Raw genomic sequence first — 72,089 nt, 5'->3', positions numbered from 1 at the left:
ACAGAACGCCTTAGCACACTCAGCCACAAACGCCATTGAACATAAAGCGTCGAAAGGTCAATTCAAATGTTTGTGATATGATCGTAATACGACACCAAGGAATAACATTATAATTGCTTCTCGAGATGTTCTTTATTAGTACGAACGAAAAAATAAGAAACGCAGGTTCAAATCTCACCAACGGCAATTTTTTTTATCAAATATTTTTCTAAAAAATATTTCTTATGTTATGCATCGTTTTTATTTTTTATTTTCGGCATATATTTTCGTATAAATATATTTTCCATTAAAAATAAACAAAAAAAATAAAAATTCTCGTAATTTGCAAAACATTCTCAAAAGAACTTCCATGGAAGCGAAAAAGTCAAACGGCACAGGTTCAAATTCCAGCGGGGATGAAATTTATTTTTATACCCTCCATCATAGGATGGGGGTATATTAACTTTGTCATTCCGTTTGTAACACATCGAAATATTGCTCTAAGACCCCATAAAGTAAATATATTCTGGGTCGTGGTGAAATTCTGAGTCGATCTAAGCATGTCCGTCCGTCCGTCCGTCCGTCTGTTGAAATCACGCTAACTTCCGAACGAAACAAGCTATCGACTTGAAACATGGCACAAGAAGTTGTTATCGAAGTAGGTCGGATGGTATTGAAAATGGGCCATATCGGTCCACTTTTACGTATAGCCCCCATATAAAGGGACCCTCAGATTTGGCTTGTGGAGCCTCTAACAGAAGCATATTTCATCCGATCCGGCTGAAATTTAGTATATGGTGTTAGTATATGGTCTCTAACAACCATGCAAAAAATTGGTCCACATCGGTCCATAATTATATATAGCCCCCATATAAACCGATCCCTCGATTTGGCTTTCCGAGCCTCTAAGAGAAGCAAATTTCATCCGATCCGGCTGAAATTTGGTACATAATGTTGATATATGGTCTCTAACAACCATGCAAAAATTGGTCCACATCGGTCCATAATTATATATAGACCCCATATAAACCGATCTCCAGATTTGGCTTGCGAAGCCTCAAAGAGAAGCAAATTACATCCGATCCGGCTGAAATTTGGCACATGGTATTGGTATAAGGTCTCTAACAACCATGCAAAAATTGGTCCACATCGGTTCATAATTATATATAGCCCCCATATAAACCGATCCCCAGATTTGGCTTGCGAAGTCTCCAAGAGAAGCAAATTTCATCCAATCCGGTTGTAATTTGGAACATGGTGTTAGTATATGATCTTTAACAACCGTGGCAGAATTGGTCCATATCGGTCCATAATTATATATAGCCCCCATATAAAACGTTCTCCAGATTTGACCTCCGGAGCCTCTTGGAGGAGCAAAATTCATCCGATCCGGTTCAAATTAGGAACGTGGTGTTAGTATATGGTCGCTAACCACCATACCAAAATTGGTCCAATCACACAAAAATTGGTCCATATCGGTTCATAATCATGGTTGCCACTAGAGCCAAAAATAATCTACCAAAATTTTATTTCTATAGAAAATTTTGTTAAAATTTTATTCGGTTCATAATAAAATTTTCATCATTGTCAAAATTTTATTTCTATAGAAAATTTTGTCAAAATTTTATTTCTATAGAAAATGTTGTTCAAATTTTATTCGGTTCATAATCATGGTTGCCACTAGAGCCAAAAATTTTATTTGTATAGAAAATTTTGTCAAAATTTTATTTCTAGAGAAAATTTTGTTAAAATTTTATTCGGTTCATAATAAAATTTTCATCATTGTCAAAATTTTATTTCTATAGAAAATTTTGTCAAAATTTTATTTGTATAGAAAATTTTGTTCAAATTTTATTCGGTTCATAATCATGGTTGCCACTCGAGCCAAAAATAATCTACCAAGATTTTATTTCTATAGAAAATTTTGTCAAAAGTTTATTTCTATAGAAAATTTTGTTAAAATTTTATTTCTGTAGAAATTTTTGTCAACATTTTCTTTCTATAGAAAATTTTGTCAAAATTTTTATTTCTATAGAAAATTTTGTGAAAATTTTATTTCTATAGAAAATTTTGCTAAAATTTTATTTCTGTAGAAAATTTTGTCAAAATTGTATGTCTACTTTGTCAAACTGAATTATATACGTATTGGATCGATCTTTTTTGATTTAATATATACCACGTATGGACTTACATACAATTTAGAAGATGGTGTTAGGAGGTTTTAAGATACCTTGCCATCGACAAGCGTTACCGCAACTTAAATAATTCGATTGTGGATGGCAGTGTTTAGAAGAAGTTTCTACGCAATCCATGATGGAGGGTACATAAGCTTCGGCCTGGCCGAACTTACGGCCGTATATACTTGTTTTTGATTATTATTTTTTTACTTTTTTATTAATTTTCTGTTTTTATTTTTTTATTAGTTTTCTATTTTTTTGTAAACTTTAATTGTCCAAAATTTGCACTTAAAATAGCTTGATTGCGTTTTTTTCTAACACTTGTCCACAAGGACTGCATTGGAAGTAGAAAAAATCATTGGGGGATCCCAAGATGCGCTTTAGAAAAAATGTTTGTGCACTTGTCCAAAAGGACTGCATCAGAAGTGGAAAAAAAAAATTATTGGGGGATCCCACGATGCGCTTTAGAAGAAATGTTTGTGGACTTGTCCAAAAGGACTGCATCGGAAGTTAAAAAAACTCGATGGGGGATTCTGAGATGGGCTTTAAAAGAAATGTTTGTGGAACAACTTCCAATTTTTTTTGCTGGGTTGTTTGTCATTAATAATATCAAACTACTGAATTTGGATACTAAAAAGTCTGTTAGTTCAGACATGACCTGAATTACCATTAAAATTGCCATAAAAATGATAATATTGAACTAAAACATTCTTTTAATTACAAATTTCAGTAAAATAAACGGCTTCGGCCGATTGTTGTTTTCATTTTTGCTGAACATCGGATTCGGCTTCGGCCAAAAAACCCCGCCTCCGTCGAGCTCTACTGTCAATATGGTTCCGGTCCATCTAGGGTCTCAACCATAGGCTCATCCCTTTGTCAATATTTCGGCTCTAACAATACAACATTTCAAAGAGCGATCTATTTCCGTTCCCAAATGCGGACATTTTGCTATATGGGTGAGATACACCCATTTATGCAATGAGATATTTTGGAGCCCATTGTATGGGAGGTACATGAAGGAGAGCTACGATCGAAACCGAACTTTGTAGTTTTCTTAGTTAATATTTATAATAATTTTCACTGGTTATTTGGTTAATATAATGAAATTGTTCGTTATTGTAATGAATTTCCTATTGAATAACGTTGGCTCAATTTAAACGAAATTGTCTTTCTGTATTCAAACATCCTGACAATAATATTCATATTGCAAATTAATTCAATTCCGACGATATTCTAGATTCCCTAGAGCTCATCGATTAAAGAAATCATATTGCTTTTATTATGTTTTCAGCACCATACCATTATGGCTCTTAACCCTTTGTACTGGAACCCACTTACAGAACCAATTACAAAAGTTTACCGAGTTAAAGGAAAATAAAACCAAAATTGATAGCCGGAAGCCAAATTAATTAGTTAGTTACTTCTTAAGCACATTCATTTCGCCCAGCTAATGGGAATTCTAGTGTAGTATTTATTTTGTTATTTACTCACTTTGTATTTCATAATTTGGTGCCTGGACACAAGGAAGGACCAAAGGGGATGGGTGTTTGTGTGTGTGGTTAAAATATAATGATCATCATCATCATAATAAGTTTCAACATTTTTAATTATCATCCAATTTTTGTGCACTAACATCGAGTTTTAGTATTTACTCTAGTTCCTCATGCAATCTCATTTCTTCATGTAGGAATGTCGGTGGATAGTGGCCTCGGATGCTGGTCTTCTTTATCGGTGGTTAGAGAAGACTTGGTCGTCCTTTGATGTTCAGCTGCAGTGTGTTTATAAATTGCTTTTGGCACATTTCTTCCAAAATAAAAATTAAGTCAATTTGTTATTTGTTGTTCTCGTTCTCGTTGTCTTTGCCATGGGTATTTGCATAAAATGAAAATGTTCATAATGTCCTTTGCTCAGTCATTCCTGTGGTCGTTCATTCCATACATACGCCTGTCTTAAATGTCTTCTCGAAAAAGTTTGTCATTATATCCTGGCACAAATAAAACCCCACAATTTTAACCACAGAGAAATCCCTATATCACCGACCACCTCACCCGACACATAGCTCTAGCTACCAGGGTTGCCATTCGATATCAAAGGCGAAATGCATATACAATATTTATATTGAGCACTCAGTCTTTGCCACATCTAGCAAAGTCCCCGGGCTGTGTGTGTTATGGCTTTCATTATATCCAAATGAAGGTATATAAAAACGATCAGCTAAAGGATTCAGAAATGTCTGAATCAGAAATAAGCAGATCTTCTTGCGAAGTCGAGGGAGATACCAAAGATGCAGACATGGATAGACACCGTATGCGAGAGGAGGTTTCTACTGCCTCAAACTCATCAAAGTTGAACCTATGGTTATTGCGAGAGTCACCGAAATCTGTGAAGAGGACATTCTTTATAACGGATCCTCCAGATAAATCTTCACCATTGTAAGGCTGCTTGCGCTGCCTTAACAGTTCTTCTGATCAAAAGATATTGTTCTTATTCAAGAACCATATGTTTATAGAAACAAAATATGTGAATTAAATACTCCGGGGTTCAAACTATTGCAGTATAAAAGCGGGCATTAATTTCGAGTTTTGCAGCTAAAATAATTTAAAGAGTTTATTTTCTTTAAAATGAATTATTAAAGAAAAATAAAAGGCATTTTAGAGCGATGGTGTTAAATGCTAGTAAAAAACTGTTGACGCCTAAATAAATTTATGTTTATATTATAAAATTATTTATATATATTTTTACTCGACTCCACGTTCTTCTTTTGTCAGAGTTTGTAACACATCGAAATATTGCTCTAAGACCCCATAAAGTATATATATTCTGGGTCGTGGTAAAATTCTGAGTCGATCTGAGCATGTCCGTCCGTCCGTCTGTTGCAATCACGCTAACTTCCGAACGAAACAAGCTATCAACTTGAAACTTGGCACAAGTGGTTGTTATTGATGTAGGTCGGATGGTATTGAAAATGGGCCATATCGGTCCACTTGTACGTATAGCCCCCATATAAACGGACCCCCAAATTTGGCTTGCAGACCCTATAAGAGAAGGAAATTTCATCCGATCCGGCTGAAATTTGGTACATGGTGTGTTTGTATATGGTCTCTAACAACCATGCAAACATTGGTCCACATCGGTCCATAATTTTATATAGCCCCCATATAAACCGATCCTCAGATTTGCCTTGCAAATTTCATCCGATCCGGCTGAAATTTGGTACATGGTGTTGGTATATGGTATCTAACAACCATACAAAAACTGGTCCACTTCGGTCCATACTTATATATAGCCCCCATATAAACCGATCCCCAGATTTGACCTCCGGGGCCTTTTAGAGGAGCAAAATTCATCCGATCCGGTTCAAATTTGGAACGTCGTGTAAGTATATGGCCGCTAACAACCATACCAAAATTGGCCCTTATCGGTCTATAGTTATATATAGCCGATTCCCCATCATACAAAAATTGGTCCATATCGGTTCATAATCATGGTTGCCACTCGAGCCAAAAATAATGTTATTTCTATAGAAAATTTTGTTAAAATGTCATTTCTATAGAAAATTTTGTTAAAATGTCATTTCTATAGAAAATTTTATCAAAATGTTATTTCTATAGAAAATTTTGTTAAAATTTTATTTCTATAGAAACTTTTTTCCAAATTTTACTTCTATAGAAAATGTTGTCAAAATTTTATTTCTATAGAAACTTTAAACTTAATTATATACAGTGGTGGTCATATAATTAGGGACACCATTTTTAGCGCAAAGTTTCACCGATGTTTTCTGACCTGGACAACAAAAACATTTTTTTATGATTTAGAAATGTATGCTATACTTCTGAACATTTATTAGTGTTAAAAAAATAAAAAATATTTTACTCACATTAACTTAAATACATAAATACAAATATTTTATGGTTTTTTGGTTGGACAGCTAATTAAGGACACTTCGTGTTTTTTGTTAAAGTTAATAAAAAAACTACATTAAGTATATAAAAAGACTCCATTTTGATTCTAATGTATGTTTATATTTAATATTTTGTCGGGTAACCTTTGGACGCAATCACAGCTCTGCACCTCCGAGGAATACTTTCAACCAGACGTTGACATCTTTCTATTGAGATATTCTGCCATATATTTTTAACATTTTCAAATAATTCATCACCATTTTTGTTTGTTTTCTGCTCCAACGACCTCTCTACATCAGCCCACAGATTTTCTATCGGATTTAAATCTGGACTTTGAGCAAGCCAGTCTAAAACATTAATGTTTTGATCGGAAAACCAGGCTTTTACACTTTTTGCCGTATGTTTTGGATCATTATCCTGCATAAACATAAATGTGCTTGGCATATGTTCGTCTGCAAAAGGCTTCATTGTATTCGCCAAAATATCTTTATATAAATACTTGTCCATTTTCTCGGTTATTCGACGGATTGGACCTACTCCAAACCATGAAAATGCCGCCCAAACCATTATATTCCCACCACCATGTTTTATGGTCTTTAGTGTATAGCGGGGGTCGAGTTCTTTGTTGGATGGGCGTCGGATATATCTCTTACCATCAGAACCAAATAAATTAAACTTGGATTCGTCACTCCAAAGAATGTTTTTCCAAAACTCTAAGGGTTTCCCTAAATGCTCTTTTGCGAAATTTATACGCTTTTTCAAATTTTTAGCAGAAACGTGGGGTTTTCGTTTTGCGATACAGCCACGGAGATTTCCCTCAAGTAGACGTCGTCTTACAGTGCGAGTGGATATTTCATTACTAATTTGAGGTGTTACTTCCTTATGAATCTGCCTTGAGGTTAGAAATGGGTTAGCTTTGCTCACTCGGCATTATGCGATCGTCAGCACTTGTTGTTTTTCTTGGTCTGGATGCTCTTTCAATATTTTCAACAGTCCCATTATTTCTATAATGCACAATAGCATTGTGTACCATCGTTTTGGAACATTCCAACTCATCCCCTACGTCACGAGTTGATTTCTTTTCGCGAACGTATTTACAAATTATAAGTTTGCGTAATTCTGGAGTGCAGCTCTTATTGCGACCCATTTCTGAAATAATATTGTACAATTTTAAAGGGTGATACGGTCAAAATTTGGTCAGGGGAAAACGCATGTAAATCGGTGAAATCGTTTATTTAAAAAATCGAATTAAATTCCTTTTTCAAGTTCAATTAGTATAAAATTCTGGAAAAATATTCAGTTAGGCTTTCGCTTTTCCAAATCTGAATTGCCGGGCCTCACGCTTGACACCTGCCATCAGATTTTGTACAGCCACCTTGTCCACCTTCTTCGCCGCAGAAAGCCAGTTTGCCTTGAACTGCTTCTCGTCCTTAGCAGCTTTTTTGGTCTTCTTTAGGTTCCGATTGACAATAGCCCAGTATTTCTCAATTGGGCGGAGCTCTGGCGTGTTGGGAGGGTTCTTGTCCTTGGGAACCACCTGCACGTTGTTGGCGGCGTACCACTCCATTGCCTTTTTACCGTAATGGCAAGATGCCAAATCCGGCCAAAACAGTACGGAACAACCGTGTTTCTTCAGGAAAGGCAGCAGACGTTTATTCAAACACTCTTTCACGTAAATTTCTTGGTTGACAGTCCCGGAAGCTATGAAAATGCTGCTTTTCAAGCCACAGGTACAGATGGCTTGCCAAACCAGATATTTCTTTGCGATCTTTGACAGTTTTATGTTATTGAAAATATCTGCTACCTTTCCCCTTCCTTTTGCCGTATAAAACTCCTGTCTCGGAAGCTGCTTGTAGTCGGCTTTGACGTAGGTTTCGTCGTCCATTACCACGCAGTCAAACTTCGTCAACATCGTCGTGTACAGCCTCCGGGATCGCGCTTTGGCCGTCGTATTTTGTTTATCACCGCGATTTTGAGTCACTACCTTCTTGTAAGTCGATAGTCCGGCTCGTTTCTTGGCTCGATGCACGGTTGTAGACGATACACCCAGCTTATTTGCGGCATCTCGGAGAGAGAGGTTAGGGTTTCGCTTGAAACTAACGGCAACTCTCTTTGTCGTCTCAGCGGCTTCCGGTTTTCGATTTCCCCCGATCCAGACTTCCGGGCTGTCGACAAACGTTCCCCAAACACTTTAATTACATTTGTAACGGTTGATTTGGCAACTTTTAGCGATTTTGCCAGCTTTGCGTGCGAGTAGCTCGGATTTTCGCGATGCGCGAGCAAAATTTTGATACTCTGCTCTTCTTGCTTGGACGGCATTTTGACAACTGAAGAGTGAATTCCAAAATCAAAATAGGAGCAACATTCTACACACACACACCTTCAAAATGAGGGGTGTTCAGGTTTTTTAAATGCAAAATTGAAAGAAATACGTCAAGTTTATATTGACCAAATTTTGACCGTATCACCCTTTATACTTACTGTACCACGATTTTATTATATTTTTTACTTACAATTTTTTATGCAGTTATTCTCTGTGAAAACAAAGTTAAATATTCTCTGTCCTTAATTATATGACCAACTTAACACACACACAAATTACGACAGTTTCAGTAAATGACTTTTTTTATCAGTTTGCATAACAATGAGAGATGAGTGATTATTGAGAATAACAAATAACAGTTAGAAAATCCCGTTACTTTACACATTGATCTTAAAAACTGCCATACGTGGAGAAAAAACGCATAGAAATGTCACTAATTTTGTGGCCACCACTGTACGTATTTAATCGGCCTTTTTATACCCTACACCATAGGATGGGGGGTATATTAACTTTGTCATTCCGTTTGTAACACATCGAAATATTGATTTAAGACCCCATAAAGTATATATATTCTGGGTCGTGGTGAAATTCTGAGTCGATCTGAGCATGTCCGTCCGTCCGTCTGTTGAAATCACGCTAACTTCCGAACGAAACAAGCTATCGACTTGAAACTTGGCACAAGTAGTTGTTATTGATGTAGGTCGGATGGTATTGCAAATGGGCCATATCGGTCCACTTTTACGTATAGCCCCCATATAAACGGACCCCCAAATTTGGCTTGCGAGGCCTCTAAGAGAATCGGTCCATAATTATATGTAGCCGCCATATAAACGGATCCCCCGATTTGGCTTGCGGCGCCTCTAAGAGAAGCAAATTTCATCCGATCTGGCTGAAATTTGGTACATGGTGGTAGTATGTGGTCCCTAACAACCATGCAAAAATTGGTCCACATCGGTCCATAATTATATATAGCCCCCATATAAACCGATCCCCCGATTTGGCTTGCAGAGCCTCTAAGAGAAACAAATTTCATCCGAACCGGCTGAAATTTGGTACATGATATTAGTATATGGTCTCTAATGACCATGCAAAAATTGGTCCATATCGGTCCATAATTATATATAGCCCCCATATAAACCGATCACCAGATTTGGCTTGCGGAGCCTCTAAGAGAAGCAAATTTCATCCGATCCGGCTGAAATTTGGTACATGATGTAAGTATATGGTCTCTAATGACCATGCAATAATTGGTCCATATCGGTCCATAATTATATATAGCCCACATATAAACCGATCCCCAGATTTGACCTCCGGAGCCTCTTGGAAGACCAAAATTCATCTGATTCAGTTGAAATTTGGTACGTGATGTTAATATATGGCCTCAAACACCCATGCAAAAATTGGTCGATATCGGTCCATAATTATATATAGGCCCCATATAAACCGATCCCCAGATTTGACCTCCGGACCACCTTGGAAGAGCAAAATTCTTCCCATTCGGTTGCAATTTGGTACGTGATGTTAGTATATGGTATCCAACAACCATGCAGGAATTGGTTCCTATCAGTCCATAATTATATATAGATCCCATATAAACGATCGCCAGATTTGACCTCCGGTGCCTTTTGGAGAAGCAAAAGTCATCCGATCTGGTTGAAATTTGGTACGTGGTGGTAGTATAGATATTTAACAACCATGCCAAAAGTGGTCCACATCAGTTCATAATCATTTATAGCCCCCATATAAACCGATCGCGAGATTCGGTTTTAGAGCCTCTTGGAGGAGTAAATTTCATCCGAGTGAGTTGAAATTTGTGGATGACAGTACATAAGCTTCGGCCTGGCCGAACTTACGGCCGTATATACGTGTTTTACAATGGATTTAACATTGTTTTCGACAAAATTTGAATAATTTATACCATTACCCTGTTTTTAACCTATTTAAAACGAAAAAGTTAAAAATGCCTACTAAAAATTTGAAAAATAAGCGAGCTATAAAAATTTGAATTAAAAGAACTTCCAGTGCAGTTAATATATGATATGGAAGTGTTTTTCAAGTCGTGCCTTTAGAAGAACTTAAAAGTTTTTTGCTGGTTACACTCAAAAAAGTGAACTCTCTACTGCACTAAAGCCAATTTAACTTTCGTTTAGTTCATGGAATTATTATGTTTGGAGAAAGTTTCCTCTACTCTAATAATTTTTTGTGTACGTTAGTTAAATTAACTAAAACCGAGGAAAAAATATACACAAATGAAGGATAAAGTTACATGGTCACCACCCAAAAATAACATTTTGCTCCTAAAGCGTGTTTGAGGTGATCATATTCCTTTTCTCTGTACACAATTGACCTCATATCTTGGCGGGATTTAGCCCATATCCTTATGAAATTGCTATTGTTAGGAAGAAAACATTTTAAATGTTTTACCTATACCTCTAATACATATATATATATCGCCCAATAAATCATAAATCATAAACTTTTGCCAAATTACACAAAATTGTCATAAACACTAACATTGTTGTTACTAACATTGCGTTTCCAAGGCACTATCCGATTTTAATTTTAATTGTACAGAATTTGTTAGAGAAATACATGTGTGTTCCATTTTAGACCTTTATGGAGTTACCAATAAGTTTGATGGATTTGAGATGGTACAAAAATGTTGGTATACACGGTGGTGAAGGGTATAATATACCAGCAAAAAAATGGAAGTTCTTCTAAAGATGTTCTTTATTTTAACTGCACAGGAAGTTCATTTGAGTCTTGAGTTTTAATAACTCTCTTATTTTAATTTTTTTGTTTTAACCCAGATATGCCGACGGGTCGTTATATTCTGTAGCACACCAACAAGTAGATTAGAAAATGTAAAACACTGGAAACGCAGAAACCTGAACATAACAGGTGTACTACATGTAGTACGGTCGGCATATCTGGGTTAAATAGGTTCAAAACCGATTACGAATTAAAAAAAAATGCTACAAATTATTTAAATATTGCCAAAAAAAAATTAAAAATCCATTCTAATTTAATTGCGAAATTTTGAAAATATTTGATGTCAAACGTTCCAGACAAGCGTAAAAATGCAACAAAATTATAAAAAAAAATTAAAAATTATTGAAAATGTTGTTGTTTTTGATTTAAGCTTAAAACCATGCATTGACTAAACTACAAGTGTAGCTTAACCAACAGAGGAAAAGAATGTTTGTCAAATTTATTTGGGCAAAGCCCTATAGACTGCAAGATGGTTGGATGGACGCACGTTTCGGAATTACCACATTCCTCATCAGCATCCTCTACTTGCAGCAAAACTATCAACCAATTATCAGAATAAATTCAGGTAGTTCACTAAACCCAAAAGTGAACCACACTGAACCTTCCGAAAAAAGGTTTTACATGATAGCCGGATTATGCCGAAATAAATTCGTACAAACATATCTCTTTTCCTTTGCCACCGTCAAATCATCGATTTGAGTGCAGTTGGCTGGGTTTATTTTGAGCGTGCTTCCTCTTTTTTCATTCATTTTGTTTTGTTATTGTTGGTTTTTTTCTTTAATCATTAGTGTTGTTTTTGATTTCAGCTTAAAACCATGCATTGACTAAACTATAAGTGTAGCTTAACCAAAATATTCTTAATTCACATCCAAAACACTGAATTCGCATAACACATTAAGAAGGGATGCAAATTCAGTGCAACGGTGGAAATGGTGGACATCCGTTCATCGTTTCTCCGCCAATTTTGCACCACTACCGGATTCAGAAACAACATTTTCACTACTTTTTGGCGACGCTTTTTTGCTGGGTATAAACCCAGTAAAAAAACTTGAAATTTGTTCCACAAACATTTCTTTTAAAGAACATCTCCGGATCCTCCATCAATTTTTTCCACTTCCAATGAAGCTCTTTTCGACCAGTCTTAGAAAATGCGCTATTTGTCGGTTTAAAGCCAAAATTCAAATTTTGGACAATTAATGGTACCAAAAAAAGAATAGATTGCCCTTGATAACACATATTACGCTGTGAATAATTAGATTTTCCTTATTGGTAATGCTAAAGGAATCACATATGGTTACTCAATTTTTGCTGGACTCGCGTTTACCTATAGGGAATTTTCTCGATGTTGTTTAATCAATAAGGGGACTTTGTTTGCCTTCAATTTCTATCCGATTCTTATAAGCAGTTTTCAGGACCACACTTCACACGTTCAGCAAACAACTTGGCAACTCTATCAACCACCCATTTAGGCAACTTACCAGACAGTCAACATTAACAACTTTCTTTGTGGCTGGCTTTGGTCAAATTAAAATTATGTAACTGGATATCAAATGCGAGGAAGAGGCGTACTCCGAATACCACACAGGCCATGTATTTTGTTTCCATTTGCTCTTTTGTCCTAGCGAATAGTAGGCGTTGCATACTTGCACACCCTCCAGAGGGTACTGCAAAACTTTGGCAGGATGAGAACTTAGAAGACAGATTATACGAACGGATATAACAACAACAACAGAGATATCCAAACACCACTGGGTATACCAGAGTGCTCCACATCATTTTGTGACTTGCAAAAAAAAAAAGAAAGACTTGGTCGTAACTTTGCACTTTAATTGAACAGGATTTCATTTTGAAAATTCTAATTACTTTGTGTGGCACCATCGCCACCAACATCAGTCTCTCGATTGGCAATGGGAGCCAGCCGGATGAATGGAATACGGAATGGTACATTAATTGGTTTTTAAATAATTTATGGTTGCAATTAGGTTTAATGAGAATTCGAAATTACCACACATTTATTGGGACCATTATTTTGGGAGTCATTTCGATGGTCCCATTAGTGGCACGCTTTCAGCTTCGGTGGGCTTATTTTGTTTTAGTGAAATTTTGGACATAGCATGAGGTGAACAACAAATGCCAAATTATACAATTTTAATGAGAAATAATTGAAAATATCGAACAAATGCCCATTAAAAGTGAAATTTTTTTTAATTTCCTCCAGAGCGACATACAATGTCCATCTATTTGTCGAAGGGGGAGTATAAGATAAGTAGGTGTAAACAAACTTAAGTAACAGTTCCAAAGATATTCACATACAGACGCCTACGTTAACGTACACACTGTTAGAATAATATGTTTTTCATATGTTCCGACATAAACAAAATGTGTTTCGGGCACAATTTTTAAACACAATATATTTAAATGCAAACATGTTATGTTCCTAAACTAACACTAAATGTTTTGGGACACATATGTTAATATGTTAGAATATATTATGTTTGGGGCATGAATGTTTCATAAAAATAATATGTGTGAATGTAAACATAGAGAAATTTACAAATTTCGAGTAAACATATATATGTTGTGATATTTTATTCAGAGAGCGACAGAGAGAGAGAGAGAGTGTAGAGAACGAAATAGATATGAAACCGGGAGGGTTGACGAAATATATCAACATAACACAGTGAGAGAATCAAAAGAGAGCAATTTCTGTGAAACCGCTTGTATGTTGTTTCGGAAAACTGTTTTATGATAAGGCAAACAATTTGATATGCTTAAGTCTAAATATTATTTAATTTGAATATTAGAATGAGTATTCGGAGTAAAGAATAGACATTCGGAACCAAGAGAATAGACATTTGAAAAACAGCATTTTCTCGCCTTGAGAGCAGCATTTTATGTATGTGTGGACATGTGTTTTGTTTATCATTTTGGCATTATGGGCACAATTTTTTTCTTGGTTCGTGAAAAGAAATCGGAACGTACGAGGAGTAAGTCAAAATATTCAGGCAAAGGAAATTAAAAAAAAAACGGTGGAAAATATACAAAAATTACAAAGGAATCTTCATAAAAATAACGAAAGGGCACTATACCCTTTCTAGAGTTGGGACAGTAAAATGAAAAAAGGAGGAAACAGTGAACAATTAAACAGTAAAATGTATAAAAACAAACTTTAGTTCCTCTTTATTAATAAGTAGTCCAATAGGAGTTAACGGACACCTTCAAATATAAAAGCGGGCATTAAGTTCGAGTTTTGCAGCTAAAACAATTGAAAAAGTTTATTTTCTTTAAAATGAATTATTAAAAAAAAAAAATAAAAGGCAAAACAGGGTCATTTAAGAGCGATAATGCCAACTTACTACCGACCTTAAAGGTAAAAATGAAATTAAGTACAAAACGATAAGTTTTAAATGCTTTTAAAATGGTGTTAAATGCTAGTAAAAAACTGTTCACGCCTAAATAAATTTATGTGTTATTATAAAATTATTTATGTATGTTTATATTCGACTCCACGTTCTTCTTTTGTTAGAGTTTTTGAATTCCTTCCAAAACTTCCTTCAAACTTTTATGCCAAACAGTTTTTTGTTACAAAATTTTTATTTTTGCAATAAAAAAATGAAAATTTTTTCCAAAAGCTCAGTCCCTTTCGTTTATATCAAGCACTGTTTCTGACTGTAAATCTTTAATAACCCACATTTCGAAGTTTCATTATAAAAATTTAATATAGTATAAATATAAATGAGTAAATTAAAAACAAAAAACAAAAATTGGTTCGGTCGGAGCAGGGATTGAACCCACGACCCTTTGCATGCAAGGAAGACGTGCTAACCACTTCTCTTCTGTTAAATAATGTTATGTTTGCATGGGCTCGTGGGCGCTGCAAACTATGCTATATAAATGTAACTTATTACGATAATTGTCTACTGGTGACTATAACAGCTACGTAGCCCAGTGGAGAGTGTGTTGGCTTACAAACTGTATGGTCCTCGGTTCGATTCTCCGTCCAGACGAAAGGTAAAATTTAAAAAATTTATAAAATTGAATAATTTCTTCAACATTATTTGTATAACAGAAAAAGGTGCCAAGAATTAAAAAAATTCGTGGTAGTGAAAATTATGTGATGGAATGAGCACAATTTTCTTTAGGGAAAATTCTTCCAAGCATATAATATTTTTGGGCTCAAAATGATTCCAAACATATAATATGATCACCTAAAACAAACATATTAATGTTTCGGCAGTATCCAATAATATATGTGCTTCCTGCAAAATATGTTTGGAACATATGTTAGAGAAGCGATTTTTTTTGGGGTGCAGAAATTTGTTCCATTTTGATGGAAGTTTTTGTTAAAAAAAAATTAAGCCAAGGCAAAACTTTGTGTCGAATTTGAGGGGGATGAGTCTATGGACTTCAATACCTAAAAATATATTATTTTTACTTGTTAAGCAGATGTAATAAATAATCTTGTAATATCCTCGGCCCTCTAAAACTTAACTGAGTAAACCAAATTTTAAATATTAGAAAAACGTGTTTTGCTTTTACTTCTAGGCATGTGGTCAATCCAAAAATTTTAAATAACTGATGCGGAGCATTTTATACGTGGAACATGTAAAACAGTTAGTAAATCATCTGCATATTGCATTTGTACTTCAAATAAAACCATTTTTGAGCGCAATGAAATCATTTTCAAACCAAATGAAACGCTTTACAATCACTGTTGCCACTCGTGCCAAAAATAATCTGCAAAAATTGGAGCAACTGTTACCAAAAATCTACTAAATTTAAAAATATCTTAATTTGGAATTTTTGTAAAATTTTTTGGGGTTGGTACGAAAAAAAATTTTTTTTTTTTGGATAAATGCTTCCATTATTATTTCAGAATTTGAAATATTATATATATATTATGATCCCTCCTTTTAGCGAAAATTGATTGGGTGCATATATATATCCCTTGAATTGGAGATGTGTCAAATTTTAAACGTTTTAACGATTCAAAATGTTATTTCTATAGAAAATTTTGTCAAAATTTTATTTCTATAGAAAATTTTCACAAAATTTTATATCTGTAAAAAATTTTCTCAACATTTTATTTCTATAGAAGATTTTGTCAAAATTTTTATTTCTATAGAAAATTTTATTAACATTTTATTTCTATAGAAGATTTTGTTAAAATTTTATTTCTGTAGAAAATTTTGTTAAAATTTTATTTCTATAGAAAATTTTGTCAAAATTTTATTTCTTTAGAAAAATTTCACAAAATTTTATTTCTACAGAAAATTTTCTCAATATTTTATTTCTATAGAAAATTTTCACAAAATGTTATTTCTGTAAAAAATGTTCTCAACATTTTATTTCTATAGAAGATTTTGTCAAAAATGTTATTTCTATAGAAAATTTTATTAACATTTTATTTCTATAGAAGATTTTGTTAAAATTTTATTTCTGTAGAAAATTTTGTTAAAATTTTATTTCTATAGAAAATTTTGTCAATATTTTGTTTCTTTAGAAAAATTTCACAAAATTTTATTTCTATAGAAAATTTTCACAAAATTTTGCTTCTTTGTAGAGTTTGTAAGGCTTAAGGTCATGTTGTAATAAAACAAAATAAAATCTTAGTTTTTTATTACAACATGACCTCAAGCCTTACAAACTCTACAAGTAATTATACTAAAAGGTCAACCATACAACAACTACAAGAAAAAATTATTTCTATAGAAAATTTTCACAAAATTATTTCTCTAGAAAATTTTCACAATATTTTATTTCTATAGAAAATTTTCACAATATTTTATTTCTATAGAAACTTTTGTCAAAGCTTTATTTCTGTAGAAGACTTTGTTAAAATTTTATTTCTATAGAAAATTTTCTCAATATTTTATTTCTATAGAAACTTTTCACAAAATGTTATTTCAATAGAAAATTTTCACAAAATTTTATTTCTATAGAAAATTTTCACAAAATGTTATTTCGTTTTGTTTTCCCGTGTAAAAATTGGTGGATCTGGCCAGATATTATTAGATCTTCTGCCATATCTGATTAGATATGATAGTATATGTAGGCAGATCTGGACAGATCCGAAAAATGGTAATATCTGATCAGATCTAATTCCTTTAGAATCTCAAATTTGGCCCACATCTAATTATATCTAATTTGATATAATTAGATGTTAAATATCTAATTATATATAATTTTATCTACAAATTTCCAAAATTAGTGAAATTACAGTAATTAATAAAAAAGATTTATTTAATGGTTTTATAATGAAAAGAGTATTTAATATTATAAGTTGGATCAAACATATGTACATTATATGTAAGTCTAGGTATAAAAGTCTACGAATTAAAAAAAAACAACAACAGCAAAAACAAAATATATATACATAGCCACCAAGGGTTCTGGCATTTAAATTTCCCAAGGCGTTAGTACATTGATCTCTGCAAACATTTCTTTAAATGAGTCTCGCAATTCCTTTATTTGACTACTCGGTATGAAAACTCTGAAAAATATAAAATATACAGAAGAATTATCAGTCTAACATATTTAAAGATATATTTGCAAATAATACATATACTTACCAAAATTTGCTTCTCGTACCCAATAATTTAAACCAGCGCTGTATTGAATGGTTTGTGCGAAGCTCCAAATACCATACTATGAATAATTGCACGGGAATGTATCCGGTTCACAATCCAAATCATCTCCAAATTTGTATTCTTCTTGAAATTGGATAATACTTCCTTCTATCGCAACTTCGGATATGGCCTGGTCACAAATCTTTACATTGCTCCGCTGTCTTCTTTTAATCTTTTCCTGGACTACCACAAATTCATCCTCCTAAAACAGAGAAAATATTCAATATATAAAAATAGGAACAAAACAATAAACTTACCTTCTCATACTCCTTTATCTTCCTCGAAAAATGAGATTTTTATATGAAATAAAAATATGAAACTCGCATTATCAAATATTTGATATATTTTTTTTTTTCAAATTTAATAACAACAGGCGTTGCTAATGGTGATAGTTATGGGGTTACATTTTTGAAAACAAAAAGACAGTTGTGTCTGAAAGTTAAGCATTTTATGAAGACACTTCAAAATGATATTTAAAAGGGTTTCTTGAAACTGTCACAACATATAAAGATTGTTTGGTTATGTTCACCACTTGTTTGATGTGCGAAACATACGTGCTTGTAACCAAGTATATCACGTTAGTATTCTCGTAAAAAACACATTATTTTTACACACAAACATATTCAAATATTTTTTTACCCGTGTTACACAGCTGGTTCATGATTTAACGCGATATATATATAATTAGATATGATGTCATATATGAAGATATATAATTAGATCTTACCAGATATGACTGATATAAATAGATATAACAACATATATAATGAGATCTTGAATCAGATCTAATCATATATAGCACTATACATAACATATCTCCGTAGATCTATTTATACACCCTCAAAAAAATCGCTTCTTTAACATATGTTCCAAACATATTTTGCAGGAAGCACATATATTATTGGATACTGCCGAAACATTAATATGTTTGTTTTATGTGAACATATTATATGTTTGGAAGCATTTTGAGCCCAAAAATATTATATGCTTGGAAGAATTTTTCCCAAAGACGATTGTGCTCATTGCCTAACATACTCGTAATTTTCACTTCCACGAAATATTTTAGTTCTTGGCACGTTTTTCTGTAATACAAATAATGTTGAAGAAATTATTCACTTTTATAAATTTTTTAAATTTTACCTTTCGCCTGCACGGAGAATCGAACCGAGGACCATACAGTTTGTAAGCCAACACACTATCCACTGGGCTACGTAGCTGTTATGGTCACCAGCAGATAATTCTCGTTATAAGTTACATTTATATAGCATAGTTTGCAGCGCCCACGAGCCCATGCAAACATAACATTATTTAACAGAAACATACATTTGTTTGCCACGTGGAGCAGTGGTTAGCATGTCTGCCTTGCATGCAAAGGGTCGTGGGTTCAATCCCTTCTCCGACCGAACACTTTTTTTTTAATTTACACATTTATATTTATATAGTATTAATTAAATTTTTATAATGAAACTTCGAAATGTGGGTTATTAAAGATTTATAGCCAGTAACAGTGCTTGATATAAACGAAATTGACTGATTTTTGGATAAAATATTATTTTTTTTATTGCAAAAATAACAATTTTGTAACAAAAAACTGTTTTTGGAAGGAATTCAAAATTTAAAATTTGGAAGGAAATTAAAAAACTCTAACAAAAGAAGAACGTGGAGTCGAGTATAAACATACATAAATAATTTTATAATATAAACATAAATTTATTTAGGCGTGAACAGTTTTTTACTAGCATTTAACACCATCGCTCTAAAATGTCTTTTATTTTTCTTTAATAATTCATTTTAAAGAAAATAAACTTTTTAAATTATTTTAGCTGCAAAACTCGAACTTAATGCCCGCTTTTATATTTGAAGGTGTCCGTCAACTCCTCGTGGACTACTTATTAATAAAGAGGAACTAAACTTTGTTTTTACACATTTTACTGTGTAATTTTTCAACATTTTCTCCTTATTTCATTTTACTGTCCCAACTCTAAAAAGAGTATAGTGCCCTTTCGTTATTTTTATGAAGACCCCTGATTTCTTTTAACGAACCAAGAAAAAAATTGTGCCCGTAATGCCAAAATGATAAACAAAACACATGTCCACACATACATAAAATGCTGCTCTCAAGGCTAAAACATATGCTGTTTGTTTTTCAAATGTCTATTCTCTTGGTTGCGAATGTGCATTCTCTTTATTCAAATTAAATAATATTTAGACTTAAGCATATCAAATTTTTGGCCTTATCATAAAACAGTTTTCCGAAACAGCATACAAGCGGTTTCACAGAAATTGTTCTTTTTTGATTCTTTCGCTGTGTTATGTAGATATCTTTTGTCAACTCTCCCGGTTTCCACCTCTATTTCTTTCTCTATACTCTCTCTGTCGCTTTGAATAAAATATCACAACATATGTATGTTTAGTCGAAATTTGTAAATTTATATATATTCGCATTCACACATATGATTTTTATGAAACATTCATGCCCCAAACATAATATATTCTAACATATTAACACAGATGTCCCAAACATTTAGTGTTAGTTTAGGAACATTACATGTTTGCACTTACATATATTGTGTTTTAAAATTGTGCAAGAAACACATTTTGTTTATATCGGAACATATGAAAAACATATTTTTCTAAGAGTGTATCTACAACCATATCTGAGCAGATATAATTATATATAATTCGATATTATTAGACATGATTAGATCTCTCAATTTTTACACGGGTTGTTATTGTTGGTTTTGTTCTTTAATCATTGTTGATTAAATAACAAAACCAACAATAAACCCAGCCAACTGCACTCAAATCGATGATTTGACGGTGGCAAGGGAAAGAGATATGTTTGTACGAATTTATTTCGGCATAAGCCGGCTATCATGTAAAACCTTTTTTCGGAAGGTTCAAGTGTGGTTCATTGTTGGGTTTAATGAACTGCCTGAATTTATTCTGATAATTTGTTGATAGTATTGCTGCAAGTAGAGGATGCTGATGAGGAATGTGGTAATTCCGAAACGTGCGTCCATCCAACCATCTTGCAGTCTATAGGGCTTTGCCCTAAATTTGACAAACATTATTATCCTCTGTTGGTTAAGGTACACTTGTAGTTTAGTCAATGCATGGTTTTAAGCTGAAATGAAAATAAAATATTTTATTTCTAAAGAAAATTTTGTCAAAATTGTATTTCTATAGAAAATTTTGTCAAAATTTTATTTCTATAGAAAATTTTGTCAAAATTTTATTTCTATAGAGAGTTTTGTCAAAATTTAATTATATAGAAAATTTTGCCATTGTTTTATTTTTATGGAAAAATTTGTCAATATTTAAGTTTTATGGAAAAGTTGGTCAAAACTGTATTTCTATAGAAAATTTATGTTCATCTACCGAAGCATCAACTCTACCGAAATATCAAGAATTCTACCAAACATTAAAAAATCTACGAGTTTTTGGTATAATTCTACCAACTGTGGCAACCGTGTTTAGAATTCAAATGAAACTTTTTATACCCTCCACCATAGGATGGGGGGTATATTAACTTTGTCATTCCGTTTATAACACATCGAAATATTGCTCTAAGACCCCATAAAGTATATATATTCTGGGTCGTGGTGAAATTCTGAGTCGATCTGAGCATGTCCGTCTGTCTGTTGAAATCACGCTAACTTCCGAACGAAATAAGCTATCGACTTGAAACTTGGCACAAGTAGTTGTTATTGATGTAGGTCGGATGGTATTGCAAATGGGCCATATCGGTCCACTTTTACGTATAGCCCCCATATAAACGGACCCCCAAATTTGGCTTGCGAGGCATCTAAGAGAAGCAAATTTCATCCGATCCGGCTGAAATTTGGTACATGGTGTTAGTATACGATTCACATCGGTCCATAATTATATATAGCCCCCATATAACCCCGATTTGGCTTGCGAGGCCTCTAAGAGAAGCAAATCTCTATATGGTCTCTAACAACCATGCAAAAATTGGTCCACATCGGTCCATAATTATATATAGCCCCCATATAAACCGATCCTTCGATTTGGCTTGCGAGGCCTCTAAGAGAAGCAAATTTCATCCGATCCGGCTGAAATTTGGTACATCGTGTTAATATATGGTCTCTACCAACCATGCAAAAATTGGTCCACATCGGTCCATAATTATATATAGCCCCCATATAAACCGATCACCAGATTTGACCTCCGGAGCCTCTTGGAAGACCAAAATTCATCTGATTCAGTTGAAATTTGGTACGTGGTGTTAATATATGGCCTCAAACTCCCATGCAAAAATTGGTCGAAATAGGTCCATAATTATATATAGGCCCCATATAAACCGATCCCCAGATTTGACCTCCAGAGCCCCTTGGAAAAGCAAAATTTTTCCCATTCGGTTGAAATTTGGTACGTGATGTTAGTATATGGTATCCAACAACCATGCAGGAATTGGTTCCTATCAGCCCATAATTATATATAGCTCCCATATAAACCGATCCCCAGATTTGACCTCCGGTGCCTTTTGGAGAAGCAACATTCATCCTGCTTGAAATTTGGTACGTGGTGATCGTATATGATATTTAACAACCATGCCAAAAGTGGTCTATATCAGTCCATAATCATATATAGCCCCATATAAACCGATCCCGAGATTTGGTTTTGGAGCCTCTTGGAGGAGGAAATCTCATCCGAGTGAGTTGAAATTTGGTACATTGTGATAGTATATGGTCGTTAACAACCATGCCTAACTAGGTCCATATCGGTCTATAGTTATATATATCCCTCAGATAAATCGATTTCCAATCACACAAAAATTGGTCCATATCAAGTTCATAATTGTATATAGCCCCCATATAAGCGACCCCAAAATTTCTCTACGTACTGTGCAAAAAGTCCATATCGATTCGTAATTATTTGTAGACCTAACTATACATAAATTTTCTGTCTAATATATACCACGTATGGACTAACTCACAATTTAGAAAACGATGTTAAGAAGTTTTAAGATACCACAACCCAATTAATTCGATTGTGGATGACGTAGAAGTTTCTACGCAATCCATGGTGGAGGGTACATAAGATTCGGCCTGGCCGAACTTACGGCCGTATATACTTGTTTCAAATCGATTGTTGCTTTACATATCAGTCAGACTATATGACCCAAATTAAGTCACATCCCCCAGCCACATCTATACGGAAGACTATGGAAAAGCTCTTTCGCCCTGTCGGAAACTTGTATAGTTTGGTGTATATAGATTTGTATCGAATATTTTCTTTTCAATTTCTCAATTCATCAAGTTCCTAAAACTTTTTCATCCACAATGCTCGAATAATAATTATAAAGAGAAATCTAAACATTCCGATTTACTTACATCTATTGAAAAAATATAAACATTGGTCTCCCTTAGTGCTCGTTCACTAATTATGCCCTTGGTGGCATCCCTTAAAATAAATTATAAGAGTCCAACTTGGAGGTGGGAAATTTCGGGACATTTGGAAAGAAATGTTACATCCATAGTATGATGCCATTATTAATACCCTCTCCTAGAGAAATTTAATATCAAAGGTTATATGAGAGAAAACTGCGTGCCTATTTAATTTTTATGTTAATTACAGTGGCAATGGGAAATGTCACATTTGGAAAATGTCAAAACCTCTTTATGACAATTTCTCGTTGTGAAAAGGTCACTAAAACAGACTCATATAAATACGTTTAGAGAAAATGGCAATTAGGGATTTCAATTAGAACCAAAATGTCAACGTTTTGGCATTTTAGAAATTAAGATAACATTTTTAATCATAATCTTTCGATTTCTGCAAACGTTAAAAGAAAGTTCGGCCAAACCGAATCACCATTAATTACATAAAAAAATTCTACCAAGGCCACATCGAATTTCTTAGGTTGATTTTACAGAGTACACTGAAAGAAGAGTTTTCTTTTCTGAGGAACGAAATTGTAGACAAGCAATGTTTTCTTTTGACACAAAAAAATTTCTTTCAATGTAAAGTAAAAATTTTAGAGACAATCGTTGTATCGCTTGTCATAAATTCGGATTAATTTGCTCTAAACGAAAATAATTTATACGAAAAGGGAATTTCGTTTGTATAAAATTTCGTTCCGGATAAAAGTATTTTTTCTTTGGCAATAACTTAAACCTTCTCGATATTGTCATCTAAATTGTAAGGTGGTTTATGTTTGATAAAAAATGAATATCTATATAAGATTGAATTCTTGATCGGTCTTGATAGAGAGAAGTTTTTATGTAATTATTAATATGGACTATTTTTTGCTTGATAGGTGGGAGGCATATATTGAGATCGTACATCAAATGTTAATGGGATCGGATGAAAGTTTTTCCTCCATCAGGCTCAAGAAGTCAAGTTTGGGGATCGCTTTATATGGGGAATTTGGAATGCATCATCTTCTAAATTGCAACCGGATTGGATGAAGCTAGCCCCTTCAGAAGGCTCCAGAAGTGAAATCTGGAGGTCGATTAATATATGGGCAATTTTTGGTAATGAATCCGTATGAAACCTTTATGCATGGTAGTTAGATAAGCATATATCGACATCACACACCAAATTTTAACCGGAAGTCAAATCTGGGGATCGGTTTATATGGATGGCAATGTTAGGTAAATTGAATTTGAAATGAGTATCGTTAGGATTCATTTTGATTATGTGGTATTTGCTCAGATTGTATAGAACATAGTTTTTTTTTTTGACTCTCAATATATAAAGTTTCCTGTACACACAGAAAAAAAAACGCCTTGCTAATTTTTGAAAAAAATTAAGAAAATGGTTCAAAATTTGATAAAGTTTGGCATTGATAGTTTGAACTATTTCATCGATTTGGTACTTGATAGAAAAAAAGTTTTAATTTTATATGGATTTGATGTCAGATATTCCATCAAGTAGACGGGTCAGATTTATTTGAATTTTAATGAAATTTTCAATATTTCGTCTAAGTGTAAAAAATCCAGTTAAATAATACCTTTCATAGGATTTGAAATCGGAGTTATATAGAATTTTATCCCGATTAGTCGAATAAGTAAATGACATGTAAAAACGGGAAATTTTAGTTCTAGTTTCGTGCAATTTGGTCAGTGCATCATCTATTGCCTCGAGAAGTTAAGGCGGGAGACCGGTGTATATAAGAATTATAGAAAACACCTACCGATGTAAATCAAATTCCACATATCTCTTATGGTTCTAACATAATTCCAGATTTACAATCGAATAAAAACTGCGGTGTCTATATGCCCAAAAATTCAAAACGGGAGATCGGTTGTTCGCAGGACTTATCCAAATATGAATCTACAGTGGCGTGCAGAAATGAGTACATAATTAATATTTTTCAATTCTAAACGAATAAAAAAGCACCAATAAAGAAACTCACAATAATTTTATTTTTCCTTTATTCCTTCTTCAATTCTAAGTAAAACAAGTATATACCGCCGTAAGTTCGGCCAGACCAAACTTATGTACCCTCCACCATGGATTGAGGAGAAACTTCTACTAAAGACTTTCATCCACAATCGAATTACTTGGGTTGTAGTAATACTTGCCGATGACCTTGCCATCTTAACACTTCTTAACATCGTCCTCTAAATTGTAAGTTAGTCCATACGTGCACTCATAGAAAAAAATCATGCACGGAGTGCTCATTTCAAAACGATTCGTTCATGAAAGTGAATCAACACACATGTGGTGTTGAACGGCGAACAGGCGGTGTCAATGTGACAACGATAAAATGATACCATACGTTGTCGAAATAACAACCAGCGTTCACGATCTGAAAACGTTATGGTTACAAATTTATAACATAAACAACATTAAAAAAAGATTTCCGCTACCGTGACTCGAACCTGTGTTTTCTGAACCATACGTGTTAACAGTCGCCTTAGCACATTGCACAAAGATAATTGAGTATAACAAGATTAAGCATTGTACTCTTATAAAGAGAAAAAAAAATGTCAAGGTGTAGAGGGCTATGAGAAAAAAATTGTTTTATTTGTCAATTTTTTCCAAAGCAGATCTGTCCAGGAATAAATTTAAAACGGAAATATTCTCATAAAACCATAATGAATATTCGTTTTAAAATACACATACGTTTTAATTTAATTTTCTACAATCGTTTTGGTATTGCTTTTGTGGGTTTTTATTCAGAAATTTATGAAAAACACAAATGTTATGATATTTTCCGACGCAAACGGCAGTACATTTGAGGGACACGTCGACGCAAACTTTATGATATTTTGTAGACAGAGTCCTCTGGTGCTTCAGTCTTGCTATGACAAGACTGCATCTTCTTCTCAATTATCTTTGCATTGCACCACCGAGGGAGTTGCCATACTAACGTTTAACGATTATTTTAAGACTTTTCATGGCCAAAGAAAAACGAATGCCATCCATGAAATCGTGAACGCCCGTAGACGAAATTGTGAACATTCCGTTTTGATTTTTTGTGAACGTTTCCGTTTCATATTGTCACCGTCCGTTCACGACTATGGAACGTAATCTTTATACCCGTGGAGGGTATAGGATGGGGGTATATTAACTTTGTCATTCCGTTTGTAACACATCGAAATATTGCGCTAAGACCCCATAAAGTATATATATTCTGGGCCGTGGTGAAATTCTGAGTCGATCTGAGCATGTACATCCGTCCGTCCGTATTTTGAAATCACGCTAACTTCCGAACGAAACAAGCTATCGACTTGAAACTTGGCACAAGTAGTTGTTATTGATGTAGGTCGGATGGTATTGCAAACGGGCCATATCGGTCCACTTTTACGTATAGCCCCCTTATAAACGGACCCCCAAATTTGGCTTGCGATTGCTCTAAGAGAAGCAAATTTCATCCGATCCGGCTGAAATTTGATACATGGTGTAAGTATATGGTCTCTAACAACCATGCAAAAATTGGTCCACATCGGTCCATAATTACATATAGCCCCCATATAAATCGATCCCCCGATTTGACTTGCGGAGCCTCTAAGAGAAGCAAATTTTATCCGATCCGGTTGAAATTTGGTACATGGTGTTAGTATATGGTCTCTAACAACCGTGCAAAAATTGGTCTACATCGGTCCATTATTACATACAGCCCCCATATAAACCGATCCCCCGATTTGCCTTGCGGAGCCTCCAAGAGAAGCAAATTTCATCCGATCCGTCTGAAATTTGGTACATGGTGTTAGTATATGGTCTCTAATGACCGTGCAAAAATTGGTTGAAATCGGCCAATAATTATATATAGGCCCCATATAAACCGATCCCCAGATTTGACCTCCGGGGCCCCTTGGAAGAGCAAAATTCATCCGATTCGGTTGAAATTTGGTACGTGATGTAAGTATATGGTATCCAACAACCATGCAGGAATTGGTTAATATCAGTCCATAATTATATAAAGCCCCCATATAAACCGATCCCCAGACTTGAGAAGCACAATTTATCCGATCTGGTTGAAATTTGGTACGTAGTGCTAGTATATGATATTTAACAACCATGCCAAAAGTGGTCCATATCAGTCCATAATCATATATAGCCCCCATATAAACCGATCCCGAGATTTGGTTTTGGAGCCTCTTGGAGGAGCAAATTTCATTCGAGTCAGTTGAAATTTGGTACATTGTGCTATTATATGGCTGTTAACAACCATGCCTAACTAGGTCCATATCGGTCTATAATTATATATAGCCCTCAGATAAATTGATCCCCAATCGCACAAAAATTGGACCATATCAAGTTCAAGATTGTATATAACCCCATATAAGCGATCCCCCATATTTCAATTCTGGCTCTCTACGTACCGTGTAAAAGTCCATATCGATTCGTAATTATTTGTAGACTTAACTATACATACCTTTTTTGTCTAATATATACCACGTATGGACTAACTCACAATTTAGAAAACGATGTTAAGAAGTTTTAAGATACCACAACCCAAGTAATTCGATTGTGGATGACAGTCTTTCGTAGAAGTTTCTACGCAATCCATGGTGGAGGGTACATAAGATTCGGCCTGGCCGAACTTACGGCCGTATATACTTGTTTCTATTAGTGTGGTATATATTAAACAAAAACAAGTAAGAAAAGTCCAAAGTCGGGCGGGGCCGACTATAATATACCCTGCGCCAATTTGTAGATCCACATTTTCGATATCATATCAAATTCGTCCAATGTGTTGGGTACTATATATAAAGGTTTATGTTCCTATATACATATATTTAAATCTGACCAGATCTGGACAGAGTTCTACAATATTTATAAACTTTAAATTTAAGTCGGCTTATGCCCTGCGGTGGACACAATGTTAAGAAATAAATATGGGAAACATTTAAATCTGAACTAATTTTGGGGCAACTTCGCAAAAGTGTATTTATGATGTATCGCTCGATATATATGTAAAGGGTGATACGGTCAAAATTTGGTCAATATAAACTTGACGTATTTCTTTCAATTTTGCATTTAAAAAACCTGAACATCCCTCATTTTGAATGTGTGTGTGTGTAGAATGTTGTTCTTATTTTGATTTTGGAATTCACTCTTCAGTTGTCAAAATGCCGTCCAAGCAAGAAGAGCAGCGTATCAAAATTTTGCTCGCGCATCGCGAAAATCCGAGCTACTCGCACGCAAAGCTGGCAAAATCGCTAAAAGTTGCGAAATCAACCGTTACAAATGTAATTAAAGTGTTTGGGGAACGTTTGTCGACAGCCAGGAAGTCTGGATCGGGGGGAAATCGAAAACCGGAAGCCGCTGAGACGACAACGAGAGTTGCCGGTAGTTTCAAGCGAAACCCTAACCTCTCTCTCCGAGATGCCGCAAATAAGCTGGGTGTATCGTCTACAACCGTGCATCGAGCCAAAAAACGAGCCGGACTATCGACTTACAAGAAGGTAGTGACTCCAAATCGCGATGATAAACAAAATACGACGGCCAAAGCGCGATCCCGGAGGCTACACGACGATGCTGACGAAGTTTGACTGCGTGGTAATGAACGACGAAACCTACGTCAAAGCCGACTACAAGCAGCTTCCGGGACAGGAGTTTTATACGGCAAAAGGAAGGGGAAAGGTAGCAGATATTTTCACGCACATAAAACTGTCAAAGTTCGCAAAGAAATATCTGGTTTGGCAAGCCATCTGTACCTGTGGCTTGAAAAGCAGAATTTTCATAGCTTCCGGGACTGTCAACCAAGAAATTTACGTAAAAGAGTGTTTGAATAAACGTCTGCTGCCTTTCCTGAACAAACACGGCTTTTCCGTAATGTTTTGGCCGGATTTGGCATCTTGCCATTACGGTAAAAAGGCCAAAAGGCCAAAAGGCCAAAATTTAGAACACTTAACTACACTACTAATTGTACTCCTGGTGCAAAATTTCAACCAAATTGGGGTAAAACTCTGACTTCTGTGACCATATTAGCCCATATCGGGCGAAAGATATATATGGGAGCTTTATCTAAATCTGAACCGATTTCAATAAAATTTGGCACACTTGACCATAGTATCAATTGTTCTTCTTGTGCAAAAACTTCTTGTGCAAAAATTTAAGCAAATTAGGGTAAAACTCTGGCTTCTGGGACCATATAAGTCCATATCGTGCGAAAGATATATATGGGAGCTATATCTAAATCTGAACCGATACCTTCCAAAATCAATTGGGTTCTACTCTAAGCCAAAACACATACTTGTGCCAATTTTGAAGTCGATTGGACTAAAACTGCGACCTAGACTTAGATCACCAAAATGTTCACAGACAGACGGGCATGGCTATATCGACTCAGGAGCCCACTCTGAGCATTTTTGCCAAAGACACCATGTGTCTATCACGTCTCCTTCTGGGTGTTGCAAACATATGCACTAACTTATAATACCCCGTTCCACAGTGTGGCGCAGGGTATAACAAACGAAATATTATTTTGCCTCTAACAAAATTTCTTTACAATCAGAAAACAAATATTAGAGACAATCGTTGTATAGCTTATCATTAATTCGGATTTATTGGCACTTAAAGAAAATATTTTATGATAAAGGGGAACTTATCTAAAATTTCATTTTAGAGGAAAGTATTTTTTATTTGGGTGTATTTATTTCGAGACCCACCTCCTTAGTGCTAACGACTAGCTCGTTTACCTTTTCCTGCATGTCTATGAACTTATACGACATGAGACAAATGCGTCAGCAAAATCCAAGAACGACGATGGAGAATCCAAACGATACCTCTTTTCTTTGATCAAATCCGTTACATAATATCGTCGAGTCGCGCAAAGTAGTGGTGATAGGGGCAACCTTGTTTCATTTTGTCTTCACTTTTCTGCCTTTCGGTACGAAAATAAGGACATTTTCTAACATCAAATGTCATCAACCCCCGTCTTTCGACATCCAAGCTTTTTGACATTCTTACTTTGTCACTCTCGATTTGTGGCTTTTCTTCGACAAAGGTAAATACTATTTCACGGGCAATGATTTATTAAATAAAGCCCAACATTTTGGTTCAAATTCTAAACCAGTGCCTTTTTATTTCTTCTACTTTATGTGCCACGCATTCACTATGCATACAGACGGATAAATAGACATACAGGCGGGCATCGCAAATTCGACTCAGAATTTAATTTTAACACAATCGGTATACTAAAGGGTGGACATCAGACTGGTTCCTTTTGGAGTTACATACAAATGCACAAATACAAATTTCAGAATGAGTATGCGTCTTATATGCTACGCGAAAATAGTTTTCGTATTTTAGGGTCAAGAAATCGTTGTGCTTATGACAATATTGTAAACGTTGGGAGCCATCAACAAGCCGTCATAAAAAAGTAAGCCACAGTTTGCAGTCACATTAAAATTTTCCAATATTGATATACCATCACATAAATTTATCTCCAGATTTGACATCTGGAGAATCCTGGGGACACACTTCTTGCAAACACACAAACGAATGGGCCCTATCCGACCATATTTAAATATAGCCCCCTATAATGTGGAATATAGGACCTATATTTGTAGTAGTCACATTTGCATTACACATTGCGGTTAAAGTTGTAATAAAATTGAAATCACTTGAGTCTAATAAATACCCCCTATCTTTAGTCCAAGTCTAGACTCTATAATAATAAAATTTCAAGGCCAAGTCGTTGTATAATTACAACAAATTTATGTACATCTTTGTTTTTGCTTTTCTCCCATTTTATGATCAACAAATTTTATTTTTATTGTTTAAGTTTATACGGCGGCGTCAGTCATAAAACTAACCTAGCCCAATCGAAATCAGGGTTTATTGGTCTCCACGTATCGGTAGCTGAGAATTTTGCAAATGGAATGCAAGATGTCAAGATACAGGGTAGGCATACTAATAATTTAATTATCGTACTTGTGCTAGAAATATTTGCGCACTTATTTATTTGCAAATGAAAATGAGCTTTCATTGTTATGGATGTAATATAAGTGGGAAACAGCTATGGCGTTAAGGAGGAGATAACTATTTTATACATCCTCAATATTGCACTTGTACACTGAAAAAACAGTGAACCCACCAGGAAGAAAACTTTTGATTAATTTTAGAAAATTTTGAATATTTTTAGAAATTTTTAACTGAACAGTATTACAAGCGCTGGCATCGCGCCGATATCACAAAGTTAAGTAAAAATTTTTCGACAAATTCAAGAAAATTTATTAGACATAAATATTTTTTTTTCACTTTTTAAAGAAAATGTTGTAGTTTGAAGGAAAAAATTGGAGTTCAAAATTGCAAGAATGTCTTGTAGTAAAATTTACCAATTTAAAAAAATAATGAACTATTTTATGACAAATACGAATTTAGTAAATCTCTATCCTTAACTTGTGTATAATTTTTTCCCATCTTTTAGTTCATTTAACTAACGTACGCAAAAAATTATTAGAGTAAATAAAACTTTCTCCAAACATAATAATTGTATGAACTAAAATATAGTTAAATTGGCATTAGTGAAATACGGAGTTCACTTTCTTTTGAGCGTGGCTCTCTAATTACCGCGCAAAAGTTCATATCGGTTCGTAATTATTTGTAGACTTTGTCTAATATATACCACGTATGGACTAACTTACAATTTAGAAGACGGTGTTAAGAAGTTTTAAGATACCGTGGCATCGGTAAGTATTGCCACAACCCAAGTAATTCGTCTTTCGTAGAAGTTTCTACGCAATCCAATGTGGAAGGGACATAAGCTTCGGCCTGGCCGAACTTACCACCGTGTCCATAATATTGTGTAAATTGTGTGTCCTAAAATTTAGGTCACATAGTATTTCACTTAAGTTAATTTTTTCAGTGTAGGTGCCGTTGAAATGTCCTTTGGTGAGTATGGAAAACATCTCGGAGTTACATTGATCAAGCGGCTGAATTTTGGGCTTAATTGAACTAAACATTAAGTTTATTGAAGAAAGAGCAAATTGTGTAAATACTGGCTGCACTGCAAGAACACCTTCAAAAAAATCGCTTCTCTAAGATATGTTCCAAACATATTTTGCAGAAAGCACATATATTATTGGATTCTGCCGAAACATTAATATGTTGATTTTATGTGAACATATATATGTTTGGAAGCATTTTGAGCCCAAAAATATTATATGCTTGGAAGAATTTTCCCCAAAGAAGATTGTGCTCATTCCCTCATATAATTATCACTTCCACGAAATTTTTTAGTTCTTGGCATCTTTTTCTGTAATACAAATAATTCAATTAAATTATTCAATTTTGAATTAAATTATTCAATTTTAACCCTGGACAGTCATCCTTATTTTTTGTACACTAACGTCATCCTTCGTCATTTTGGCTACGGCTTATTTCAAGATGCTATAATTTGCATTGTGAGCAAAAATGTGAACCAAAATTGAATTTATTTTCTTATTCATTTTGTTTTTAATTAGTATACAACAAAAATTCATAAAATATTTGCATTTGTATAACTTAAATTTGTCATTTCCCAATCGACTAAAATGCATTTTAGATCGAAAATGAAATTACGCGTCGTCATTTTGACGAAGGATGACTGTCCAGGGTTAAATAAATTTTTTAAATTTTACCTTTCGCCTGGACGGAGAATCGAACCGAGGACCTTACGGTTTGTAAGCTAACACACTATCCACTGGGCTACGTAGCTGTTATAGTCATCAGCAGACAATTATCGTTATAACATACATTTATATAGCATAGTTTGCAGCGCCCACGAGCCCATGCAAACATAACATTATTTAACAGAAACATACATTTGTTGACCACGTGGAGCAGTGGTTAGCATGCCTGCCTTGCATGGGTTCAACCCCTGCTTCGACCGAAAACCATCCTTTTTAATTTACACATTTATATTTATACTATATCGATAATATATTATTTCTTTATTGCAAAAATAACAATTTTGTAACAAAAAACTGCTTTTGGTATAAAAGTTTGAAATTTTGGAAGGAATTCAAAAACTCTAACAAAAGAAGACCGTGGAGTCGAGTACACTGAAAAAAAAGCATGCCCGTTTCCAAAGATTTTGTCTTTATTTTAAAAAATTTGGTATTGATTCCGAGCCAAAGAAGCGGAGAATACAAGTAAGGATAGTTTTAAGACACAATTCTCTTTTAAATTTGGGTTTTGTGTATTTGCTTCTAGGAAGCAAATTTTAATTTTTCGCTTTCTCACCTTTTTTTCTTCATATGCTATCAAAGTCCTATAAAAACGAGTTAACGACAACTTTATTCTCCAAATTAAGACTAGACTTCCAGTAGAAATTATGCAATGTTTCAAGTAAAAAACTTCTTTAAAATAAAGCTTTGAAAAACATGTCCTAAATTTGAAAAAGGCAACAAATTTAAAGACAAATTCATTAAATTTAAAGAATTTTTCTGAATTATTAAAGTCAAGTTGACCTTAGCCCAACATTTTTTCTTTCATGTTATGATACCCATTTTTAAGTGAAATCACTTAATTATAAGGACAATACGACTTCATTGAAAAGTTTATCGACTTTTGGACAAGGAAAAAAACTTTATATTAGAGAAATGCGTCTTCTATGCTAAGCAAAATTTGCATTCGTATTTTAAAGACATGAAATCTTTGAACTCACGACAATATTTTTTTCAGTGTAGAAGAAGTTTCTACGCAGTTCATGGTGGAGTGTACATAAGCTTCGGCCTGACCTAACTTACGGCCGTATATACTTGTCTTTCATATTATGATACCGATAATGATACGACTTCATTGAAAAATTTATCGGCTTTTGGACAAGGAAAAAACTTTATATTAGAGAAATGCGTCTTTTATGCTATGCAGCATTTGCATTCGTATTTTAAAGACATGAAATCTTTGACCTCACGATAATATTTTTTTCAAACCGGTAGATCGGTATATATGGGGCGTATATCAAAATGTGGATCGATACGCCTCATATTCGGCTTACTTATGTGTGGACACAAAATACCTCTAGATTTCGAATTCCAGGCAAATGGAATAAAAATTCAGATATCTAGACGTTCAAGAAGTCAAATCGCGAGATCGGGCTATATGGGCCGATACACAACACGTTCTGGACACTTGTTTTTGACCCAAAATACCCCTAGGTTGTGAATTTCAGGCAAATGGATAAAACTTGAGGTGTCTAAGCCCACGAAGTCAAATCAGGAGATCGGCTATATGGGAGTATATAAAAACCTGGACCAAATCACACCCTATTCCGCATACAAAACTCGAAATCGGCTAGAATGGAGGCTATATCAAAATCTGGACAGATATAGCCCATCTTCGAACTTTGACTGCCTGAAGACAAAAGACGAGTTTATGCAAAATTTCAGCACGATTGCTAATTATTGGAGAATGTAGCGTGATTACTATAGACAGAAAGACGGACATGGTTATATCGTCTTAGAATTTCTCCTGATCAAGAATATATATTTACATCGTATCGATATTACGATGTGTTACAAATGGAATGACAAACTTTTTATACCCCCATCACCATTCTATGGTGGTGGGTATAAAAATGCAAAAAGTTAATAGATGTGCATAGGGCCATTTAATATCAACTAAAATTCATGCTGCTGCAAGTCCAAATTCTTATCTACCACCACCCACCCACAAGTATATCATGCATCATTAACATACATCTTACTCGAATTGTTTTGCACCTTTTCTAGGGCCCATGATAGTCAACAAGGTTGCATATACTCTTGGAAAGCAAACAAGGTATACATTTAGACAGTCGGGCCTATTAGTTACAGAAGGCAATTCTATCTCGTTTCGGGACCAACAAAGACTTTGCTAGCAGACCATAACCCATAGTGTGGAGTAGCTTTACTTTGGATGCCGCCACCGTCACTGCCGGCGACAATGTTTGTGTTGCCATTAATCCTCGCAAAAGTTTACCGGTGAATCTCTTCGGCACTAAGCCGGTTTTTTTCTCGATGCTTTTTATTCTTTTTTTGCAACCTAATGTTACTCTCTTTTTGGGTTTTGCTCTTTCATATTGTATTGTTTGTCTCTTCCTCGAATTATCTATGTGAGTGTGTCTATATGCCAGTGATGCCACATCATTTAATTATTTGGCCATTTTAGATTTATATGTTCAATTAATTTTCTAATTTTTGATATAATACGTACACGCAAAAAATATGTAGGGCGTGTTTTGAGAATTATGAGACCTTGGAGACTACCTTTGTCACTGTCCATCCTTTACGAGGCAAAGAGTGAAGATGTGATTCAGGAGCTGGCTCAGCTTGGAAACAAATTAGGGAATTTGTTGCAGACACAGAGTTCCTGGATTAAAAGACTGGTGCGATGGAAAGGAGAAATTGGAACGCACAACAAGCCGAATACTAGCTTAGGAGCACTTCAACCGACATGAGACAGGGCAAACTGAATCACTTTGTCGACCTAACCTACACTCATATGGCCAAAGATACGTTTCGATTTACTTGAAAGTTTGCGCAGAAAGTAAAGTTTACTTTCTACAGACTTGTAACAAATTTGGTACAGATTGTTTCGGAGTTAGGAAAATATGTTAAATTATCCCATTTGGTCCCAATCGGCTCAGATTTTGACATATCTTTCTTACATATGTATGTCCAAATTGAGCAAACATGCACAGAAAAAAAAGTGTCTCGTAAATTTAAGAAGATTTTTCAAATAATATATTACAAGAATTTTCCAGAATTTTAGTTCATTTTTCGTATCTATAACGAAAATTAACTACTCCAAAGGAAATTTTACAAATTTTAAGTAGCAATCGTTTAGTTCATAGCCTACAAAATACGATGGACATTTCCTTAAAAATTTTCTTAACTGGTAGTTAAAAATTCTTTCGTCATACTACTTATGAAATGTAAAATACTTTCTAAATAATAAGTCTAATTTACTATAAAGAGTTTTTGTATGAGAAAATATTTTTTTTACGAAAACTGAACTTGAAAGCGGATAGCAATTTCTTACTCGCAATTCCTATAGTTAATAATAGTTGGTACAACATTTCTCAATGAAATATTTATAGTTCACATGTAATTAAATTTATAGACATTTTCGTCAAAAATGGGTAGATATCATTTCATGAAGTTTTTGCCAATTTTAAGTTAAACGTTTCATCGTTCTTATACTGATATGCATTTAAGAATATTGTTTTTAGAGTAAATCGTGGACAGATGCGATGAACTAATGCATAGTACAGAGATCTTACTCGTCAAAGTGGAATATGTTTAATGTAAAGATGATATTAATTGAAATTTTTTTGAGAGTGAGAGCATGCAATACAATAATGAGAAATGGTAGCGAGTGATGGGGATGTTGTGTATATCTGAGGGTGGGGTTGTTTTTACTTTTGTTCTTTCATTGGTTTGTGTGTGTGTGTTTATTATTCGCGAATGGTTTATTTGTCTGGATGAGGTGTTGTTTTCAATGAAGGCACATGTGTTTTTGTTGTTGTAGAAAAGTTTTGGTTTTGCTTGGTTTTGTTTGGCATGCTTCAGTTGTATAGTTGGCGTTGGCGTGGGCTGTCGCACCTTTTTAGCAAGTATGTAACAAGGGAATATAAAGGTATGGAATATTTTGGTTTTTTTTTTGGGACATATATTGGTGTTTGTTTATTAAAACTTTTAAGTGAAAGTTATTAATATTTTAGCGATGAGGTGTACAATGGCGAAGTGATGATCGGTAGCTTAGAAGAAATTTATTAAGAATGTTCAATATTTAGGAAAAAATGCTGAAATGGAAAGTATATTGAAATTGTTTTATCTAATTTAATTTTTATAATTCAATGTAAAACATAAATATTCAATTTCAGAGTAACTCCAGATGAATTCGGAAAATTATTTGTTACACCTCAACGTATAGTTTAATCATAAATAGGTAAGTGTTAGGGTTTCCATATGGATAATTTTCAAAAGAGAACTTTCGCTTTAAAATAAGAGAACATTTTAACTAAAAAAGAGTTTACAATAAAAAATTCTTTATTAAATAATTAATAATTTTATTGATGTTAAAATTAAAATAATTATAATTTCTAATGATAGAAACAACGAAATTAATATATGATAAAACAATAAAAAACAAAAAGAATCACATTTTCTTAAAAAATAACCAGAATAAATTCAAAAATACGCTGTAAAAAATAAGACACACATGTTCCTATGATCTCGCCCACAATTAACGACGACAACGTATTGGCGTATTTACGTCGTACGTTCAATTACATCTATTTCTAATTTGTACGCAGTACATCGAAACGTCGCAATTGTGTTCCGGCCTTTAATTTGTCAACAAATTTAACCCAGTAAACAATTAGTGGCGAACGAACAATTGTGGCGAATTCCTACTAAATAAATAAAATTCCATCAATCTAGGAGTTTTTGTTTTGAAATAGAGTACATAAAGAGCCTGTTGGACATAAAAATACGGCACCAAAAAAAGAGAGTGAACAAAAAGATACGACGACGAAAAGAGAACCTGTTCTCTTTAAAAGAGATGTAATGGACAGCCTAGTAAGTGTTATTTTTTCAATGTTGTTTTCTTTTAAAAAATAATATTCTTTATGAATATTATTATTTGCTAATTAGTATATTTTGTTTTGTTTAAACAGTTTCATGTTTTTCTTTGTTGTAAAAAAATATTTAATTTAAGAGCAACCCCAGATGGATTCGAGCCAATTTTAATATTTCTCCTCAGCGTATAATTAGTAGAGAAGTGGTAAGTTTTCTTTAAAAATTGGCTTTCTTTTCACTAGAGTATTAACGTTTTTATGACCTTTTTATTATCAAAATTACATGTTTTTAATACCTTATTTTAGTATTACTTTAATCAAATATTTTTAGAAACCAATTTAATATTTTTAATGTAAAACATTTTAAAGAGACTGTTAACCAATTTTTATTATCGAGTTTCCCAAAAAATAAGCAAGTAAACCTTAATAATACTGACTTTTTAACTTGGTAGGGGTATTAAATCTTATGGTGTTGTAAAAATGAACTAAAATACAATGTTATAGATTAACTAAAATTTAAGAGAATTATAAACTAGACAAGTTGAAAAAAATCTTAAGGGCTAAATCATGGTCAATATTACTACAGTTTAGTTCATTTTGCAATGGAAAAGGGTTCACTGTTTTTTCAGTGTGGTAAATAAATCCAATTTTTACTCCATATCTTATCGACTCCTTGACTCCTATTTTCTCCAAATTTCACTCCGAAAATAGAATGCGCTCCAGGAAAATGAGCCCCAAAACCCATATGAAACAGGACCCCGAAAGTGGGGCGACAAAATGTAACTAAATATGATAATTAACCCAAAAATAAAATTGGGGCTAATTTTCGCTTTTGGTTTGAAATACCATGTGAAAATGAACCTTAGCTTATGGAACAAATATTAAGTTTTTACCCATCTCTTGGGAATCGAGTTAGCCGACATTGGACTCTGTTCATAGGAGAAAGTCTTAAGGCCGGCCACACAAAACACAAATCTGATGCGGTGCAATGGACTAGTTCTGTTTATTCTGTTTAATTCCATTGTATGATTATGATGGCTCGTAATGATTCACCGAATGGGGCATCTCTAGGTAGCTGCTGGACTTATAACTGATGTCCAAAGCCAGATAGAAAATACTGTGGAGTTTCTTAATTACATCTTGTATTTGGATCCACCACTTATGTACCCATTACCGTCGTCTCATTCTCATGCCTTGCTTTTTGCTTTTAAAGATTTTTTAACTTAAAAAAACTTTGTTTTAAAATTTCGTTCCCCAGAAAAGGAAACTCTGCTTTCAGTGAATCAATTTTACAATTATTTTCCACTAGATGATCCCAAGTTCGCAGAATCGGCAGTCTGGAATCCGTCTTCAGCGGCCTTCATCACTTCTGGTAATCGAATATGTTAAGATGGGCCTAATTATGATTTCGTATGTCCAGTATGTCGTAGTTCGAGCATACCACTATTCTGTACACGGACGAAAAAGACTGTTTTTCATATGTTTGGTTATAAACATTATATGTTTGGAACTCAAATTTTTAAACACAATATTTTTGAGTGCAAACATATAATGTTCATAAACTAGCATAATATGTTTGGGACATATATGTTAATATGTTAGAACATATTATGTTTGGGACATAAAATGTTTGTAAATATAATATGCTTGGATGCAAACATATATTAATTTAGAAATAGCCCATAAACATATATGTGTTTACAAAGAGAGACAAAGTGCATGCTGGAAGTAAAATAATGAAAGTAACCAATTGGCGCATTACAAATATATATACACAAAGAAAATTTCATTAAATATAGGAAAAATACTATGTGTGAATATAAACAAGTATAAATTTACATATTATGTTGTGATATAAGACTTCGCCACGAATTGTATATGTTTAAGTAAAATATTAAAATGAGTATTCGGAGAGAAAATTCATTCGGAACCAAGATAAAATATATTTGAAAAAAGAGCATGAGTTTTGTTTATCATTTTCGCATTACGGGCACAATTTTTTTGTTTCGTCAAAACAAATCGGAACGTAGGACGAGTAAGTCAAAATATTAAAATAAAGGTAATTAAAGGGATCTTCATAAAAACTAAAGAAAGGGCACTATACATTGAACAAAAAGCATGTCCGGTTCCAAAGATTGTGTCTCCACTTTAACAATTTTGGTATTGATTCCGAACCAAAGAAGCGGAGAATACAAGTAAGGATGATTTTAAGACACAATTCTCTTTTAAATGGGGTTTTGTGTACTTGACTCTACGAAGCACATTTAAATTTTTCGCTTTTTCAGCTTTTTTTCATATGCTATAAAATGTCCGTTAAAAAAAGACTTCCAGTAGAAATTATGCTATGTTTCAAATAAAAAATGTCTTTAAAATAAAGTACTGAAAAACATATCCTATTTTTTAATGATTTTTGCCTTGTAGTCAAGATGCACAAATGCAACAAATTTAAAGACAGTTTCATTCATTTTAAAGAATTTTTCTGAATTATTAAAGTCAAGTTGACCTTAGTCCAAAAATTTGTTCTTTCATGTTATGATACCCATTTTTAAGTCAAATCACTTAATTATAACGACAACGCGACTTCATTGAAAGTATCGACCTTTGAACATGGATAAAACTTTATATTAGAGAAATATCTTCTAAGCTAAGCAAAAGTTGTATTCTTATTTTAAGGACATGAACTCTTTGGACTCTGTGCACTCTTTTTAGAGTTGTGAAAGTAAAATGAAAACAGGGCGAAACAGTGAAAAATTAAACAGTAAGATCTATAAAAACAAAGATTATTTCCTCTTTATTAATGAGTAGTCCAAGAGGAGTTGACGGATTTTTTCGAAAATAAAAGCGGGCATTGAGTTCGAGTTTTGCCGCTAAAATTATTTCTCATTTTAGCGACAAAACCAGAATAACATTACAACTTTTTCCGGTAAATTGTATTATAACATGGTGGGGAAAGATCCAAAGCAACAATTGAATAAGTTTATTTTCTTTAAAAGAAATTATTAAAGAAAAGTAAAAGGGTAAACATGGCCATTTTAATGCGATAATACCAATTTATACCGGCCTTAAGAATTAAATTAAGTACAAAATTATTCGTTAATAAAAATTCATATTTATTTGTATTTCTAAATTAATGGTGTAACAAGCTAGCAAACAATTGTTCACACCAAAATAAATTTATGTGCTGTTTTAAAATTACTGTTTAGAATTTAAATATAATGTGCTTTTGAATGGTTATCGTTAACCTTAGGATTCGATGGAAAAATATTTATATATACTCGAATTCACGTTCTTCTTTTGTAAGAGTTTTTGAATTTCTTCGAAAATTTTAAACTTGTATGCAAAAACCTTTATTTGTTACACAATTTTTATTGTTGCAATAAAAAAATAATATTTGTTTTGAACTCAGCCCATTTCGTTTTTTCAAGCACTTTTCTTTTCTGACTTTAAGTCTTTTATAAAACACACTTTACAATTTCGTAGTAAATATTTAATATAATAGTATGTAATGCTGAACACGTTTCGGGAACTTCCGAACGTATCTGGAATATATGTTAAAAAATATATAAAAAAAAATGGTGTTGGTCGAAGCAGGGATCGAACCCAGGTGCCCTGTCACGCAAGGCGGACGACCAACCACTGCTCCACGCTGCCAACTATTGTATGTTTAACAATGTTATGTTGTTAAACAATGTTATGTTTGCATCGGCTCGTGGGCGCCGCAAGCTATGCTATATAAATATAACTTATAACGATAATTATCTCTTGATGACCATAACAGCTACGTAGCTACGTGGTTAGTGTGCTGGCTTACAAACTGTGTGGTCCGCTGTTCGAATCCCCGTCCGGCAAAAGGTAAAATTGAAAAAAAAATTATAAAATTTAATAATTTCTTCTAGAATGTTTGTATTACAGAAAAAGGTGCTAAGAACTAAAAAAACTCATGGAAGTGAAAAAAATGTGAGGCAATATACAATTAGGCAGAAAAAAAATTTTGAGCACAATATTCTTTGGGAGAAAATTCTTCTCAGCATATAATATTTTTGGGTCCAAAATGGCTCCAAACATATTATATGTTCACATAATAACATATAGTTTTTTGGAAGACAACATTATTGAATTTGGATGGAAAAATACAAAATGTTTGGAACTTAGACTACCCAATATGCTTCCAAACATATTATATATTGGAAGAAATCAAACATATAAATGTTTGGGCAATACCCAAAAATTTATAGGCTTGAAGCAAAATATGTTTGGGAGTATATGTTACAGAAGCGATTTTTTTGAGGGTGTATAGAGCCCATCTAAAAGTCTCTTGAGTTCTCTCTTTGGTGTGGCAATTGTTGTCTACGGTTAATCTTAAGTATGTTATCTAACACTATCAGATATTTGATCATATCTTACACAAATAATTAGGTTCGATGTATTGAGTTTTTCTAGCTTACCTGGTGAAGGCCTATAATTGTGCTTCTGCAGGTTTGCATTTAGGTACCTACAGGCAAAAAAAATATATCTTTCCTCCCAAACGTAATTTTAGACAAACAAAGTTCGTTTCTCATTTGCTTTTCGCTGTAAGGAAGTTTATTTGGAAGAAAAGCATATACTTTATGCGATAAACGTTTATTCTTTTTCAGGATGTAAAAACAATTTCACAAAGACTAACTCAGAAAAACAATCTTTTTTGGCTAATTGCATTTTCCCTCACATCTTTCTCCTTCCACGAGGTTTTTTAGTTCTTAGCAAATTTATTTCTGTAATACAAACAATGTAGAAGAAATTATTAGATTTTATAGTTTTTTTAAATTTTACCTTTCACCTGGACGGAGAATCGAACCGCGGACCATGCAATTTGTAAGCCAACACACTATCCATTGAGCTATGTAGCTGTTATTGTCATCAATAGACAATTATCCATATAACTTATATTTATATAGCATAACATAGCTTGCGGCGTCCACAAGTCGATTAAACAAACTTTACTTAACAGAAACATGCATTTAGTTGGGCACCGTGGATCAGTGGTTGCTAAGTTCGCCTTCGGTCGATGCAGTGTCGTGGGTTCGATCCCTGCATCGACCGAACATCAAAAAGTTTTTTATACCCTAAACCACATAGTGGTCAGGGTATAATAAGTTCGGCCAAAAAATGTGTCTACCAGAAATATTGATTTTAGACCCCATAAAATATATACCGATCACCTCCTGAGTCGATCTAGCGCTTGGTGTCCGTCCGCCCGTCCGTCTGTCCATGTATTTGTTGTTCACAGGATTCCGGTCGCAATTATTAACCGATTTTGATGAAATTTGGTACAGAGAGTTTTTTGGGCACAAGGACGAACGCTATTGAATTTGGAAGAAATCGGATCAAATTTAGATATAGCTCCCATATATATGTATCGCCCGATTTCGACAAATGGGGTCACGTTGCGCATTTTTTTCCAACGGATCGTCACCAAATTTGGCAAAAGGTAATCTTTTCCATCGCCCTTCAAGTCTGCAAAATTTCATCCAAATCGGTTCAGATTTAGATATAGCTCTCATATATATGTATCGCCCGATTTTCCCAAATTTGGCCACAAAACCTTTATTTATAATCCGATCTTACTCAAAGTTGGCTAAATAGAATCTTCTATTTAGCCAACTTTATGTGCAAAAAATCGTCGAAATCGGTTCAGATTTAGATATAGCTCCCATATATATGTATAGCCCGATTTTCCCAAATTTGGCCATAGAACCCTTATTTATTAACCGATCTTACTAAAAGTTGGCTAGATCCAGTCCTCTATAGTACTAACTATATGTGCAAAATTTCATCGAAATCGGTTCAAATTTAGATATAGCTCCCATATATGTATCGCCCGATTTTGAAAAATTCGCCCCTAATAACTTTATGTTTGACCATACAGGCCTCATTTCCTAACTGATCTTACTCAAATCTTGCACAAGGTAACCTTTTGTGGTATTAATCAAACCCGCAAAATATTATGCAAATTGGTTCAGATTTAGATATAGCTTCCATATATATGCATCGCTCCATTTTCCCAAATTTGGCCATAGTACTTTTATATATTAAACAATGTTACTCAAATCTCAAATTTCGATGTACTAGCCGATCGTACTTATACGTACTTGTAGCTCTTACATAAGAATATTGCTCGATTTTTACAAATTTGTATTTATTACCCACACTAATTTAAAGATTTTCTCTTTTTTAATAATGGGCTCAATATTAGTGACATACTAGCTCCGTAGGCGCAATATCAACACAGCCAGTGTTGCTAGAAGTAGGGGAAATTCCCTATATGTATGGTTTTTCTAATATTTAGCGTCTTGTAGGGACGTAGGGCCACAATGTAGGACATTTTCACTCAACACAATTTGTAATAATTTTTACATTTTGGTGCCTCTAGAGGAGGAAATTAGAAGCCGGCAAGGCTTGATCTTTAACAATGTGTGGTAAACTTTATTCCTGTAGAAAATTTTGTCAACATTTTATTTCTATAGAACATTTTGTCAAAATTGTATTTCTGTAGACATTTTTTTCAAAATATTATTTCTATAAAAATTTTTCTCAAAATTTTATTTCTGTGGAATTTTTTCTCAAAATTTTATTTCTATAGAATTTATTGTCAAAATTTTATTTCTGTAGAAAAATTTCTCACAAAAATTTGTTTATAGAAACTTTTTCCAAAATTGTATTTTTATAGAGATTTAACAAAAAAGATTACTAATTTGGGTAGAATTCTACCAACTGTGGCAACCGTGGTGGTAATACAAATATATATTCTAAGTTATATACATTGCATATTCATGTTTTAAGATAATAAAGTACTTAGAACCATTTTTGTTTTGTAAAATTTTTTAAATATAACGAAAAATATAGTAGGGAAAATTGTTTGGAAAATGTATGGGAAAGTAGGGAACTTTTTTTGTCTTTGTAGGGTAAACCGAACATTTTCCCTGGCAATATTGACTATGAGCTATAGTCAGATTGACACAAAGCACCCATAGACATGTACCACTTAATTTTCTTAAATATGCAACTGCGGTTTATCTCCCAGACCTATATGCTACCCCACAAATGCTTATGATTACTAATTCTGTAATGGTGGTTTAGGGTATGATATAGTCGGCCCCGCCCGACTTTATACTTTACTTACTTGTTTTACATATATTCCAGATATGTTCGAAAGATTCCGAAAAGATGTTCAACATTACATACTATATTAAATTTTTAATATGAACTGTAAAATGTGTCTTATTAAAGTCTTAAAGTCAGAAAAGAACAGTGCTTGATATAAACGAAATGGACTGTGTTGTTGGTTCAAAAATAATTTTTATACCCTCCACCATAGGAGGGTATTCCGTTTGTAACACATCGAAATATTGCTCTAAGACCCCATAAAGTATATATATTCTGGGTCGTGGTGAAATTCTGAGTCGATCTAAGAATGTCCGCCCGTCCGTCCGTCTGTTGAAATAACGCTAACTTCCGAACAAAACAAGCTAATAAAACTTGGCACAAGTAGTTGTTATTGATATAGGTCGGATGGTATTGCAAAATGGGGCCACTTTTACGTATAGCCCCCTTATAAACCGATCCCCAGATTTGGCTTGCGGAGCCTCTAAGAGAAGCAAATTTCATCCGATCCGATCCCCAGATTTGACTTCCGGAGCCTCATGTATGAGCAAAATTCATCCGTTCGTGGTGTTAGTATATGGTCTCTGACCATGCAGGAATTGGTCCATATCGGTCCATAATTATATGTAGCCAAATGCAAACTTTGGTAAACCGATCCCCAGATTTGATCTCCGGAGCCCCTTGGAAGAGCAACATTCACCCGATCCGGTTGAAATTTGGCACGTGGTACATTGCGCTAGTATATGGCCGCTAACAACCATGCCAAAATTGGTCCATATCGGTCTATAGTTATATATAGTCGATCCCAAAAAATAATCTACCAAAATTTTATTTCTATAGAAAATTTTGTCAAAATTTTATTACTATTGAAAATTTTGTCAAAATTTTATTACCATACAAAATTTTGTCAAGATTTTATTATTATACCATTTTTAACTACAAACATGTTGGCTCAATGAACATGGTTCTAAGAAAAATAAAATTGTCCTGATCTAATATGTTATTATATTGATAAAAAGAAATTTGTTTGAATCAAAATACAATGGCCACAATCTAAAATGTTATGGTATTCGTCAAAAATGTTTTCTTCCAGTTAAAAAAACATGGCCACAACCTAAAATGTTTTGATTTTTATGAAAAAACTTTTTTCGTCGTCGAAAAAGGACGCCACTTCAGAAAAAAGAAAACACATTATAATGTCGTACAAGCAAACATCACATATTTTTACATACTCTATTTTGGTTCATTTTCAACAATAAGTAATCATTCCATACCCTGCCAGCATTTCAAAGTTCCATTTCAACCTCATCGTTACCACAGACTCGTAAATGTCACTTCAACCATCATGAAAAGGTACATCAAAAAGTACATGCAAGTAATTTGCCATCCCTACCGTTAAAAAAGCCATTTTTTTTGTGAAACGCCAAGCGCAACCAGCTTGTTATATTTTAATTAAATAAAAACGAAAATAAAGTTCTGAAAACATAGATTATACGCTTAAAATTGTGAAAGGTATATTGGTGAACAATTTGGTGATTTTCCAAATGGAATAAAGTGATTGTTTTTCAGATATTTTACAGACACGCTGCCTCCATGGAATAAAAACACTGGTTGATAGACGCAGCAACATGTAACTCGCTACTTGTAACTCAACATCATCATTAATGCCAAAAATTATGTTAAATGTAATGTGATAGTGGTATAAATGTTATATTTTTAAGAATTTGTAAATGTTTAATCAAATTAATAAATATCTAAACAAACGTGTTTTACTCGACCACAATGATTCTTTCACAACTATCTTAAAATGCACTTTTTCTGATTGTTTGGAGGGTCCCTTATTGGCGTCGTTCTAAATTGATCTATAAAGGCACCTAATAATTGCACTCATGCGAAACATTTTTGTAGTAACTTGGCGTGGTACAACTTCTCAATAGTGACGGCGCTTTTCCGACGAGTTTTTGATGTCGTATATGATTGTTTTCGACGTAGTGGGGATTCGCAAAAGAGTCCCCAAATTCAAAAAATGTTGGCAGGGTATTTACTTCGTACTCATCAAATGCACACACGCGGACATCATGTAACTGCAAATAATTATATCATGCAAATGCAGAACAAAAAACAGGTAATTTGTTTTTTTTTTTTCAATTACACTTTCCTTTTTTGTATTCACATAAAACCACGTGCCACTTCTGAATAAATAAATTAACACAAACCACAATAATTACGTATTCTCAGTCCATTCCAAGAAACAATCAACTCACGATTGACGCGCAAAATGAAAATCGTGTGTACCTGCTCAATGTTTTTATAAAATTCTTTTCGCTGCAAAAAATTGTGAAAATTAAATGGTCACGAAAACAATGTACATGGTCTTTTTGGCCATGTAATGGTTCTAGACATAGACGTAACCTATAAAAATACTTTTTCCCTGTAAAAAAGTAAAAAAATTGAATGGTCAGGTACATGATTTTCCCTACCATGTAATGGTTTCAAATTCTTTCATTTAAATAATATAACATGTTTGCGGCATTTGAGAACCATTTAAATGCTTACTGTCAGCATACATTTTTCTCTTCTCAAAAAGTATTTTTACAAAGACAAACTACATGGTTTTCGCAACAATTACATGCTCTAGATAAATGGATGCGGCAAGCATGTCCAAACATCTTTTTTCTTTGCGTGTGAGTTATATCGTATCCTCTATTCAGTCCATTCCTCTATTGTGTCCACCTTGGTCCTGGCTATATGTATAAATATTTTCTTAGTTTTCCATCCATCTGTGCGCTGAATAGCTTTCAGTAGTTGTTTATATCGTCGCCCATGTCTGTTCTCAGAGAATTTTGTTGTAGGCATCGTTGTAAATTTCATGGTCTCTGTTTTATTCAATATCTTCAAGAACAAAAGTCCAGAATCGTTTCAAAAGTCTATGTCTTTTAGACTCACTGAAAAATTATTTTCCTCTTGAACGATGTTTACCGGACTATCGGAGCTTGTGATAGAAGTGGCCTTAACACTTGATGCAAGAGAAATTCACTACCGCTTGCGGTATCTATTCAAGTTGATAGTGAGTCTGCAATAACAGGCACCCATAATTGCCTGACCGAGGTGGAGGATGTTCCCACTTCGAAGTGATATCCCACTATATAGGAACTAATGAATTAAACGGAAATTTGCTATTTTGCTATCAAACTGAAAAATATGGCAACTACGTTGTCTACACTCTTTTCCGGATTTTTATTTTATTTTGCTTTTTTAATGGAGGGAATTGCATGCGACCACAGATAAGTGTGTGAGTGTGCTGCTGTGTGGCGGTTAGTCTACGAATAAATGAAAGTGTTCGTTGGCATTCCCTCGTACCCTGTTCATTGTCCACAGACCCTACTTGTTACTATCGCAATGACAGAGATGATGGCACAGATGTTCGTGAAGACGTCAAGAGATGTTGTTGCTGATGATGATGGTGTTAGTGGTGGCCATGGTTCGGCTACCGAACTGAACTATCATATACATCATGAACATGCAAGTGTTTGTACGTCCATGTGTATGTATTTTGCCAGTTCTCTTGTGTACATTTTTGCCTTACTTTGCCTCCACTACTCTGTTCTCTGTTATGCTCTGTGTACTCCGTCTGTGGCTGTTGCTGTTGTTGTGTCTGAATCTGAGCGCATTTACAATTTTTGCCGATGTCCAAATACAATTCATGCCATGGTGTTTGGATGATTGTGTGCGGTGGCGTCGTCTTTTGTTTGAGTTTCTTTCATTTTCGTTATTCTGTTATGAGCGTATTTGCCTCTTTAGCTATGCCAGTGTGCGTGTCCTTATAGAGTGGTAGTGGTATTTTTTATTGTGGCGCTTTATGTATGTTGTTGAGCTTCTCTATTTTCCCCAATCATGTGGTGCTTTTTCATTTGCAGTTCGCATATTCTCGCAGACTTTGTTTTTAGTTATTCGCCGATAATTGATGTCAAAGGACGCGTTGCGACCGGTATTTTACGGTGCGCGTATACAAAATTGCAGTCGCAAGGAGCATTCAGTATAGTTGTCGTGGGGCCGAGGGGGGAGTGTCCAATTGAAAGATTTAGGGGTTAGAGTGGAGTGTTGTAGTCACTGTGATTTCGATTTGTCGGCCTTGGATGTTGATGGAAGCAAGAACAATGCCCAAGGAAGATCCTTTTGTGAATAGGGCCCAACTGTTGAAGGCTATCAAAAAATATCCTGAAATCTGGGATTCCAACAATAAACTGCACATGTGTCGTAGCGTTACGGCACCCATGTGGAATGAAATAGCAGAGCAATTTGGAGGCCATGTACCCACCGGTTAGTATATTCTCTTTCACTTTCCTCTCTCTCTCTCGGATATAGCTTTCGTTATAATAGTTCTCCCTCTCTTTGGCATTTACTCTCTTTCAGTTAAGCTGCAATCGATTTGGAGCCAAATGAAATATCACTATCACAATTTGGTGCATCGCCAGATATTACACAAGGAACGTTTTACCACCAAATGGGAACATTTTGAGCCCATGTCTTTCATGTACAACATAACTGTGTCCAAAATTGTGGGAGCCACGAGCACCAATGGAACGGAGACGGGCGAAATCTCTCCCACATTGCCCTCGCCACCGCCTCTGCCACATTCCCAAGGTCGAGGACGTCCTAGTGGCAGCTTCACATGGTTGCCACCTGTGGCACCACAAGCTGAAGTTAGTGTTGAGACAACTCCTTTTACGGGTTTCACAGGACTGGTTCCTCCTGCTGCTGTAACAGTGGAAACCACTACTACTCCCCTACGGAAACCAGGTCGTCCTGGTTCCCTAAATAACAGCATGCGTGGCCGCATCATAGACTCAATAAAGGCTCGACCTATTTTATGGGCTGGTAGACAAAAAGAACAAGCCAAGGGGCAGAATCGTACTTCAGCCATATGGAAAGAAGTCGCAATTGAATTGGGTCTCACTCCAAGTACGTCTAAATTGGAGATGTCGTTTTAGAGTGCCTCCAATATATTTTATTTTCTTCCTTTTTTCCCTGCAGGTTTGGTTCAAACGCGTTGGTCGATTATAAAGCAGCGATATGTGGACGAATTACAAAAGGAACGACATGCACGTTATGGCCAAGAACATTTCCATTCATCCTGGGAACATTTCGAGCGTATGTCCTTTATGCGTGATATTCTGGCAAAGAAAGTGGATGAACGTGAGCAGACACGGGAACATATTCAGGAAATTGTCAGTGAAAAACAGCAAATGCAAAATCATCATCATCAACAGCAGCAAGCAGTACAACTACAGCAGCAGCAACAACAACATCAACAATTACAAAATCCACAACAACTACAACATCATCATCACCAGCAACATCAACAAATCCGCTACATACGATCCACCAGCACAAGTAATGCTCTCAATCCCTCTTCCACAACGTTATCTCCACCTAGTGGCCCTCTACATCAAACACATCATCACATTCACCATCCACAATTGAGCATGTGTGATGAGAATGGCGAACCATTGCACAATGCTCATGCTGTCAATGGAGGTGGTGCTGGTGGTGGGGTAATTGAAGGAGCAGCCAATGTTGACCTGGTGGGTCTTCTACCAGGCCATGCTATTGTGGCCGGCACACGTAGTAGACGCGTTAAAAATGAAACCGATTTGGAATGGGATCCGTTTGAGATGATACTGCATGTTCAGGCTGGGGCCTCAGAGCAGGCACCCAACAATTGAGGAGAAGACCAGGTGAAGCCACATTCGAGAGAACTAAAAACACAAAAACAAAAATAATAAAACATAAACTACTAGAGATGTGACCGTGGAAGACTGATTATATAGATTACACTACAGGCGAAACTAATCATCCGATAAACAATTTATAAAATGTATGCAGATGCGGGATACATTGGGGTGGATCGAAACAGAATCGTTATTACATAAACAAGTATGGGAGCATATATTGGTAGAACTCTCCCTCTTATATAGGAAAAAGGCAATACAGATCTCTAAAGCCTGTGTAACAACGAATATCCAGTCAAATTTGTCAAACGAGCCACCCTAATACACACACAAAGAAGTACTGCAATGTAATGTACAATATGTACTGTAAAATATCTGTACATCCATCCATCCATTCGTACGACGTTCGCCCATCTACAATGGAATCACTAACTCGTTTCGTTTCATTTCGTCGTTTGGCTCTTTGTTTGAAACTCTGCATCATGGAAGTTTGAGTATCCACCACATTCTCATACTGCTGCTCAATGCCGCCTCAAGTCAATCAGACAAACAACAACTGCAAAGGCAAAACTCAACTCGAAACCGGCCCCTTCGCAATAGATGCGATGCACCGGGTATCCAACGGGGTATCAAACGCACTGCAAATGCGGTCGGTGGGAAGGTGATGCGCGAATGCATGCATACACATGAATGTTAAGAAGAATTGGCTGAGTGAATGTATGTGTGTGAATATTGCTTCTTATTCTGTTTTGTTGTTTTTTTATGATAAAGATACAGACAACAAACCTAAAACTTATTAGCATTCAGTGTGCGAAATGACAGACGGACTAACCTACGTACGTACGGACGAACAAACGGACATTGTGCATAAAACACTTCCAAGCTATCTGTATGCTTTCAAATGACTACCCAGAGAGAAAAAAAAGATATTCATGTGTCAATAAATAAAATGAAGCATTTTTTTTAGAACCTTAGGTTCAATTTATAATAAATCGTTGTTTGGATTTGTGATTTCTGTGCATTGCATTTGGGGACAAAACATTTGGTTTTAGGTACACGCGAAAAAAATTATTGCTCACACAGTAATGTTTATACACACAAAAAATTAATTGATCCAATTAATTTTTTAATTGAAATGTCTTCAATCAATTTAAAAAATTAAATGAGAGTCAATTAAAAAATTAATTGATAACATTATTTTTGTGATTGATTTTGCTTTCAGTTAGGAAAATTTTTTGAATCAATTAAATTTTTAATTTTTTTGTGAATTTTTTTTCTGTGTACAAGCGATTTTACTGTTTTTATACCCACCACCATTGAATGGTGATGGAGTTATACCCCATCTTCTGGTTTACGAATTCGCGAAACTTAAAAATTTGGATTGTTAATATCAGGGCTGTGGAGTCGGAGTCTGAAGATTTTGCTGGAATCGGAGTCGTAGAAATTTTGCTCGACCCCGGCTCCGGCGAAACAAAATTTGAAAAACTCTTCCCATATTTGTAACTAAAGAAATATTTCGACAAATTAGATTCCATTAGGGTTTTTAATCGAACAACGAAAAACGAAGTGTTGGATTTCAGGCCATTCAAAGTGTAGCTACACTCAAACAAAAGTTTACTTAGATCCAAAGATTTTGACCTTCCCTTAAGGATTTTGGTATTGATTCCGAGCCAAAGATGCGGCTTCTTTAAAATAAAGACATGTTTTATGGACCTCCCTGGCTTTAAATCTAGGATCAAATAAATTAAAATTGGACACAGATCTCATTCATCGAGTTTTTATTTTTTTTTTTGCGATATATTAATAAAGGTATTTATATACAAACAAATTCAAAATCCAAATTATGCCAGGTACTCCAAAGTAAAGACAGTTTTCTTAATGCTAAAAAACTTTAAACCAAAGATGCAAATCCTTAAAATAAGTCTTAGCCTATATTTGAAGCGTTTTTATCTTAAATCTAAAGATTGAATATTTCAGTTAATTTAAGGACGATTTTATGAGTCTCGAAAAAGTTACAAAATATCAGCCAAATCGTTTCAGATTTAGATGTAGCTCCCATATATGTCTTTCGTCCGATTTAGACTCATATGGCAAGAGAGGCCAAAGTTTACTACCGATTTTGAACAGAGAGTAGAATTGACATTCTACCAATGCTTGGTAAATTTGATTGAAATCGGTTCAGATTTACATATAGCTCCCATATATATATATATATATATATATATATATATATATATATATATATATATATATATATATATATATATATATATATATATATATATATATATATATATATATATATATATATATATATATATATATATATATATATATATATATATATATATATATATATATATATATATATATATATATATATATATATATATATATATATATATATATATATATATATATATATATATATATATATATATATTATTTCGCCCGATTTACACTCATATGACCACTGGGGCCAAAGTTATACTCCCATTTACGTGAAATTTTGCAGCGATTGCTGAATTATTATTCTAGCAATGCAGTTCAAATTTTGTCTAAATCGGTTCCGATTATATAGCTCCCATATATAACATATATACCGATCCCGAGATTCGGTTTTGGATGCTCTTGGAGGAGCAAATTTCATCCGAGTCAGCTGAAATTTGGTACATTGTGCTAGTATATGGCCGTTAACAACCACGCCTAACTAGGTCCATACCGGTCTATAGTTATATATTGCCCTCAGATAAATCGATCCCCAATCACACAAAAATTGATCCATATCGAGTTCATAATTGTATATAGCTCCCATATAAGCGACCCCAACATTTCAATTCTGGCTCTCTACGTACCGTGCAAAAGTCCATATCGATTCGTAATTATTTGTAGACTTACCTACACATACCTTTTTTGTCAAATATATACCACGTATGGACTAACTCACAATTTGAAAAACTATTTGAGATGCCACAACCCAAGTAATTCGATTGTGGATGACAGTCTGTCGTAGAAGTTTCTACGCAATCCATGGTGGAGGGTACATAAGATTCGGCCTGGCCGAACTTACGGCCATATATACTTGTTCAATATAATCTCCTGAAACTTCAATACACTTAGTTTAAAGAATTTGTAGCAATTATATCCCTTGATTAAAGTAGTTTTAGTAGTTAGCATGCCAACCCCATGCATACATACGGTCGTGGGTGCGATTCCTGCTTCGACCGAACACCAAAAAGTTTTTCAGTGGTGGATTATCCCACCTCAGTAATGCTGTTGACATTTCTGAGGGTTTCAAAGCTTCTCTAAGTAGTTTCACTACAATGTGGAACGTCGTTCGGACTCGGCTATAAAAAGGAGGTCCCTTGTCACTGAGCTTAACATGGAATCGGGCAGCACTTAGTGACAATGTGGAACGACGTTCGGACTCGGCTATAAAAGGGAGGTCCCTTGTCATTGAGCTTAACATAAAACCGGGCAGCACTTAGTGATAAGTTCACAAATGTGGTATCACAATGGACTGAATAGTCTAAGTAAGCCTGATACATCGGGCTGCCACCTAACCTAACCTAAGGTCTTCAAAATAGTGGTTTACAACTGTAATTGCATCTTCATTTGAGGTAAAACGCTTGTCAGCAAGGATTTTTTTAGATTTGGGAACAAGTAAACGTCACTGGGAGCTAAATCAGGAGAATAAGGTGGGTGGTCAAGCAACTGTACTTTAATTCGTTGATTTTAGCCATTGTTAAAACACTCTTGTGCGCTGGTGCGTTGTCTTGATGAAAAGTTATTTTTTTTGTGTTGTAAGCCAGGACGTTTTTCTCGAATTTTTACATTTAATTGATCCAAAAGGTTGCAATAGTACTCTGAATTTATTGTTTTACCCTTTTGCAGATAGTCAATCAATGAAATGCCTTTGAAGTCCCAAAAAACCGTTGCCATAACCTTACCAGCCGATTGAATTGTTTTTGCCTTCTTTGGGGCTCTTCCTCAGCTTCAGCCCATTGTTTGGATTGTTCTTTTGTATCTGGAGTATAGTGGTGGATCCATGTGTCATCAACAGTTGTGAAACGACGCTTAAATTCCATTTTATTTCGCTTAAAACGATCCAAACAAGCTTGAGAAATGTTCATTCTTATGCGTTTTTGATCGACTGTTAACAAATGCGGCACCCATCTTGCAGAAAGCTTTTTCATCTGTAGTTCTTCATGCAAAATTAAATGGACTCGATCATTTGAGATGCCCATTGAGATGCCCATGTCCATGGCTACAATTTCTTTTGTTGTTGCTGTTTTTATACGTCCACTACGTAGTTCATCTTCAATGCTTGTACGACCACGTTTAAATTCAGCAACCCAATTTTTTACTGTTGCATTTGAAGGAGCACTTTCACCTATCACGTTCACCATATCATTACGAATTTCTTGTCCCGACAAACCTTTTCTATGTAAATATTTAATGACAGCACGCATTTCTAGTTTTTCCATCGTAAAAACATTGCGGATGCGCCTTTTTTGAAGGAGTTGCCAGATCGAAACAAAATTTAATGTGTGTTTATAACAGAGATGGAAGCTTCCAAAACACTTAACTTTCTATTTATACCGCGCTTTTTGTGCTAGGCTAAGAAGTCTCAGATCTGCCTTCGTATATGACCACCAAGGACATAGTTTTACTTCGATTTACGTGAAATTTTGCACAGAGAGTAAAATTGTTATCACAACTGTATTTGCTAAGTTTGATTGACATCGGTTCCGATTTAGATATAGCTCCATATATAGTTTTCGCCTGATTTACACTCCTATGGTCCTAGAGGCCAATGTTTTCTTCCGATTTACGTGAAATTTTGCAGAGGGAGTAGAATTAACATCATTAATATGCATACCGAATTCGGTTCAGATTTAGATATAGCTCTGATATATATCTTGCGTCCAATTTACACTCATACGACCACCGTAGGCCAAGATTTTACTGCGATTTACTTGAAATTGTGCACAGAGAGTAGAATTAAGATTCTTGCTATGCATGCCAAATTTAGTAGAAAACTCGTAAATATGATTCAAATTTACATATAGTCTAATTCGTATCTATCGACAGATAAACCATAAATGCAGATTTGCTAAATTGCAATGGCTTTATATTTAAATATTTCCAATATTTATAACCCAAAACCACATAGTGGTCAGGGTATAATAACTTTGATCTGCCAAAAATGTGTGCCTACCAGAAATATTGATTTTAGACCCATTAAAACATATACCGATCGATTCAGAATCACCTTCTGATTCGATCTAGCCCTTGGTAGAGGTGTGCACGTGAGTAATATTTTACTCACGCTCACGCACACTCACGACGGAAAAATCTTTCTCACGCACACTCACGCACAATATTGTTTGGTAGGACTCACGCTCACGCACACTCACGAAAAGAAAATTTGTATTCAAGCACACTCACGCACGAAAATGTCGTGACTCACGAAAAATATCGTGACTCGCGAACAATTTTTTGAGTAATTTACCTTAGCGATGCGTCTGAAAACATGAGCATTATTAAAATCGAGAGCGTTATTACACTCTTAACATCCCAGGTGTCACTAAAATTGTAAATGAATTTAACTCTTAAGCGTTTTATGTTGGTGAGCAGGATTATTTTCGTGAGCGTAAATCTTTACTCACGCACACTCACGAAGATAGTATTTTCGTGACTCACGCACGACATTTTGGTTTGTTAATCACGCTCACGCACACACACGCCGTTGCCATGAGCGTGACTCACGACTCACGCGTGAGTCACGAAAATTTTCGTGAGTCACGACAATTTCGTGTCACGTGCACACCTCTAGCCCTTGGTGTCCGTCAGTCCGTCCATGTATTTATTGTTCGCAGGATTCCGGTTGCAATTATTATCCGATTTTGATTAAATTTGGTTATTGGCGCTTTTTTGGCACAAGGACGAACGCTATTGAATTTGGAAAAAATCGGATCAAATTTAGATTTAGCTCCCATATATATGTATCGCCCGATTTCCATAAATGGAGTGAGATTTCGCTCATTTACTAACCGAACGGCGTTAAATTTGTCACAAAGTAATTCAATTGACTACCCTTTAAGAGTGCCAAATTTCATCAAAATCGGTTCCGATTTAGATATAGCTCCCATATACATGTATCGCCTGATTTTTCCAAATTTAGCCATAAGTCCCTTATTTATCAACCGATCAGACTCAAAGTTGGCCAAATCAAATTTTTTATAGCATATACTATATGTGCAAAAAATCATTGAAATCGGTTCAGATTTAGATATAGCTCTCATATATATGTATTAACCGATTTTGCCAAATTTGGCCATAAATCCCTTATTTATAAACCGATCTTACTCAAAGCTGGCCAAACCTAGTCTTCTATAGTACTTACTATATGTGCAAAAAATCATCGAAATCGGTTCAGATTTAGCTATAGCTCTCATATATATGTATGGCCCGATTTTCCCAAATTTGGACATAAAACCCTTATTTACAAACCGATCTTACCATGTCGGTCTGTTTGTCTGGCTGTTTGTTGTAATCACGCTTCTATCTTCAATAATGAAGCAATCGCGCTAAAATTTTGCACAAACTCGTCTTTTGTCTGCAAACAGGTCAATTTCGAAGATGGGCTATATCGGTCCAGATTTTTATATATATTCCCCATATAAACCGACCTAAACCGATGGGGTATTGGGCTTATAGAACAGTAGTATTTATCCAATTTGCCTGAAATTGAAAATCTGGAGGTATTTTGGGACCATAAACAGGTGTGCCAAACTTTGTGAGTATCGGTACATGTTTTGATATACCCCCATATAGACCGATCTACCGAGTTAAGTTTTTGGGCTTATAGAAACCGTAGCTGTTGTCCAATTTGCCTGAAATTGACTTTTTTAGGACTATAAGTAGGTGTCCATATATCCCGATTTTGCTTCTTGAGGGTATAGTATATAGAGCAGTAAGTTCGGCCGGGCCGAATCTTAAATACCCACCACCATGAACCAAATATTAGGATTTCCTTTGAAATTTCAGGAGGGCTTGAGGACTTGAGGACACTTCCCGAAGATACATTTAAAGATTTCACCTATGAGGACTATATCAGATTCTGGATTTATAAGAACCATTTTTGTTTGAGTTTTAGAGGAATCATTAACATCTCTTGTAAGTGTGCAAGAAAATTATAAAATAACGTCTTGATTTGAAATTTTAAATCTGTAGATTTTCACCCGAAAAATAAAATCTGGAAATTTTACATTGAGTTTCAAGCAATTTTCATGATCAGTGCGCCTTCTATACTCACAAGAAGTGAAATTGGTCTATATGGAGGCATTACCAAATGGACCGATAAAAACTTAATCCGATACACGTTTTTGTGAGCCTTAAATACGAGAATATTTACAATTTCAGGCAAATCGGATAAAAACTACGGTTTCTAGAAACCTAAGGAGTTAAATCGGGAAATCGTTCTTATGGGGGCTATGCTAAAATACCGACCGATACTAACCGTTTTCGGCACACCTCTTTATGTCCCAAAAATACCTCTAGATTTCCAATTTCAGGCAAATTGGATAAAAAATACGGTTTCTATAAGCCCAAGAAGTAAAATCGGTAGGTCGGTTTATATGGGGGCTATACCAAAACATGGACCGACACTCACCATTTTTGGCACACCTCTTCAAGGTCCCAAAATATCTCTAGATTTTCAATTTCGCGCAATTTGGATGAAAACTACGGTTTCTATAAGCGAAAGACTCCAAATCGGGAGGTCGGTTTATATGGGGGCTATACCAAACCATGGACCGACACTCACCATTTTTGGTACACCTCTTCAAGGTCCCAAAATACCTCTAGATTTTCAATTTCGCGCAAATTGGATGAAAACTACGGTTTCTATAAGCGAAAGACCCCAAATCGGGAGGTCGGTTTATATGGGGGCTATACCAAAACATGGCCCGATATAGCCCATCTTCGAACTTGACCTGCGCGCAGACAAAAGACGATTCTGTGCCAAATTTCAGGACGATAGCTCCATTATTGAATGCTGTAGCGTGATTACAACAGACAGCCAGACAGACAGACAGACAGACAGACAGACGGACAGACGGACATGCTTATATCGTCTTAGAATTTCTCCCTGATCAAGAATATATATACTTTATATAGTCGGAAATCGGTATTTCGATGCGTTACAAACGGAATGACAAACTTATTATACCCCGTCACCATTCTATGGTGGTGGGTATAAAAATGGGGGTGAAAATCTGCAGATTTTAGATTTAAAATCAAGGCGATATTTCATCATTTTCTAGCACACTTACAAAAGATGTTAATGACTCCTCTGAAATTCAAACAAAAATGGTCCTTATAAATCCAGAATCTGATATAGCCTTCATAGGTAAAATCTTTAAATTTATCTGTGTACTGGTTGAACTGCTCGGCTTGGGAGAATATCTGTCATCAAACGCCCCTAACATTTCAAATGAAACTATAATATTTGATTCATGGTGGTGGGTATTTAAGATTCGGCCCGGCCGAACTTACTTGTTATAAATATACTTGCGTAACTCAGCCCACTTTGCAGCGCCTTCAGAATCATATTTGTTGGAACGTTTTGCGTTGACTTAGCCAACCATATCCTTCGAGGTGAACACTTTTAAAGCGTAGGGGAAGTCTGGCACAAAAACTGAAATACTGATTTGTCACTCCATGGTTTCCACACATGTGGAAACAAACAAATCGGACAACTTGCTTTTTCGTTGATATAAAGAAATACCGTGGACATGCAGATGTAAAATGGTCCATTTTAACAAATGTAGGGGAAAGGGTGTTCCCTCTCCACCGATTTTATACCCTCCATCATAGGATGGGGGTATATTAACTTTGTCATTCCGTTTGTAACACATCGAAATATTGCTCTAAGACCCCATAAAGTATATATTCTGGGTCGTGGTGAAATTCTGAGTCGATCTAAGCATGTCCGTCCGTCCGTCCGTCCGTCCGTCCGTCTGTTGAAATCACGCTAACTTCCGAACGAAACAAACTATCGACTTGAAACTTGGCACAAGTAGTTGCTATCGATGTAGGTCGGATGGTATTGAAAATGGGCCATATCGGTCCACTTTTACGTATAGCCCCCATATAAAGGGACCCTCAGATTTGGCTTGTGGAGCCTCTAATAGAAGCATATTTCATCCGATCCGGCTGAAATTTTGTACATGGTGTTGGTATATGGTCTCTAACAATCATGCAAAAATTGGTCCACATCGGTCCATAATTATATATAGCCCCCATATAAAACCGATCCCAGATTTGGCTTGCGGAGCCTAAAACAGAAGCAAATTTCATCCGATCCGGCTGAAATTTGGTACATGGTGTTGGTATATGGTCTCTAACATCCTTGCAAAAATTGGTCCACATCGGTCCATAATTATATATAGCCCCCATATAAACCGATCCCCAGATTTGGCTTGCGGAGCCTCAAAGAAAAGCAAATTTTATCCCATCCGGCTGAAATTCGGTAAATGATGTTAGTATATGGTCTCTAACAACCATGCAAAAATTGGTCCATATCGGTCCTTAATTATATATAGCCCCCATATAAACCGATCCCCAGATATGGCTTGTGGAGCCTCTAAGAGAAGCATATTTCATCCGATCCGGCTGAAATTTGGTACATGGTGTTGGTATATGGTCTCTAACAATCATGCAAAAATTGGTCCATATCGGTCCATAATTATGTATAGCCCCCATATAAACCGATCCCCAGATTTTGGTTCCGGAGCCTCAAAGAGAAGCAAATTTCATCCGATCCGCCTGAAATTTGGTACATGATATTGGTATATGGTCTCTAACAACCATGCAAAAATTGGTCCACATCGGTTCATAATTATATATAGCCCCAATATGAACCGATCCCCAGATTTGGCTTGCGAAGTCTCCAAGAGAAGCAAATTTCATCCAATCCGGTTGTAATTTGGAACATGGTGTTAGTATATGATTTTTAACAAGCGTGCCAGAATTGGTCCATATCGGCCCATAATTATATATAGCCCCCATATAAAACGTCCTCCAGATTTGACCTCCGGAGCCTCTTGGAGGAGCAAAATTCATCCGATCCGGTTCAAATTAGGAACGTGGTGTTAGTATATGGTCGCTAACAACCATACCAAAATTGGTCCAATCACACAAAAATTGGTCCATATCGGTTGTCAAAATTTTATTTCTATAGAAAATTTTGTCAAAATTCTATTTCTATAGAAAATTTTGTTAAAATTTTATTCGGTTCATAATAAAATTTTCATCATTGTCAAAATTTTATTTCTATAGAAAATTTTGTTCAAATTTTATTCGGTTCATAATCATGGTTGCCACTCGAGCCAAAAATAATCTACCAAGATTTTATTTCTATAGAAAATTTTGTCAAAAGTTTATTTCTATAGAAAATTTTGTGAAAATTTTATTTCTATAGAAAATTTTGTTAAAATTTTATTTCTGTAGAAAATTTTGTCAAAATTTTATGTCTACTTTGTCAAACTGAATTATATACGTATTGGATCGATCTTTTTTGATTTAATATATACCACGTATTGTAAGTCCATACGTGCTGTATATACTTGTTTAATTTAATATATACCACGTATGGACTTACTTACAATTTAGAAGATGGTGTTAGAAGGTTTTAAGATACCTTGCCATCAGCAAGCGTTACCGCAACTTAAGTAATTCGATTGTGGATGGCAGTGTTTAGAAGAAGTTTCTACGTAATCCATGATGGAGGGTACATAAGCTTCGGCCTAGCCGAACTTACGGCCGTATATACTTGTTTAAATTATTTTCTGTATTCAAGTCGTTGGACAATCGTCTACATTTGCTGTGATTTCTTTTGCTCTATTTTTGTATAGGGACGTCATTTTTGTCTATCAAATATCGACAAATACAGAAGTGAATAGCATTCTTAACTTTACCTGAAAATTCCCAGAAAATCTGGAAACTTTCATTAAAGTTTCAAAGTGTGTGGCAGGAAGAAGATTCCCTCCCTGTCCGAATACCTATAAAACAGGTACACCATATTATTTCATGAATTTCCTCCATGACATTTGTAACTTTTAAGTAAAGTTGAGATTTTTTTTTCATTTTTAGAGGAGGTAATAGATATGCCAAACGTATTGGATTACACTATAGCGAAACCGCTTTTTGACAAAAAGTCTAATTCCCAACAGTGAGGCGCGCTACATACAGACCCCGGGGAACTCGAAAACATTTATAGACTTCCGCAAATCTCCCTGACTGCTTAGTCATCTCGTTGTCTGCCCATAGGAATATACCAGAGAACTGCGAAACGGTTAATATAGCAATGCTAGGAACTGCCTTATTCCAGGGGAAAAAGAATCTGTTGGCATGCCTCTGGCTACCTGCAAGCTCATACTACGTGAAAAGGTTATAATGATGGTGAATGTCCGATGGGAGAACTGCAAGGGATGCAACGACACCAAGCAACTGTAGCCCAATCTAAACTCAAACCGCACACTAGATATGCTAGTGTTCTCAAGACGTCAGATATTACTCCTGATATCTACTATAACGGGTCGCTGCTTGATAGGCGAGTTTGCAAAAACTATTGGTGTGAAGTCATTAACTATTGCATGAGCTGCCCCGATGCGGAGGATAGGGAATCAATAAAACACCTCTTGTGTGAGTGTGCTGCATTTTTCATAAGGCGTGAGCGGATTTTAATGGCAAACAGATTTAGACAACTCACGGACCTGGTCAATGTTAACGTAAGCCGTCTGCTAATGTTTTTGGAACAATTTGGTTCAACAGAAAAATTATGGGATGTGTGCGACGATATTCGTAATAGGGTTTTTTTGGTTGATGTGGTATCACAATGAACTAAATAGTCTAAGTGAGCCAGAAATAAAAGAGGGTAGCACTTAAATCTAACCCAACCTGTAATGGTGGATATTTCAGATTTAGGCAAACCACACTTTTGGCTCTTTATTCTTGTTGTTTCTTTTTTGCTATCCGATTAAAGCAAAATGGTGCAAAATCCACTATACCAAAATGTTGAAACCAATAGCACGAAAAACCCGACAAATGAAAAACCAATTAAGGAAATTGTCATGGTACTACAGTATATGCTTTTATTTGCCGATGGCCTGGTCGCTGATGCTAGTTCTGCATAATCAAAGTTGCCAGTCCATGCTCTCATGTAGTGACAATGAAGCTTACTGCATTTTCTTGTCCTTGCTGGTTTGGGGGAGTTTAAAGCTGTAACCCCATTCATTGAGAATTGTTGCTGGAGTTTTCGTTTGCCATCTGCAGCATTACAGCGATTGCCCAGAAAGATTTTAAAATTAATTTTGTCACTGAGGATAGCATTGCAATGTCCCCAGGATACAGGTGCACAGAATATGGCAATTATAACACAATCACTGGAGATATTTGTAGATCACAAAAGTAGTGCTAAAGGCACATAACGTAGTGGTTTTAATTAAAGGACAGCATCATTATATTCTACCCAACATTTTTGGTGCATAAGAAAAAGTCACCATGGTACGCCCACTTGTATGGCAAAGTTAAAGGTTCAATTCCAGTTTTAGCTGAAAATCAAAATGTTTTTCACTTATGGTTAATCTTCTCTTAGTAATGCAAGGAAAATTTCCGATTGGGTCAAAGCTTCGCTAAATGACTTCACACGTTATGTTATACGATACTTGGACTCGACCATAAAAATGAGGTTTTCTTATCATTTAGCTTCCACACAAAGAAACACGTAAGGAAAATCTAAAGTCTGAAAAAAGTTTACATTTTTGTGTATGCGAGTAATATAGTTCTACATATTATACACAGAAATACACGCTTTTCAGCAAGAATCAAATACCTCTTGCGAAATTTAACTAAATTATACTCTATATTTTGAGATTTTCACAAAGCGTTGTTAAAACCATGAAAATGTAATGCCCTGGTGCACTTTTTAACTACAACTCAAGAAATTACATCCTCTCATAGGAGAAAAAATGAACTAAAAGTAAAGAAAAACAAGTATATACGGCCGTAAGTTCGGCCAGGCCGAATCTTATGTACCCTCCACCATGGATTGCGTAGAAACTTCTACAAAAGACTGTCATCCACAATCGAATTACTTGGGTTGCGGTAACACTTGCCGATGGCAAAGTATCTTAAAACTTCTAAACATCGTCTTCTAAATTGTAAGTTAGTCCATACGGGCCGATTAAGTACGTGTATAATTCAGTTTGACAAAATAAAATTTTGACAAAATTTTCTATAGAAATAAAAATTTGACAAAATTTTCTATAGAAATAAAATTTTTACAAAATTTTTTTATAGAAATAAAATTTTGACAAAATTTTCTATAGAAATAAAATCTTGACAAAATTTTCTATCGAAACAAGTAAGTAAAGTTTAAAGTCGGGCGGGCCCGACTATATTATACCCTTAACCACTTTGTAGACCAAAATTTGTGTTACCATCTCAACTCCTTCATGAAGGTTTACATTCCCATATACAAATATTTATATCTTAACCGATTTGGAGATAATTTGTTGTACTTCTACAAAATCTCTAGAACTAAAATTTAAATCGGGACATCAGCCGATTTAAATTTTAGTTCTAGAGAAGCACAATGTTACTAAAAAATATGGGAAACATTTAAAAATGAACCAATTTGAGGCAACTTCGCAAAAGCGTATTTATGATTTGTAGGTCGATAGATGTGTATTAGAGTAATAGGAAAATTTGACTAGTTTTTATAAGTTTCCGACTTAGCAGTGGCGATTTTATAAGGAAAATGTGGGTATTTTGGCAATTTATGCCTAAATCGGAAAAACATATATATGGAAGCTATATCGAAATCTAAACCGATTTCAATCGCATTCATAGTTACTATGTTAATTCTACTCCCTGTGCAAAATTTCACGTAAATCGGATTACAACTTTGACCTCTGTGGTCCTATGATGGAAAATCGGGCGAAAAATATCTGTCGAAAGATGTATTCGGGAGCTATATCTAAATCTGAACCGATTTAAACAAAATATAGCAAGCGTATTTAGAATGTTAATTCTACTCCCTCTGAAAAGTTTCATGTAAATCGGAGTAAAACATTTTGGCTCTGTGGTCATATTAGTCCAAATCGGGCGAAAGATATATATGGGAGCTATATCTAAATCGGAACCGAATTCAATCAAATTTACCACACTTGATTACACTATTAATTGTATTCCTAGTGCAACATTCCAAGCAAATTAGGGTAAAACTCTTGCTTCTGGGGCCATATAAGTCCATATCGGGCGAAAGATATATGGGAGCTATATCTAAATCTGAACCGATTTCAACTAAATTTGGCGCAATTAACGATACTATTAAACATACTCCTTGTGAAAAATTTGAAGCAAATCAGGACAAAACTCTTGCTTTTGAGGCCATATAAGTCTAAATCGGACGAAAGATATATATGGGAGCTATATCTAAATCTGAACCGATTTCATCTAAATTTGACACAATTAACGATACTATTAAACATACTCCTTGTGCAAAATTAAAAAAAAAAAAAAAACAGGGCAAAACTCTGGCTTTTGTGGCCATATAAGTGCAAATCGGACGAAAGATATATATGGGAGCTATATCCACATCTGAACCGATTTGGCTGATATTTTACACATTTTACGAGAACCGTAAACCATTTTGCTGTACGAAATTTTTACAAAATACGTTGATAAATACGTCAATTATGATCAGATCGGTGATAAATATATATGGCAGCTATATTTAAATCTGAACAGATTTTTTGTCAAAATCAATAGCGATTGTTTTTGAGCCAAAGTAAAAGTCTGTGCCAAATTTGAGGACGATCGGACATAAACTGCGAGCTGTACTTTGCATACAAAATTACATATAACATACAGACAGACGGACATCGCTAAATCGACTCAGAATTTAATTCTAGGACGATCGGTATACTGAACGATGGGTCTGAGACTTTTCCTTCTTGGCGTTACATACAAATGCACAAACCTATTATACCCTGTACCACAGTAGTGGTGAAGGGTGTAATAAAATTTTGACACAACTTACTACAGTAATAAAATTTGGGCAAAATTTTCTAGAGAAATAAAATTTTGGTACATTATTTTTGGCGATTTGGACCAATTTTTGTGTGATTGGTCATCGTCTATATATAACTATAGACCGATATGGACCAATTTGTGCATGACTGTTAGCGGACCTAACTAGCGCACAGTACCAAATTTCAATCGAATCGGATGAATTTTGCCCCTCCAAGAGGCTCCGGAAGTCAAATCGTGGGATCGGTTAATATGGGGGCTATATATAATTATGGACCGATATAAACCAAATTTTGCATGGTTGTTAGAGATTATACACTAACACCACGTACCAAATTTCAACCGGATCGGATGAATTTTGCTCCTCCAAGAGGCTCTGCAAGCCAAATTTGGGGATCGATTTATATGGGAGCTATACGTAAAAGTGGTCCGATGTGACCCATTTGCAATACCATCCGACCTACATCAATAACAACTACTTGTGCCAAGTTTCAAGTCGATAGCTTGTTTCGTTCCGAAGTTAGCGTGATTTCAACAGACGGACGGACGGACATGCTTAGATCGACTCAGAAATTCACCACGACCCAGAATATATATACTTTATGGGGTCTTAGAGCAATATTTCGATGTATTACAAACGGAATGACAAAGTTAATATAGTCCCATCCTATGGTGGAGGGTATAAAAATCATTGGCGCCACATGATACATGCAGTAGCTCATTCTTACTACTTTGGGCAATCGTACTAAAATTTCCCTTTGCGTTAGTTCATATGAATTTATGTGTACGGTCATTGAACTTTATACCCACGTTTAGGTCACAAAATATTTGAGACATACTTAACAAAAGGAAAAGTTCATTGGATTGTGGAAAATTTCGAAAAAAAATAAAGTTTAACTTCAAACAAATATTTTTTTTTGCTATAATCATACGTTAATTTAGCGTTAGTTTAACTAAGGATTCCAGTGTACCCATCACCACTATGGTAAACAGAATTTTTGATACCATCCCAAATATTTTAAATTTGTTGCTAGCTATGTAGAAGTGTAAATTCGGCACAATTGTACTATTTTATACCCTAAACCACATAGTGGTCAGGGTATAATAAGTTTGATCTGCCAAAAAATGTGCCTACCAGAAATATTGATTTTAGACGCCATAAAATATATACCGATCGACTCAGAATCACCTCCTGAACCGATCAAGCGCTTGGTGTCCGTCCGTCCGTCTGTCCATGTATTTGTTGTTCACAGGATTCCGGTCCAATTATTAACCGATTTTGATGAAATTTGATACAGGGAGTTTTTTGGACACAAGAACGAACGCTATTGAATTTGGAAGATATCGGATCAAATTTAGACATAGCTCCCATATATATGTATCGCCCGATTTCGACAAATGGGGTCACTTTGCACTTTTTTTCAAACGGATCGTCACCAAAGTTGGCAGAAGGTAATCTTTTTCACCGCCCTTCAAGTCTGTAAAATTTCATCCAAATCGGTTCAGATTTAGATATAGCTCTCATATATATGTATCGCCCGATTTTTGTAAATTTGGCCATAAAACCCTTATTTATCGACCGGTCTTACTCAAAGTTGGCTAAATGTAATCTTCTATAGCACTAACTAGATGTGCAAAAAATCATCAAAATCGGTTGAGCTTTAGCTATAGCTCCCATATACAAGTACCGCCCGATTTTTCTAAATGTGGCCATAAAACCCTTATTTACCAACCGATCTTACTCAGAGTTGGCTAAGTGTAATCTTCTATAGCACTTACTACATGTGCAAAAATACATCGAAATCGGTTCAGATTTAGATATAGCTCCCATATATATGTATAGCCCGATTTTGCCAAATTTGGCCATAATAACCTTATTTTTGACCATAGAGACCTCATTTATTACATAATCGTACTAAAATTTTGCACAAGGTAACCGTCTGTGGTATTAATAAAACCCGAAAAATATTATGCAAATTGGTTCAGATTTAGATATAGCTTCCATATATATGCATCGCTCTATTTTCCCAAATTTGGCCATAGTACTCTTATTGATTAACCAATGTTACTCAAATTTCACATTTTGATGTACTTGCCGATCGTATTTATACGTACTTGTAGCTCTTACATAAGAATATTGCTCAATTTTTACAAATTTGGATTTATTACCCACACTAATTGAACAATTTTCTCTTTTTATACCCTCCACCATAGGATGGGGGTATATTAACTTTGTCATTCCGTTTGTAACACATCGAAATATTGCTCTAAGACCCCATAAATTACATATATTCTGGGTCGTGGTGAAATTCTGAGTCGATCTGAGCATGTCCGTCCGTCCGTCCGTCTGTTGAAATCACGCTAACTTCCGAACGAAAAAAGCTATCGACTTAAAACTTGGCACAAGTAGTTGTTATTGATGTAGGTCAGATGGTATTGCAAATGGGCCATATCGGCCACTTTTACGTATAGCCCCCATATAAACGGACCCCCAAATTTGACTTACGAATCCTCTAAGAGAAGCAAATTTCATCCGATCCGGCTGAAATTTGGTACATGGTGTTAGTCTATGGTCTCTAACAACCATGCAAAAATTGGTCCACATCGGTCCATAATTATATATAGCCCCCATATAAACCGATCCCCCGATTTGGCTTGCGAGGCCTCTAAGAGAAGCAAATTTCATCCGATCTGGCTGAAATTTGGTGCATGGTGTTAGTATATGGTCTTTAATAACCATGCAAAAAATGTTCCACATCGGTCCATAATTATATATAGCCCCATATAAACCGATCCCCCAATTTGGCTTGCGAGGCCTCTAAGAGAAGCAAATTTCATGCGATCCGGCTGAAATTTGGTACATGGCATAAGTATATGGTCTCTAACAACCATGCAAAAATTGGTCCACATCGGTCCATAATTATATACAGCCCCCATATAAACCGATCACCAGATTTGACCTCCGGAGCCTCTTGGAAGACCAAAATTCATCTGATTCAGTTGAAATTTGGTACGTGGTGTTAATATATGGCCTCAAACTCCCATGCAAAAAATGGTTGGTATCGGTCCATAATTATATATAGGCCTCATATAATCCGATCCCCAGATTTGATCTCCGGAGCCTCTTGGAGAAGAAAAATTCATCCGATCCGGTTGAAATTTGCAACGTGGTGTTAGAATATGGCCGCTAATAACCATGCCAACATTGGTCCATATAGGTCTATAGTTATATATAGCCGATGCCCAGGCACACAAAAATTGGTCCATGTCGGTTCATAATCATGGTTGCCACTCGTGCCAAAAATAATCTACCAAAATTTTATTTCTATGGAAAATTTTGTCAACACATATGGACTAACTTACAATTGAGAAGACGGTGTTAAGAAGTGTTAAGATACCTTGCCATCGGCAAGTGTTACCGCAACCCAAGTAATTCGATTGTGGATGACAGTCTTTAGTACAAGTTTCTATGCAATCCATGGTGGAGGGTACATAAGCTTCGGCCTGGCCGAACTTATGGCCGTATATACTTGTTTTAATAATGGGCTCAATATTAGTGGCATACTAACTGCGTAGGTGCAATATCAACTACAGCCAGTGTTGTTAGAAGTAGGGGAAATTCCCTATATATAGGGTTTTCTACTATTTAGCGTCTTGTAGGCACGTTGGACCACAATGTAGGGACATTTTCACTCAACACATTTTGTAATAATTTTTACATTTTGGTGGCTCTAGAGGAGGAAATTAGAAGCCGGCAAGGCTTGATCTTTAACAATGTGTGGTAATAACAGTTACCACTCGTGCCAAAAAAAAATTTAACAAAAATTGAAGATTACCACAAATCTACCAAACAAATATTTCTATAGAAAGTTTTGTCAAAACTTTATTTCTGTAGAAAATTTTGTCAACATTGTATTTCTATAGAAAATTTTTTCATTATATTATTTCTATGGAATTTTTTCTCAAAATTTTATTTCTATAGAAAATTTTCTCCAAAAAATTTGTTTATAGAAACTTTTTCCAAAATTTTATTTCTATTTAGAACATTGTTTATAATAAAAAGACATCACAAATGTACGCGACTTTTTTGTGCGACCTTTTTTGGAGTATGCGACTCAAAATTTCCAGCGGTAACACTTCCTAGAAAGCCACAATGAAACATTGCTCTCAAGGCAACAACACATGCTGTTTTTTTAAGTATATTCTCTTGGTTCCGAATCTCTATTCTCTTTAGTTATTAACATATTATTTATTTATTTATTTATTTGTATTCGCACACAGCACGATATAACATTTTTTTAGTCTAATACTCATTTTAATATTCAAATTAAATAATATTTTGACTTAAGCATATCAAATTTTTGGCGAAGCCTTATTAACATGCCAAGCGCATAGCCAAAACCAATGAACACATAAAAGAGTTTTCCGAAACAACATACAAGCAGTTTCACAGAAATTGCTCTCTTTTGATCCTCTCGCTGTGTTATGTTGATATCTTTCGTCAACCCTCCCGGTTTCCATCTCTATTTCTTCCTCTATACTCTCTCTCTCTCTCTGTCGCTCTTTGTATAGAATATTACAGCATACATATGTTTACTCGAAATTTGTAAATTTGTATACATATGTTTACATTCGCACATATTACTTTTATGAAACATTCATGTCCCAAACCTAATATATTCTAACATATTAACATATGTGTCCCAAACATTTAATGCTAGTTTAGGAACATTACATTGTTACATTTAAATATATTGTATTTAAAAATTCATTTCCAGATACAAATACTTTTAATGGAAACAATTTTTTGTACTACTACAAAAACTCTAGAATTAAAATTTAAATCGGCTAACGCCCTGGGATGACACACAATGTTAGTAAAAAATATGGGAAATATGAATCGAGAGAAATTTTAATACAATTGTACAAAAGAGATTTATGATTTTTCAGGCGATACAAATGTATTCGAGATATCGGTATAGATAGGACAATTAGAGTAATATTTATAATTTTTGCTACTCAGCAGTGGCGATTTTACAAGGATATTGGTTAGATCTCGCCAAGATATGTGGTCAAGTGTGGGTTGTGATATGTTATTTGGTCTAGTCGGGCGACTTGGAGCCTTATTTAAAACGCATCCGTTCTGTGGAAATTTTGGTATTGCAGTGTGTACACGGACGAAAAAGACTGTTTTTCATATGTTTGGGTATAAACATTATATGTTTGGAACTCAAGTTTTTAAACACAATATTTTTGAGTGCAAACATATAATGTTTATAAACTAGCATAATATGTTTGGGACATACATGTTAATATGTTAGAACATATTATGTTTGGGACATAAAATGTTTGTAAATATAATATGCTTGGATTCAAACATATATTAATTTAGAAATAGCCCATAAACATATATGTATTTACAAAGAGAGACAAACCCAGCAAAAACTCTCATTACCCGGTAATCTTGTAGGTAAGCCTATTTAAAAATTAATAACCACTTATTAATTGGCATCGCTTCGGATTACATTTACATACGCATGTCCTAGAAGGAAAGTACTTCTCCCCAGGCATACTTTCGGCCATAAAATAAGTAGTGCATTTAAAGCATATAAATATTTTAAAAATTCACCTAATATGTAATGACTTATTCGTAGATACGCCAAAGCTTGCAAAATAGCCACTTATTGTCTCAGGCAACCAAATCTCGAAAATATTGATTTCTATCGCCGATTACAATGGATCAAAATATGGCGAGTGATGCTGTAATAGGAGAACTACTTGAATAGAAACGAATATTGTAATAAACAAAAAATCTAATAAATAATCTAAATAAGATAAAAATTATTTCACACTTAAAATAGAAATAAATGTAGGCTGTTTAAGGGAGTTAGATTCGTGAATTGCGTTAAAATATATGCAATAGCCAATTCACATAAGGTTCAAAATCTACTAAAAGTGGATTTTAAGTCTCTTTTTTATAAGGCAAATGGCATTTGAAATTTAGTTTAAGCGTATTTTGGAAGTGTAATAGAAAGCATTTATTTAAAACATAATATGATAATGTCATTAAACACAATTATTATGAAATATTTGTGATAAAAATTTCTAAACGGAAAAATTTTCAGAATTACCATTACATTACATATTCTTTTTGATTTTTTATGTAAGTGCTCGATTATGTGAATAATTATACCTAATGGTACCATCATTTATTCTATTTTATTAATTCGTTAACTAGAACTGTCTAAAAATTTGAGAATAACAATTCGAAAATTACCGAGAAGTATTTATTTTTGTCATTACAAGTTAGTCATTATAACTCGCCGCAATGTAATGCAACGTGTAATGACAGCTTTACTCC

General features: G+C 34.8%; 1 protein-coding gene and 1 long non-coding RNA gene across 2 annotated transcripts; both read left to right on the top strand.

Annotated features, from left to right (window-relative positions):
• Positions 1 to 46,224: 46,224 nt before the first annotated feature.
• LOC142236904 (uncharacterized) lies at positions 46,225 to 46,657 on the top strand. The gene is made up of 2 exons (XR_012722253.1): positions 46,225 to 46,406; positions 46,464 to 46,657. It is a non-coding gene; the product is annotated as an uncharacterized LOC142236904 (long non-coding RNA).
• Positions 46,658 to 48,549: 1,892 nt separating this feature from the next.
• Positions 48,550 to 51,618, top strand: LOC142234553 (uncharacterized). The gene is made up of 4 exons (XM_075305712.1): positions 48,550 to 48,755; positions 48,812 to 49,214; positions 49,308 to 49,856; positions 49,929 to 51,618. Exons 2-4 carry the CDS (start codon positions 49,031 to 49,033, stop codon positions 50,618 to 50,620), a joined length of 1,425 nt encoding a protein of 474 aa, XP_075161827.1. The 5' UTR covers positions 48,550 to 48,755; positions 48,812 to 49,030; the 3' UTR covers positions 50,621 to 51,618.
• The last annotated feature ends 20,471 nt before the right edge of the window (positions 51,619 to 72,089 follow it).

This window comes from Haematobia irritans, chromosome 4 (assembly GCF_050003625.1).
Source record: "Haematobia irritans isolate KBUSLIRL chromosome 4, ASM5000362v1, whole genome shotgun sequence".
NCBI classification, from domain to species: domain Eukaryota; kingdom Metazoa; phylum Arthropoda; class Insecta; order Diptera; family Muscidae; genus Haematobia; species Haematobia irritans.
The sequence above is the reverse complement of the archived record's forward strand: the minus strand, read 5'-3'. Positions and strand labels throughout refer to the sequence as shown.

Excerpts from the sequence above, each read along its gene's own strand:
- LOC142234553 (XM_075305712.1), top strand. The coding sequence starts at position 49,031 with ATGTTGATGGAAGCAAGAACAATGCCCAAGGAAGATCCTTTTGTGAAT. Across the intron at positions 49,215-49,307 it reads TGGAGGCCATGTACCCACCG|TTAAGCTGCAATCGATTTGG; the intron begins GTTAGTATATTC and ends ACTCTCTTTCAG. Across the intron at positions 49,857-49,928 it reads TGAATTGGGTCTCACTCCAA|GTTTGGTTCAAACGCGTTGG; the intron begins GTACGTCTAAAT and ends TTTTCCCTGCAG.